The following is a 72089-nucleotide window of genomic DNA, read 5'->3' on the forward strand; positions in this document are numbered from 1 at the left end:
GTTTTTATTATTTTTTAAAGAGTAATTAATAGGGTGGTTAAAACAAAAATAATAAAGAGGGAAGTTTAAGAAGTTTGAATTTGAAAAGGTGAAGGGTGATTGGAGGGAAGAAGAGGTGGAGTGGATAAGTAGGAAAGACTTTTGGGGAAGAGGAGAGAGTGGTGGGAAAGGTGGAAGAGGAAAAGGCTGCCATGGGGAGTTGCAATTCGCAACTCCCCTAGGATACGCGGGGCGTTTATTTGGGAGAGAGCTAACTGCCGAAGGTTACGCGGGGCGTGGTAGGAGGGACGCCCCGCGTAACACGTCTTTTATTTCGAAAATGGGACAGACACGCAGCTGCGCGGGGCGTACTGGTGTGTACGCTCCGCGTGGCTTATTTTTTTGGATTAAAAATGGGATTTGTTTTTCTTTTGATTTATGAGACGGGAGAAAATAAAAATAACTAAAAAGAGAAAACTAAAAATAACATAAAAGAGAGAAATATAAAAATAAATAAAAATAAGGTGAAAAACGATTATGATACATATAAACAAGGGGTTTGAGAAATTCAAACCGATGCTATGTTTAGAGTCGGAGAGGCTCGACTCTCTCATGCGGCGGCTTACTGCAGGCTGTCCGAGTTGGAACTCGACGGGTCCGAACTTCTACTATTTAGGAGAGTTATCGCCTGTCCGGACTCTCTATTTTTGCCCCGCGGGTTTTGCTCGGTGTTTGCCGGGAGGGTTCCTAATGGCCTCTCCTGTTGCTGACGATTCAAGTGGGCTACTTGGCGGCTAAGGTCCCTGCAAAACACCTCACTATCGGCAAGACGGGTTAAGATATCCTTTAACAAGGACGTTACCGACTGGCCATGCACGTTGTCGGGAGGCTGAGTATTCCGACCACCGGGCACGGTTTGTGATTGTCCTAGCCCGTTTTCCCGATATTCTTGATTAAAGTCGGGTGGGGGCCTCAATACATTATTATTATTGCCATACGACAAGTTAGGGTGTTGGTACCGAGGCCTTCATCCGCTGTTATTATTATTGTGGTGGTGTGAGTAGGAGTTCGGGTTAGGGTTGTACCTTTGATTGCCTCCTATGTAACTTACATTTTCGGTGTCGCCGGCGAAAGGGCTACCGGCTTGGCAATTAAGTCCGTCATGATCTCCACCATAATGATTGCACATCAGGACCTGTGCAACTTTGTTAAGGCTCAACTGGGCTATCAAAGCGTCAAGTTTTTTATTCATTTCCGCCATGGAACTTTTCGGAGCCTCTTTCTCCACGGCGAACGTTTGATGTCGCGAGGGTCCGGCAAGCCGATCTTCTTGCCACTGTACGCTTTTCCTTGCGAGCTCGTGGATGAGCTCATATGCTTCACTGGCCGACTTCCTAAACAGGTCCCCACCTGCTGCAGAATCCACGGTGGCACGATTAGTAGGTGTTAATCCGTGATAAAAATTACTTACCAAATCGTGCTTGGGGATATCGTGGTGTGGGCAGCTTCGAAGCAACTTCCAGAATCTTGCCCAAGCCACATGAAGGGCTTCGTGTTCGAGCTGCCGAAAGGTAGTGATGTCGTTCCTCAACTTAACTATTTTGGAAGGTGGGAAGTAGTAGGAAAGGAACTCCTTCTCAAGCTCCTCCCATGATGTAATCGAACCCGCCTCCAACGAGTGCAACCACTCCAATGCTTGTCCTGTCAAAGAGAAAGGAAACAACTTTAGTCGGACGGCCTCAACCGGAACACCGTTTTACCGAGAAGTTTCGGCACACATAAGAAATTTATCGAGATGTTCGTTAGGGTTTTCATGGGGTTCCCCTCCGAACTGGCCAAGTTGTTGGATGAGTTGGATCATGCTAGTCTTGATTTCATATGTGTTGGCTGGAATGGTGGGGGCAACGGTTCCGTTGCGGTTTTGAGGGCGATGCGGAGCAAGAATCTCCATCATTGAGCGCATGTCATTGCCTCCACCATTGCAGTTGTTATTCACGGGTTGCACCGGTGGCCTTTGGTTCACCTCGGGTTGGTTAGCTTCATTGTTGAGGTTTGCCATTTTCTCTCTCCGAATCCTACAAAGAGTACGTTAAATTTCAAGATCAATAGGAACGAGAATATCACTCCGAGATCGGGTGTGCATAAAATAAATAAATGGAAAGAATTATAAACAAAGAAGAATATTGTTAGTAACAAGTATATATAAACAATTTATACAAAGATAATGCTTAGACTAACAATAAAACGTTTTTGTCTAATATTGCAAGAAATTATAAATCCCCGGCAACGGCGCCAAAAACTTGATGTGCGTGGCGGCTATGGGTAGTGCTTACGAAATATATATTATGATAAGTGTGTTACGACTATGGATGTGATCTTCCTAAATGCTCTATCTCTACTAGACGCTACTACTTAGGGGCAAGTGTACCTCGTCGTATCAAGTAATAATCCGGTTAAGACCGGGTATCGAATCCACGGGATTTATAACTACAAGTATTAAACGATTCGGTTTTATACGTTATCTAAGCGGTGAATACTTTGAGTTGATTCGGGGAACAACTACAAACTACTCCTAACTACGGGTGAGACAAATTTATATAACAAAAACTCTACGAAATGATATGGATGGCGATAAGTTATAAATATGAAAAACAATGACTACTAATATATATACGGTTAATGATTTGCTCTTGCAATGACGACTACGTGTAGTGTGACCGACCCGTGAGGTACTTAGACTACGTGGTTCCTAGTCAAGGCGTGTCTAATGCTTGGGATCAGAAATTAGGGCCCGTAAGTTCCGTGGTTTGTCAATTCCTACGGTTTCCGGAGCGTCACTTTCGGTAAGGCAACACCTATATGAATCCCTAAAGATAGCCCGAATGGCGTCGGAAATCACGTTCCCCAACACAATAATCAATTACGAATATCAAAACAAGTAATAAACATCAACACATATATAGAAAAAGAGATTATGAATCATAAATTATAAATATGGAGAATGTAAATATGGAATACAACCAAGCCTAGTACATAGGAAGAGTGCAAGCTAATTAGCAAGTGAAAAGGGAAGAATCCACCCTCGGAACTAGCTAACCGGACTCAAGGCCGTCTCTTAGGACTTGAAGGTGGAGCTTTCGAGCTTGGTGAACGGAGATGGAACGAAACTTTAACGGAATGCCGGAATCAACGAACAAGCTCTCAAGGTGATAGAGTTTTGCTATGTAAAATAAAATCTAAAACTAAGTAGCAAGAGCTTAATCTATAACAAGAGTTGTATGTCAAAAGCTATCTAAATAAGTGCTAGTCACTCTTATTTATACACATCAAGCTAGGGGTAAAATTGTAAGTTTACAAGGTGCAAGCATGGAGGAACATGATTTTCTGCAGATTTCCCATGACACGCCTCGCGTATGGTGGAGTGCGCCCCGCGTATTGACCCATTCCATCAGAAATCTCCTGCATGTGGACCAAATTCAGATCTTGTTGTCTCAACCACGCCCCGCGTAAACTGGGGTACGCTCCGCGTGGTTGAGCTTCTGAGATTTAATGGTCTGAAATGAGTCTTTTACGCCTCGCGTGGCCTGGCAGACGCCTCGCGTATATGAGTGCCTGGAGTTTTAGATTGAAGAACTTCCCATATACGCCCCGCGTGTAGGTTAGGACGCCCCGCGTGACAGTAGTTGACTTGGAAGACCATGCAGTCTGACATTTATGATTGAGCTTATCATTGCTCATACGCCCCGCGTGTAAGGTAGGATGTCCCGCGTGTCAGTGGGTAGATCCCACGTGGTGCCTGCGGATTGAAACATTCTATTTTTGCAATTAAACTTATTTATTTAATCCAAAATTAACCGTAAATCACGCTAAAAGATAGGGACGAAATGCCCCAATCACTATGTTCGAGTGAGAGTTCTTGTGGATGTGTCCAAACCTCTCATAAGGGGGGCAAAGATCAAAACTGACAAAGGTGTTGTAGTATGGGTTCCATTCAAATATGAGAAACTCCCAGGGTTCTTTTACTGGTGCGGGAAGATAGGGCATAATCATTCTGATTGCAGTGAAGTACCCGAAGATTTTCAAGGGGAAGACTGGCCGTATGAACAATCCCTACGTGCAACACCGATCAAACTTCGAATGGTAAAATTCGACTCAAAGTCGCAAAAAGTGGTTGAAGCTTTCTCCAATAAACAAAGTCTTGTCCGGCGGAAATTAGCAACTGATATAACGACTGACAGAACAAGCTGTGAGAAAGGGGCGACAGGGAACGAGCACCATGACGATTGCACAGCCATGGAGATTGTGGAGGACCTCCCTCTAAACAGTCAGGGGCAGAAAAGTCTTTTTGTGGGAGAATCACATGTAGGAACAGACCATATGGCTCCAATAGGCTCAAGGTTTCACGACTGTCAAAGGTTAATCTCCCCAAAAAATAACTTGGAAGTGGACATGATTGGTGATGATATGCAAACAGATTCAGCCAATGAAGAAATTCACCTACCCCAAAACTTTTTTTCTGAAGTGAACAACGGGACAAAGCTTTTAAAAGGTTACCAGGACAACAAACCAATTAACCCACCTGACGTCCTATTCCCACGACCCAAAACCCATGAAGAACCCCCAAACCTTACAAACACTAAACCCCTGATCCTGAACACCATACCCCAATCCCTTAGCTTCCTACTACCTCCAACCATTGAGCTCAGGGGTCCCACCATTAATAAGCAAAAATTAAAGAAATTGGCCAGAGAAAAGAAGGAAAATACTATGGAGGAATCTATTGTAGAAAGTCCAGGGCAGCTGGGAAACGTTATCAAAAAACGGAAAGGAATAGAAAGGGAGCATGATACTGAAACTAAACAAGCAGGAGAGGGTAAAAGAATCAGAGGTACTAAAGAGGGGATGGCAACTAATGAAAGGGCAGAGGCTGCGAGTCAGCCCCACCCTCAGCAATGAGGATGATCAGTTGTAACGTTCGAGGTTTGGGTAACCCTCGGACGGTCCGAGCGCTCTCTCATCTGATGAGAAACAATTACCCAGCTTTGGTCTTTTTAATGGAGACGAAGCTACGAAAGGAGGAAATAAAAAGTGTAAGCAACAGATTTCAGGGTTATGCAGCTTTTGGGATGCACTGTGTAGGAAGGTCAGGAGGTTTGTTGTTAATGTGGAAGCAGGACTTGGGCATTCAGATACTAGGGTTCACGCAACATTGTATCCACTTTGGGCTTGAAGATGAGAAAGGACAGTTGGTATGGAGGGGTACTGGGATATATGGGTGGCCGGAGGCGCGGAATATACACCTAACTTGGTGCTTAATGTCGGCCCTACATCGGTGGGAAACACAACCCTGGATGTGTATATGGGACTTCAATGAAATCATGTATTCAAAGGAAAAAGAGGGGGGCAATGAGCCAGACTATAAGAGCATGGAAGAGTTTAGAAACTGCCTAGACAAGTGTGACCTATTCGACGTAAAATTTGTGGGTGCTCCTCATACGTGGTCAAATGGAAGAAGAGGAGCCGCAGTAGTCCGGGAGAGACTAGATAGAGCAGTATGCCAAGTTCAATGGGAGATCCTCTTCCCCAATACAGTGGTAACACATTTAGCTCGAACGGCTTCTAATCACTGTCCCTTATTACTTGACACAGAAGGCACCATTAGGAAAAAATCAAGACCTTTCCGATTTGAAAATATGTGGGTGCGTGAGCCTACATGCCGAGAAGTAATCACAAGTGCATGGAATGATACTATGATAACGGGAGAAAATAACGTTTGTGAGAAGTTTGGTCACTGTAGTAAAAAACTGAGTCAATGGAACAGGGAGAAATTTGGTCACGTTGGAAAAACTTTGAAATCCCTATACAAGCAGCTCATGTCGGCTGAGAACCTTCCTATGTGCGACAAAAGAGATGAAGTGGTGAAGAACTTAAGGTGTCGGATTGAACAACTCCAAGAAGCCGAGGAGGTAATATGGAAACAACGAGCCCGGGTCAATTGGCTTCGGGAGGGAGACCGCAACACGAAGTATTTCCACTCAAAAGCCAACTCCAGAAGGAAAACGAATCAGATTACAAGGCTTCAAGATAAGGATATGGTGTGGAACGAGAAAGATGAGGAGATCGAGAAAACTATAGTTGATTACTTTCAGAAGCTCTTCTCAACGTCAAATCCAGTGAAACGTGTGGAGGTGTTAGAGGATGTAGATCGGACGCTCTCAGAGGAACAAATTGAGTCTCTATCTCCACCGTTCGAAGCTAGTGAGGTTGAGATGGCTCTTCGGGGCACTGATAGCTCAAAATCCCCGGGTCCCGACGGGATGTCAGGTATGTTTTTCAAAACCTATTGGGATGTCATTGGCATGGAGGTTACAAAGTTTGTTCTGGATATTCTAAATGGGAACCAGCCTATCCCAGAAAAGATGAATCACACTTACATTACCCTCATTCCGAAAGTCAAAAACCCGAGTAAACTGAAAGAGTAGCGCCCAATTAGCCTATGTAACGTGGTCTACAAGCTTGTGTCCAAGACATTAGCAAACCGGCTAAAACATTCTCTTCAGGCCATCATCCACCCTACTCAAAGTGCTTTTGTTCCAGGGCGGCTTATTACAGACAATGCGCTCATAGCCTTCGAACTTTTTCATTCCATGAAACATAGGATCATTGGAAAGAAGGGGTTTTGTGCTTTGAAACTTGACATGAGCAAAGCCTACGACCGGGTCGAATGGGGTTCCTAAGAGACATAATGGTGGCTATGAAATTTCCCGACAGATGATGTGCTCTCATTCAGCAATGCATTAGTTCAGTTGCCTTCTCTTTCCTTATAAATGGGGTTCTAAAAGGCTTTGTGAAACCGACTAGGGGTCTGCGACAAGGGGATCCACTTTCACCCTATTTGTTTATTATCTGCGCTGAAGGGCTCTTAGTACTGATAAGGAAAGCTGAACTAAACAGGCAAATTCATGGAATTCGGGTAAGCAAATCTAGCCCCTCAATCTCACATTTGTTTTTTGCAGATGATTCCTTGATCTTTTTTAGGTCCATAGTGACAGAATGTACCAAAGTAAAGCAGATCTTGCATCTTTATGAAGCTATGTCTGGACAGAAAATAAATTTTGAGAAAACAGAAGCCACATTTAGTAGAGGGGTTAGCCATGAAAGCAAAGAAAGGCTTCTGTCAACACTTGCCATCTAAGAGGTGGCTCAATTATTAAAATATCTAGGCCTCACAGCAATGATTGGGAAATCAAAGAAATCCCTGTTTAATTTTCTCAAAGAAAGGCTGGCGAAACGGATCGGAGGGTGGCAAGAGAAAAATCTCTCACGGGGAGGCAAGGAGGTTCTTATCAAGTCCATAGCCCAAGTGGTACCATTATATGTCATGAGCTGCTTCTTACTTCCAAAGACCTTTTGTGAGGAATTCCAGCAACAAATTGCTCGATTTTGGTGGAGTAACGATCCAAACAACAAGAAAATACATTGGAGCAAGTGGGATAAATTATGTACTTCAAAACAGAATGGGGGCTTGGGGTTCAGGAACCTTTATGCTTTCAATATGGTACTCTTAGCAAAACAAGTATGGAGGCTCCTCGAAACCCTAAATTCCTTATGTGCCCAAGTTTTCAAACACAAGTATTATCCCAGACAGGAGCTGCTAAATGCAAAGATCGGCTTTTGCTCGAGCCATGTCTGGCGCAGCATCATACAAGCACGATCCATTATCCTCGAAGGGTCCTCGTGGAGAATAGGGAATGGACACAGTGTGGATATCTTCGACCACAGGTGGATTGAAGGAGTTCCGTGTAACAGACCGCTTGTCCTCTTCCAAGATACACTATCCAGGAAAGTCTCTTGCTTGATAAATTTCAATGAGTTTTTATGGAAGACGGAACTATTGGCCCAATGTTTTTCACCTGAGGTGGTGGCCGCAATACACCGACTCCCGTTAAGCCGTATAGCGGGGGCAGATAGACTCTATTGGAGGGAAACCAAAACTGGATAGTACTCGGTGAAGACCGGATACCGAATTGCGATCTCAAATCTGCCAATTTGGACTGAACGTGCCTCTTCCTCCACTGATAATCATAGTCTCTGGAAGAAACTTTGGAGTCTTAATTTGCCTTCAAAAATTTTACATATGGTGTGGGGAGCCTGCAAAGAGTTTATTCCCTGTAATACCATCCTTGGCAAAAGGGGAATTCAGCTGAAGATAGATGTTGGCTCTGCGGGCTGTCGGGCGAATCAATCATTCATCTGTTAAAAAACTGTAAAGTTGCTCAGAGTTACTGGAAATTGTCCAATCTACCGATGAAAGTGTATAAGGTTGAAGGGGGAGGCGTTTATCGACTGACTTTGGAACATTGGCTCTGTCACAACAAAAACGAAAATTTGCCATTGTCTGCGGAATTGTGTGGTTGATTTTGCTGGAACTCAACCGAGTGGCTCATCAGACACAACCTTTTGGGACTGTCCAGGGCACTTCCATGATTAAAGAAATTATCTCTGGCTTCACGGCATCCGAAAGGGCTACTGAAATAATGCTGGTGCAGCACTGCGTGTAGGAGGAAGTTCAGCAGTAATCCACTAATAAGAGTGCATTTGGTTTTATTATCCGGGACTATCAGGGATTTGTTTTGATGTCGGGTGGTAGTCTGCTTGGATTTTCCATATCAGCTCTACACGCTGAAATTCAAGCAATCCTTGCTAGTTTGCAAATTGCTAGGGATGCAGGTTTCAATTCCCTTACTATAGCAACTGATTCCCTTGAAGCTGCAAATCTGCTACAGACAAAGTTTAAGGGACCAAATTGGCTAGACCTGCTCATTGAAGATATCCTGGATTTTGGTAAATGTTCAGTTTTTGAGGGTTGTCCATGAACATAGATCAGCAAATGTTCCAGCTCATAAACTTGCCGCGTGGGGACTGACCCTATCTCACCTGAAAATTCTTTTAGAAGATTTCCCTTCTTTTCTCTCAACTTGTATTCAGTCTGATAGATGTACTGCCTAAGTTTTTAATACAAGTTTTGCTTTCATAAAAAAAATCATTTTTTTGGCAGGAGAAAGAAAGAAAAGACAAGCAAAAACAACCCAAACAAAACCTAACCCGGGATTAGCCTAGGAAAGCTAACCCCCACCACATCATCCAAAAAGAGAGAAAACAGGAACTCGGGAGGTGAAGAGAATGTTGAGACTCCCAACATCCTCACATGGCCCTCAGCCGCAAGACGATCCACCACCCGATTCTGCTCCCTGAAAATATGGCAGAAACTGATGGAATCAAAAGAAGAACAAACCCTTCTAATCCCTTTGACTAAATTCTGGTTGCTCAAACAAATAGCACTCTTCTCAGAGATCATTTTGACAGCTTCGAGGTTATCAAATTCCACAATCAGCTTCTTCAAGCCCAGATTCTTAGCAAGTCTGAGGCCAGAGAAGATCCCCCAAAGTTTCGCAGAAAAGGAAGAACCCATACCCAGATTCTGAGCGAACCCAGACACCCAAGCGCCACCAGCATCTCTCAAAACCCCTCCAGCAGCAATTGTACCATCCTTTAGACAAGAGTCGTCAGTATTTAATTTCACCACCCCTTCACTAGGCCTACTCCAGCCAACGAGATGAACAACCTTTTTCTGTATAGCCCTAGCTAAAGAATCCTCTTTGAAGCTAACTACAATGGTACAAATCTTTTTTTAGAAGAAATCAAATAAATTAGGCCTAACCACAGTTTCTCCTCCAAAAATCTCCTCATTCCTCCACTTCCAAATCTGGTGACAAACAACCACAAAAATGATAACACCATGTTCTAGATCGGCCAACAGCTTCCCACTAACACCATCTATAAACCAGTCAAGATCACAATGGGACAAGAAAGCAGACAGCAACTGGTTAGGGAGAACTTTCCTCCACACCTCATGCCCTCTGCATATACTACACGCTCCAGATTCCACCAAATGACGTCTTTTTCTATCCATATTAGTAAGCAACCTATTTTTGACCCCAAGCCACAGGAAACTCCTAATGCGGTATGGGACTTTCAAGGCCCAAATATTTTTCCAAACTTCTGGGTGCGTAGTCTCCAAATTTTGATTGAAGGCCTCAAAAGCAGATTTACAAGAATAAGCCCCATTATTAGTCAAGGACCAACAGTGACTATCCCTATCTTCCTCCTTGCTACTAATTTTAACTCCTCTAATTTCAGGAGTGTTTCCAGACTTAGATAAGAATCGAACCTCGACCAAATCCACTCACCCTCAGAATCTACCACGTCAGCAATCCTCCAATTCCGACTGTCAAAAGGCGGCGGGGAGTTACAAACTTCTAATAAAGGCTTATTTCCAATCCAGATATCATTCCAAAAACTGATAGACTTACCATTACCCACCGCCCATCCAATCCCAGAGCAAAACTCTGAAAACACAGCAATAAGGCCTTTCCAAAGAAAGGAACAATTACTAACTCTCTCTCTTTAGGACCCCCAAAAATCCTATCCTTTATATATTTCCCACACAATAACCGAACCCAAAGAGAAGACGGAAGTTGCCACATCCTCCACAGAAGTTTCATTAATAACACTTTATTATTGTCCATGACTTGTCTTATCCTCAGGCCTCCCATACTTTTGGATTGACAAACCTCTTTCCAAGGAACAAGGTGATTTTTCTTCCCCTTCTCAGAGTCCCCCCACAGGAAACGACGATTGATTTTATCAAGATCATTAAGAACAGGCTCAGGCAACCGACAAGCTTGCATAATATGATTAGGAACCGCACAATTGACAAACTGAATCAAAGTAAGACGGCCCGCAAGAGAAAGGGTTTTAGCTTTCCAAATGGCACATTTACTATTAGTTTTGTCGAAAGTCTCCTTAAAGGAAGCTTTAGAAACTCTATCACTATGGAGGGGAACCCCCAGATATTTACCCAAAGAATTAATCAGAGGTATACCAGAAATTTCACTCAGCCTTTTGCAGACACCTTGACTCATGTTTTTAGAACACAACATCCGGGATTTTTGGATATTAAGCTTTTGACCAGAAGCAGAGAAAAACAGTTAAGGATATCCATAATCACACCAATTTGCTCCTCATTCCCTTCCACAAAGATCATAACATCGTCTGCAAAGAACAAATGAGTAACCGGGGGACAAAATTTATTGATGGAAACCAGATGGAACTTCCCATTGCTAACAGCTTCTTGGATAAGGTGACTCAACCTTTCCACCGTAATAACAAATAAGAAAGGGCTCATAGGGTCCCCTTGACGGATGCCCCGGGAAGGAGTAAACTCCTCAGATATATCCCCATTAATCAAAACTTGAAAAACAGGAGAAGAAATGCAGACCTTAATTAGTCTCTTCCAATTTTCCGGAATACTCGCTCTCTCTAGACTATCAAGAAGAAAACTCCAGTTGAGGCGGTCATAAGCTTTTTCCAGATCCAGCTTCAGAGCCACAATACCCCTTTTTCCCTTTTTAATTTTCATAGAGTGGACCATCTCCTGAGCTATAACCACATTATCCATCATCTGTCTCCCTGGAACAAAACTGCCTTGATTCTGGCTAATAATATCAGGGAGAATACACCGGAGTCTATTGGCCACAATTTTGGTAATAGCTTTGTAAAGCACATTACAAAGACTAATAGGCCTCATCTGTAATAAAGAAGACGACTTCTCCACTTTAGGAATCAGAACCAGAAGAGTTTTGTTGACAAGCCTAATATCCTCGGAACCATTAAAAACTCCTTTAATAAAACTATAAATACCTTTCTTCACAGTCTCCCAATGTTTATGATAAAAACCGGGAGGGAAACCATCAACCCTAGGAGCTTTAGTAGCCCCAATACTAAAGATCGTCTGATCAATCTCTTTCTGCTCAATAAGCTGGAAAGCTTCCAGAACCTTATCATCTCCCAATATGGGAAACGTAGTCCTAGAAAGAGCTTCATCCAGATCCATAAGGTCCTCTTTAAATAAATCTTTATAGAAATTAAGGGCCAAATGACGAATATCCTCATCCTCATAAACCCAATCTCCATTCGGATCTTTGATAGCATCAATCCGATTCTTTTACCTTCTAATAACAGTAGAAAGGTGGAAATACCTGGTGTTGCGATCTCCGTCTTTAATCCAAGCTTTCCTAGATTTTTGGAACCAAGGTAACTCTTCGTGCCTTAGCACAGCTTCCAACTCCTTCTGGAGGGTTCTAAGAAGACCATCCAAACTATGATCAAATCTAATCTCCAACATACGGTGGATGCCTTCAATCCTGCTCAAAATTTTATTCTTTCTTCTGATAATATGGCCAAAGATATTTTTATTCCAACTTACCACATTGCTTCTGAAACCCTCAACAGCTTGTAAAACATTAGAATGAGGCTTCCAATTATCCTGAACAAAGTTTTTAAACTCAGGGTGAGATTCCCAAGCCACCTGGTACCTAAAAGGTCTATCCCCTCTAGGACGATGGCCTCTCACCAGCTTGACTAAGATAGGACAATGATCAGAGTGACAGAAAGGGAGATTTAACACAGTCACTTCAGGAAATCTACTTTGAGCCGAAATGTTAGCATAAATTTTGTCTAATCTAACAAAGGTACTATTACGTTTCCAAGTATACTTATAACCAGCGGCACCCAAATCCGACAGCCCACACAAATCCATACTATGTTTATGATTGAGACACTGATTCATATAGTGATTACCACCCCCTCTTTGATCGCTCATAAGAGCAATATCATTAAAATATCAAGCCACAAACCAAGCATCCGCCATACTCATACTCATAGTATATAGAACCTCCCACAGCCGTTTATGATTGGCCAGGACAGGATCAGCATACACAACAGTGATAAAGAAAGGTTTGTTATCAGGATAGATAACTTTACTGTGAATAAATTGTTTATCCATACTAACTATATCAAAATGGACACGATCCGGCTTCCAAAAAAGCCAAATCCCTCCAGCCCGGCTAGTAGCCTCCGATCTGACACACTTCCAATTTCTAAACATTCTAACCACCTCATCAGCTTTAGGTCCACTGATCTTAGTTTCCAGTAAAGCAAAACAAGAAGGGTTAAACTGTTTAATTAAATCCTTAACATGGATACGGGTCGCCTTGCTAGCCGCTCCTCTAACAATCCAAACAAACAAATCCATTAAAAAGGAAGACTACTGACCCCAGGCCCAACACCCTAAACCAGATACTTATTAGGGGGTTCCTAAGAGCCTAGAAGAGGTACCTGTAGGCCCCCTTTTCTCCAACAACTCTAAAGAGCTTTGGTTATTTTTATGATTACCCTTAGGTTTTTTCATATTCATCTTATTGACACCCATAGCCTTTCCAATTCTAGGCTCAACAATGAATTTAGGGATACTAACCTCTTTGTACTTCTATTTCACTTGTGAGGCCTGAGCCTGGGAGCAACCTTGGACTTCTTCTTTGGTCTCAAAGAGAGGATTAACTACCTCCACATTATTACCCGCCGGCTCAGCAGATTCTACACCCAGCATGCTCAACTCAAGTTGCTCGTTGGAGTGATCAGAGTCTTGTTCATCCTCAATAGTTAGAGCCCCAAATTTAGATCCTGAGCTGATGACCGCAGCATCACTGGTACCTTCTTTCTCCTTCGGACATGGCCTCTCCTTATTTCCAGGAGCATTTTAAAACAAAACAGTATCCTTAATAATGTCAGGAGGATGATTCTGAATGACTGACGCACGTGTCCTTCTTCTCCCCGACCTCTTAGCAACCATCCAAGGGCCGAAATTCCTCCCATCCCCTTGAATCTCCTCTTCTCTAGCCTTAACAGCTTCAGCTACCTCTTCAACCACCTTCTTCCTTTTAGAACAACCCTCATAAGTATGACCAAACATACCGCACTCATAACAAATGTTATGGATTCCTTCATACTCAATAAAATAAACTGTATTTTGTAAATAGAAATTAGACAAAAGGGGTTTAGCAAGGTCAATATCGATACAAACTCTTGCAAACTTACCTCTAATTGCCCCAATGGTAGTTTTATCCACATGGTGAACTTTGCCAACAAGCCCACCTATCTTATTAAGAAAACTCTCATTATAATATTCAATTGGGAGGCCCGGGGATCTCACCCAAGTCAGAATTCTATTCACCGAACAATCATGTGCAGTGGCGGAACCAGGACCCCGGATGACCCAGGGCTCAAACGTATCAGCAAAAAAATTCAAAACGTCAAAAAAAAAATTCGAAACGTCAAAAAAAAATTCGAGACGTCAGTAACTATTATTACATGTCTATTTTTGATAACTGAATCCTACGTTTGTACAATGTTTGATAACGTTGCAGAATAGGTTCATTTTCTATGCTTGCAAACATATTCCTCTCGATGTATACCACCATTCAAATATTTATCTCCTATCTTGTTATGCAAATCAGTCTTGATAATGTTCATTGCTGAAAACACCCGCTCAACAGTAGCCGTCGCGACAGGTAATACCAAAGATAGCTCAATAAGTCGATAAACTGACGGATAAACCAATTGTCTATTCGTCGCAACCATCTTAATAGCAAGCTCCCTAATATCTTTAAGTTCAGATAAAATTTTATCATTTCTCACATCAAAGATAAAATTGTTCAATTGATTGATCAACAACTCTCGGTCCACTTCTGAGAAATCTTCCGGATAAAATTGAGCAAGGCGAAGAAGTTTTACTTGATCGAAGCTTGAAAATGCATTTCTCCGATCAAGACAACTCATGCATAGAAGTAACTCCGTATTTCCTTCTGTGAAACGGTCATCCATCTCTCTACCAATAATATCAATAACCTAATAAACGAAATAGAAGCAACTTAATTAAGCCGAAAACAAAATAAGTATCCTAAATCTATTACATGAATTCCTTTGTTATAAAATAAATTCAATGCAACTTAATTCACATAAGACACTCAATCAATTTTAAAGTCAAACCGGTAAAAAAAAAAGAAAACTAACCTCATACAAGATTTCATGACGATATATGTGGAAATAAGTAACGCCTTGTCCTTCATGCCTCGATTTACCACGTATTTTCAATGTGTCTTCCATATCGGGCACATGAATAGAGTTTTCAATACAAAATTTGGATACATCTTCTAAGAAATTATCCCATTGATCATCTCTCATCGCTTGCAACTGTAGCTTTGTAGATCGAACTATTGTCATAGCGTTGACAATATTCTGAGTCTTTTGTTGTAAAGCTTGTGACAAGTCATTGGTAATTCCTAGAATACCTTTCATCAAATGCAATATAAACACAAATTCGAATGTCTCCATTTTTTCAAGCAATCCCTTGGCAATCCCTTTTTGCTCATGAATACTAGCATCTAGACGTATATTGTCAAGCACTTCAACAATTGACGACCACATATGAAAACAACGGACTAATGTTCGATAATGTGAACCCCACCGTGTATCTCCTAGACGTGTTAAGGAGGTTTCTTGATTCTTTCCTTTGCCAGAAGAAATTTCACCACTTTCCAAACCATCAACTAACTTTTCATGATGCTTTTGCAGAAGCATGTCTTTTCTTTTACATGAAGCTCCAACCATATTCACAATTCGAGATAAATGATCAAAAAAATCTCCCACATAAGATGACCATTTTGCTATAGCAACCACTGCTAATTGGAGTTGATGAGCAAAACAATGAATATAATACGCAGATGGATGTTCTTTCAATATGATTGATTTGAGACCGTTGAATTCACCTCTCATGTTTGCTGCCCCATCATAACCTTGGCCCTGTAATCGGGATAGTGAAAATCCATGTCTAGAAAAGAGACTATCTATGGCAGTTTTCAGCGATTGAGATGAAGTATCAGCTACATGTTCTACCGAAATAAATCTTTCAACCACCTCACCATGCTTGTTCACATAAGTGAAAAAAAGTTATTCCCAAGCTCAGCAAAAATAGCTAATCTTGTCTCAGTTGCACACGCACTTACCAATTCCTTTTGTACTTTTGGGGAAGTAAGCTGATTGTTTTTAGGAGCATTACCAAGTGAAACTTTTGCAACTTCTTCATTTTTAGCACAATGAAATTCAAGTATCTCAAGAAAGTTCCCCTTGTTCGAAGAAGTACAAGACTCATCATGCCCGCAAAAAGCCAAACCTTGGTGTAAAATTAACCGTATAACATCTAACACTGCAGTCAAACGAGTCCGATAAGCAACCTCCAATTCATGTCCTTGTGCAGAAAATATGTGTGATACACTTTGCCTCTGATTTTTTAATGCTTGACATTGTTTTTTAGCTTCATTGTGGGAGCTACCAAAAGCACCAACATGTTGTCTAAATATGTCTAATGCCTTCTTCCAATTGCTAAATCCTGTTGTTGTAAACACACCTCCAGAAGTATCCCCCCTATTCGGCCTAAAGAGATAACACCACAAACAATATGCTTCATCTTTAACAACACTGTATTCAAACCAATTAAATTCTGTGAACCAATGCTTTTGGAAACTTCGATTTATTTTGTTAATACACCTTTTTGGATAGGTAGTATCAGAGGGTTGATAAGGACCCTTAGCGAGATAGGCTCTCCGAACTTGATCTCTTATATTTGGATCGTAGTTGTCAATTGGATTTCGAAGCCCCGGATCTGAAATAAGATCTTCTGGATTGAACTCGATGGATACTGTCTCAACAACAGGCGTTTCTAAAAAAGTATCATTTGTCGATGTCCTTGGTCTTTTAGTTACGAATTTGTCCATTCTGAAAAGACCAATATGCAAGTGACAGCAATTCAACTAACAACAATTCAACTAACAACAATTTCAATCCCAATTCAACTAAATACAAACAGTAATTCAACTAACAACAATTCAACTAACAGCAATTTCAATCCCAATTCAACTAAATACAAACAGTAATTCAACTAACAGCAATTCAACTAACAGCAATTTCAATCTCAATTCAACTAATTTGATATGCATATTAAAACATATTAAAACACATTTTTGGTGCCCTCGTCATATTTATGTTCTATCAATTTGATATGCATATTAAAACATAAGATAATCAGGGGTTATGTGCTATTTTTATCTAGATTTTCTTATTTAGATGCATTTGTTTAAAAGGGTATATTTCATATGTTGATTATCTTATGTTCTATTATTTCATTTGTTTAAAAGGGCCATTTTTATGTTCTATTCTATCAATTTGATATGCATATTAAAACAGGGGTTATTGAAGGTAAATGAAGAAGGAAAAGTAGAGGTACTAACAGATGAAGCAAAGCAAAGGCAAAAACGAAAAACCAAGCAAGAGCAGCAAAAGAAAATCAAAAATCATTTTTCCCCTGACCTTGCGTTTTGCGTTTTGCGCAGCAGCCACTGAACTGAACGGTGACCGACGGCGGTGGAGACTGAGTTGCAAGCAGCGACTGACTGACTGGTGGCCAGCGGTGGACTGACTTGTGCGATTCCCCCCTGAGTTGAGCCGGCGGTGTGCGAGTGCGTAGAAGAAAGAATCGTAACTCTCGCATTGCTCTCCTCTTCTCAAATTAGGGATTTAGGTCTTAATTAGGTGATGTTTCCTTTTAATTTGATTTATTTTCATTAAAATCAAAACGACGTCGTTTTGATATAAAATTTTTTTTCCCCCCGGCCGGCTGCCGGGGCTCGAGCCCCACTCAACCCCCCTGGTTCCGTCCCTAGATGTGGATTAAAGTTAGGGACCTATGACCTTAAGGCCAGAACATGATTAAAAATAATATATGGGCCCCAATTAATCACAGCATTATAGTCTTCAGCCCGGGTAAATTTAATTACATAATAGTCGTTTTCTAAGTCAGTGATACTGACTTTCCCTTTCTTGACCCACTGCGCCTAGATTCTCTGAGCAAAATAGTTGAAACTAATTCTTTTTCCAAGCACCATCACTATTAAAGATAATTTCCATTTAGCCCTAAGGGCACGTTTATCGGCCGAGGAAAGCCGAATCACAGGGCATAAGGGATCGTCCTTTTCCCCATCCTCCTCGTCTGAATCAGAATAAACCTCCTCCGAGTCACCATCTAAAAGTCCATCATTAACCAATGGCTCCTCCTCGACCACTCCCATGACCGTATCTTTCCACGAATTTTTCACATTCATCATATCTCCATCTTGCCTAGAGACTACATTCAAAACAGCATGGGCCTTGACGACCCCCGTATCCACCTTGTCCTGATCACCCCCAACAGCTAAAGGAAAAGTTGAATTCCCGCAGCCAGCCAGGACATTGCTGCTGCCTGCGCCAGCAGCTGCAGATCCCCCTACCACCGCAAACCCCCTGCACGCCTCCTGGCCTACCTCTTCGCCCCCCTGGCCTACCCCATCTCCCCCTGTCCTAGATCCACGCCCTCCGCCCTCGCCAAAAACACATGCCGCAGGGATCTCCCCCGCACCGTCCGCTCGCCCGCCCGCCCGCCAAGGTCCCTCCATTCGCCCCCTGCCAATCTGCGCGTCAGATCTCCCCATCACCACCCATACAGGATCTGCCGATCCCCCCCATCCTACCCCCGCCGATTTCCTTCCTCCCCCCTCCTTCTCCCCATCCGGCCCCAAATCCCTACCGATGCCCTTCCCCGCTTCCAGATCCACCCGATCAGCCGCCAAACGAGCCACTCCCCCGCCCAGCGCCGCCCTCTCCATTGATCTCTCCCTCACCCGCTCCTTCAATCTCTCTCTCTCCTTCATCGCCTATTTTTTTCTCACTTCAGCCGCTCTCATATCTCTGGAATTATTCATAAATCAAAACTAATTATATTAATATCACAAATATAATTATATTAATTTCATAAAAAAAACTAACTATATTAATTATTAATTATATATTAAAATTAATCTAAAGAAAATTAGCATATTAAATGAACAAATTAATATATTATTTAATTAAATAATGGGTAAATTCTAAAAAAAATCCATGTGGTTTGATGTTCTTCCAAAAAAACCCTTGTGCTTTATTAATACAAAAAAAAAGGGACTGTGGTTTGCGCCGTTACCCGAAAATGGATAATGGCTTAACGATGTTAAAATGCTGACGTGGCACAGGGGTAAAGTTGGAAATTTGAATTTTTTTTTTATTTTTATTTTTTTATCCATCTCTCTCTCCTCTTCTTCTTCTCCTTCCTCCTTCTCCTTCTCCTCCTTCTTCTTCCTTCTTCTCTCCTCTCCCTTCTTCTTCTTCTCTCCTCTTCTTTCTTCTTCTTCCTTCTTCTTCTTCTTCTTATCTCCTCTTCTTTCTTCTTCCTTCTTCTTCTTCTTCTTCTCTCCTCCTCCTCATTCTTCTTCTTCCTTCTTCTTCTTCTTCTTCTTCTTCTTCCTTCTTCTTCTTCCTCCTTCTTCTTCTACCTTTTTTTTTTCTTTTCTTTTTTTAAGTTTCGGAAATTTTCAGATTTCTGGAAAATTTCTAGAAATCTAGAAAATTCCAGATTTCTTCGGAAATCTGGAAATTTCCAGATTTATGGACCAGATTTCCGGAAATCTGGATTTCCAGATTTCCGAAGAAATCTGGAAATTTCCAAAATCTGGATTTCCAGATTTCTTCGGAAATCGAAAATTAAAAAAAAAGAATAGAAGAAAAAAAAGAAGAAGAAGAAGGAAGAAGAGAAGAGAAGAGAGGAAGAAGAAGGAGAAGAAGAAGAAGAAGAAGAAAAAGAAGAAGAAGAAGAAGAAGTAGTAGGAGGAGGAAGAAGAAGGAGGAGGAGAGAGAGAGGAAAAAAAATAAAAAAAATCGAATTTCCAACTTTACCCCTGTGCCACGTCAGCATTTTAACACCGTTAAGCCATTATCCGTTTTTCGGGTAACGACGCAAACCACAGTCCTTGTTTTTGTATTAACAAACCATAAGAGTTTTTTTGGAAGAACATCAAACCACATGGATTTTTTTTGGAATTTACCCTTAAATAATTTTATATCATTTATGTAACTTAACAAATTAATTTAGAAAAACAAATGAACTTAACGAAACTAAAAAGAGTAAAATGCAAATATATTCTCTAATTAAATTATTAAGTTAAATTATATATTATCTAACTAAATTAAAAGAGTAAAATGCAAATATATTTCGCTAAATAAATTATTTTAGCATGTTGGTTGAGAGTTTACCTATGATCCTGGAGGTCATGGGTTCGAATCACATGGATGAGGTGGGTTGAGTGTTTTTTTATCTTTAATGTAATTTTCTTTTATTTAATGTAAGTGCATTGCGCATAACTTTTTTTCTTTTAAAAAAATTTATTTTTACATCACTTATATAAAATTAACTAAACTAATAATTAATACAAAAAATTAACTTAAACATATCTTAGAAAGAAGGGGACAGGTTGCAAAATGCAATCCTTATCCTTTTAAAGTGAGAAGTATGCTCCATTCTCTCCCTTTTAGGAGAACACCATTACAGCGCCTGATGCACCGTAATGATGAGACTCTGTTTAAAGATTATCTTTGCGTAAAGTTTGCCACCATTACGATGCACTTAACGCTGTTATAGTGACAAACTTTAAGCCGGATTGAGAAACAACCCCTTTTGCAAAATTATTTCTCAATCCGACCCGTTTTATGTCAGTAAATTCAAATTTATCATAACTTATTTATCAATTTTTTTTTATCAAATTCTGTTTATCACCTATATCAGTTGTCAATAAAAATGACAAAAAGAAATTAAAACTCAAATGCAGTCCTTTGGAGATAGCAATTCAGAAGGGACCCACATCTTTTTCTGTTTTTCATGGAAATGGGAAGACATAAGGCACAATAGCTGAGAATGAAGGCAACGCATTATCCATATCTACACACGCGACACACCTTGCTTCATGCCTTTCTGCCGCGCGTCGCCCTATGTTTCTTCCTTTCTCCTGAAGAGTCGCTGAATTCAACGATTCTCTCAAAGCCAAGACTTGCAAAGTTAGTTTTCTATCGGTTGAGAGTGACTGAAAAATCATAAATTGGTCCTCCAACCAAACAATATACAGTAAAACTTCTATAAATTAATAATGTTGGGACCACGAAATTTTATTAATTTATAGAGATATTAATTAATCGATAAATTAATAATTATTAATTTATAGAATGATTTTAAGTTTTTTTAAATTACTAATTGTTTCAATAGCAATTTGTTTCAAACATTGCAAAATTCGTATAGAAGATGAATATGTGACAACAAATTTAGAGTAAGCAATCATTGAATAAGAAATTCATGAACTTGAGGGAATGATTGGTTAGCTTGGTTACTGCAATCAAATGAATGTTCAATCAAATACATATTGGATTATCCAGGTGAAAACAATGAATACTCACAAGTCCAAAGTTTAGAACAAATTGTGTCGAGCGTTATGCACTGGAACTTTTGAAACCAGCCACAAGAAAGGAAACAATTATAACATCATCCACTCTTTACAATTTTTTGTTACAATTTGACAAGGATACACCGGAACTTTTGAATGCAGTGAGAATAGTTAGAGATGAAATTCAACTAGATTTAAATTTCAAGAAAAAACAAAATACTGTAGATTCATATGTTTGCTAAATTATCCTAAGTATGTATATCTATATATATTTCGCATATGTATTTGAGAAATTATTAATTTATAGAGGTAATAATACAATGTATTTATAAAGGGTTGTTCCAGACAATTATTATTTTATTAATTTATTAAAATTGACCATTTTTTGAACTGGCCCAAGTCGGGATCAGAAGAAATTATTATTTTAAAGAGTTTATTAATTTATCGAGTATTAATTTATAGAGGTTTTACTGTAGATGTTTTGGCTTTTAAGAGCATCTCTAATGGAATGTTTGGGTGGGTGTTTGGAAGAGTGTCTTCCATTGAAATAATCAAAGTTAGTTTTTTTTATGGTAATGTTGCCATTTTTTGGCACTCCTTTAACATCCATACTTTACGATTAAAAAAAATGATTTTAGTTATCTACTATTAATATATTTTTATTAATAGTAGATAACTAAAATCATTTTTTAGCTTCCCTAGGCTAATTCCTAGGTAGTTTGTTGTTATTCGTTTTTCTTTTCCTTTTCTACCAAAAAAAAATTAATATATTTTTATAACAATATTTATAATTAAAATAAATTATATATAAAATAATGATTTGTGAGATTATAATAATAACTTTTAGAGTTATTTAACATTGAAGTATTTTTTAAATTTTTTGTCCTTTTTAAAATGATATGAATAAAAAAAATATTTTAAAATGATGCATTAAGTTTACCATTTATTCCGATAATTTATCCTATTAAATAGATGAACCGTCTCGTCTAAGGTATTGTTTGGATGGAGGTTATTTAAAGTAAGGTAAGGTAAGTGTGTGGAGGTTATTTTGTTTGTTTTGAAGTGTAATTGAAAAGTAAGGTAAGTGAGGGTAAATGAAGGTGAATTTTCTTTTATTTTCCATACACCCCGATTTGGGCGTGAAGTAAGATGAAATAAAAAAAAATCCAAGAGTGCCTTCATCCCAACATAAGAGCCAACTAACTATTTTTTAGAGAATAAAAGGGTTTTCTTTCTATGCTTTTTTTTTATTCCACTTCTTTTTCTTGGTCCATCTACGCCAACTTGAATTGAAGATAATTTTATAATTTAGTTGACAACATTTGGTTCATAAAATGGCTGAAATTTTATAATTTTTTATAACATCAATTTTTTAAGCAAAATGAAGATAATTTTGTAATTTTTGTTAAATGGCTGAAACTATTCTCTATGGGGCAAGTAAGATGAATAATAGTGTGGATTTAGTTTTTCCATATTTAAGTAAAATTAGTATATAATAATTTAATTAACTTTAGAATTTATTGATTAGTTAATAGAGAAATAGAAATAGAAATTATAATTAAGACTAAGGATATATGAGTAATTTTATATATAACCTTATCATACTTTACCTTCAAACCAAACACAATTACATTATTTAACCATCATTTACCTTACCTTCCATCTAAACACAATAAGTTATTTTTTAAAGGGTGAAGTACATAAATATCATAATTAAATACAAAATTACAACTAAGTCATATCACCAAATTTAATTCTTAATATGTTATTATTCTCTGTATATTATGATTTTACACTATGATTTAAAAATTCTAGACTCCAATTCATAAATCATAAACTCTACAAAATATATTATAGACTTATAATTTATAAATTCTAATCTTTAAAGTATATTAAAAGTATTGATTTTACTTCTTACCAAAAAAAAAGTATTGATTTTACTAGTTTGATATAATCCAAAATTATGACTTGACATAGTTGTAAATAATTTTTAGAAGATGAATTTTATTGTAATTTTCCCTTTTTTAAACCTCACTTACTTTAATTAACTCCAATCCAAACAAGCCCTAAAGCGGAGGCCCCAAAATGGCCCATTTTGATGGGCTACAATCATATCCATCCGATATCACCATTTGCTCTTTTAGTTTACAGCCTTTGGATCGACCAATCACAAATTAGGAATTTACTATTAATTTCGTTTCCGAAATCCATTTTCCCGCTTCTTTAGTCTCGAGGGATTTTTGTCCCCAAAATTCAAATCAATGAAACCTCTCCGTTTCCAGAAACTTGTTCACATAGAAGCCATCCTCTTTCTTTAGGTTCCATTTTCAAATTTTTTATCAACTCATCTGCCGATTCTTGGGTTTCTACACTCGGAAGCCCTTCATAACCTTGTTCATCTGTGACTCTTACTTTTTAGTATTCCATTGGATCCTGCTCCTGTTGTTTCCTTTACATTTTGTGCAATTATAGCCTTTCTAGTGTTCCTTGAGCTCCGGGAACTCTTGAAGTGTTAGTGAATTGAAAAGTTTCTTCGCCTACATTTCAGACAATTAGACTTGCTAGGGTTTTAGAGTCGGTGCAGTTGATTTGTTCTTATCAATTTGGGGAAGAATGCACATTAAGGAGATATGTCTTGAGGGGTTCAAATCATATGCGACTAGGACGGTGGTCCAGGGTTTCGATCCCTTCTTTAATGCCATCACAGGATTGAACGGATCAGGCAAATCAAACATTCTCGATTCCATTTGCTTTGTGCTGGGTATTACCAATTTGCAGCAGGTTCGTGCTGCGAATCTCCAGGAGCTAGTGTACAAGCAAGGGCAAGCTGGCATTACTAAGGCTACTGTGTCTGTCGTGTTTGATAACTCTGATAGGAGTAGGAGCCCCCTTGGTTATGAGGATCACCAGGAGATCACCGTAACAAGACAGGTTAGTTAAATTCTTAGTGGAATTGCTCAATTTTCCAAGCATGAAGTCCAATTGCTGTCCCTTTTTAGGAAAAGACCAGCCGCAAGGCTTAAACCTTGTGTATTTTATTGCGTGTCACTTTATGTGTTAGAAACGTTGGAAATTTTAGTTTTGGTTCCAGTTTTGTCTTTTGTGTTGGTAGCTCTTTTATTTCTTAATTTTATGGAGTGTTAATATTGACAACCACTTTCTTCTGTTTATTTTCCTTTTTCCTCCCTCGCTTAGTAGATTTACCTCTCACCATCTGCTTCAATTACTACATTTAGTGATTAGTTCAGGGCCTAATTGAAGTTGATTGGAGAAACGTGTATACTATGGACATAATCACTCAAGGCACTATTGTTTTAATTTTTTCAATTGGACTTGATGGTTTTGTGATTTTCATACTTTTATCAAACTATATGATGAAAAATTTCCTTATTAGCTTCATGCTTCTTTGAAGTTAATTCCAAGTTTAGCTATTTTTCTTATGGGGAAACTGAATTTGTTAAAGTATACTTCTTTACTTTGCAGATTGTGGTTGGTGGAAGGAACAAGTATCTCATCAATGGAAAGCTCGCCCAGCCCAGTCAAGTCCAAAACCTTTTCCATTCTGTTCAGCTGAATGTTAATAACCCACACTTTCTCATTATGCAAGGACGCATCACAAAAGTCTTAAATATGAAGCCCCCTGAGATATTGTCCATGCTAGAAGAGGCTGCTGGGACTAGAATGTATGAGACAAAGAAAGATGCTGCACTGAAAACTCTTGAGAAGAAGCAGAGTAAGGTAGATGAGATTAATAAACTTCTTGACCACGAAATCCTTCCTGCCTTGGAGAAGTTGAGGAAGGAAAGAATGCAATATATGCAGTGGTCCAATGGCAATGCTGAACTAGATCGACTAAGAAGATTTTGCATTGCTTATGAATATGTTCAAGCAGAGAAGATTAGAGACACTGCAGTTGGTGAGGTGGATCAATTAAAGGCCAAAATTTCTGAGATGGATGATAATACAGAAAGGACACAGGTGAAGATACAGGAAATCGAAGCTAACGTATCAAAATTGACTGCTGAGAGAGAAGCTAAAATGGACGGGGAAGTGAAAACTTTGTCAGATAAAGTACACGTGCTCTCTCAAGACCTTGTGCGTGAATTATCTGTCTTGAATAACAAGGAAGACACTTTAAGGAGTGAAAATGAGAATGCCGAAAAGGTGACTAGGAAATTCTTGTTAACATGACATTTCTTAATATTTGCTTTCTAATTTCATTTGGTTGCACAAATTTTTTACATCAAGTTTTATTCTCCTAAATCAGCCCGTTGCCTTTCTCTATTTTCCATGTCACTTTTGATATTACATTCAGGTTGCATGTTTTCACGTACAGATTGTCTATAGTATCGAAGACTTGAAGAAGTCTGTGGAAGAGAGGGCCGCAGCTGTTAAGAAGTCTGAAGAAGGAGCAGCGGATCTCAAGAAGAGAGCTGAGGAGCTCTCTAAGAATTTAGAAGAGCACGAGAAAGATTACCAAGTAAGAAGTGCATGCTGATTTTGTTCACTTTACTCTATAGACGTTGATGTGTTCTTGCATCGATTTCTAAAGAAATAGTTAGTTACAACAAACAGGGTGTCTTAGCTGGAAAGAGCAGTGGAAATGAGGAAAAATGCCTAGAAGATCAATTAGCTGAAGCTAAAGTTGCTGTTGGGAAAGCAGAAACAGAATTGAAACAGTTAACAACAAAAATCAGCCATGGAGAAAAAGAACTGAAAGAGAAAAAACATCAGTTAATGTCAAAGCGCGAGGAAGCTGTTTCTGTGGAGAATGAACTTAATGCTAGAAGTAAAGATGTTGAAAATGTTAAATCGGCATTGGAATCTCTTCCATACACAGAAGGCCAGATGGAAGCTCTGCAAAAGGTTTGCAATCTCCTCTTTTGTGGTGTTTTTCTCCTGCACCTGTGGAGGCTACCAATTCGTTTCTTTTTTAAATGTTTATTCAAACCAAAATTTTGTTCAGGACCGTTCATCTGAAATGGAGTTGGTGCAGAAGTTGAAAGACAAAATACGGGATCTTACTGCACAGTTATCAAATGTTCAGTTCAATTACCGTGATCCTGTGAAAAATTTTGACAGATCAAAAGTTAAAGGTGTGGTAGCTAAACTTATTAAAGTAAAGGATAGCTCTACAATGACTGCATTAGAGGTCAGTAGTGCAAGCATAATCCACTTGGTCCAATAGCATTTTCATATTGGGGAGGGGAGGTTCTTATTCTATGTTAACTTACAGGTTACTGCTGGTGGCAAGTTATATAATGTTGTGGTGGACACTGAAAGTACTGGAAAGCAGCTTCTTCAAAATGGTGATCTTCGAAGAAGAGTAACAATTATTCCTTTGAACAAAATCCAAACCCATTCTGTACCTCAACGAGTTCAGCAGGCTGCAAGTAGACTGGTCAGTCACTTTGACCTTGTTTCTTTAAGTTAATGTCAGGTAGCTCGTTTCCTCTTTGCTTGATTTTTGCAGTGTATTCCAGGTTGGCAAGGGGAATGCAGAATTGGCGCTTTCTTTAGTTGGTTATGCTGATGATATAAGGGTAAGCTATCCCTTTTGTAAAAACAGAGAGCATTTTCTATCCCTAGGCATTCTGATTTATTCTTCACTGTGAGTGACTGAGTGGTGATATACAAAATTCTTGGGGTCTTGGCCAGCCAAGTATACATTTTGGTAAACGTTTGGAGCAAAGTGTAAACTCAGGATTAGGTTCTTAAGAAAGGAAAATCATTGGTTTTATCTCTTGTTATTTATCCACACTACCCAAGCACATGCATACTTTTCTTTAGTTGCAAGAATGTCTACAATTATCTCCCTTATTATGATACTGGTTGTACACTTTTTTTAGTTCATTTGTTTGTCAGAATCTGATTATTTTTGCCATTTCTACTGCAGAGTGCTATGCAATATGTTTTCGGTTCAACTTTTGTTTGCAAAACAACTGATGCTGCAAAGGAGGTAAGTCAATTTTGGCGTAGTATTCTTTCCTAGTGCTTTATTTGAATATCAAAGTCAATGAGGGAGCTCACTGATATTTACAGTAACCAGCATTGTTCTATTTCTTTTCTTCTGGATCAGTTTCTCATATCTAATATCAATCGAGTTATACTATGTGCTTGTACGTAGTTACTAGGATATATTAACTTGCTGACAAGTATAAAATTGTTTTGTGCCTCAATGTGTGCTCTGAAAATTTTCTCTGTTGGCTGTCCAATAGATTGCTTTTAATCGTGAAATCCGGACTCCCAGTGTCACTCTTGAAGGTGATATATTTCAACCAAGTGGTCTATTGACTGGTGGAAGTCGCAAGTAAGCCTCTTGAATGGTCATGGATTCATGTGACTTTATGTTTTTTTTTTTCCCTTGGTTAGTTTTGTTTACTGCTCAAATTTCAATTTTAAGTGCATTCCTTGCTCTTTCAAGTAAAAGTAAGCTTTGTAGTTTAAGCTTGCATGAAAAGCACTTTCAAATTTTGGAAGTAGATATGGTTTAAATTTTAAAATAACCTTTTTTTTCGTTTTTGGGTACAGAGGTGGTGGTGAGTTGTTAAGGCGACTTCATGAATTGTCGGATGCTGAATCTGACCTTTTACTGCATGGAAGAAGACTGTCTGAAATTGAAGCAAAGGTATGCCTTTAACATGTTATTCTCTATCATTTATAAAGAGAGTAGTAGTCAATTTCTTGTGATTATCATGATATTTTCTAATTGACATCGTAATGACGAATTTTCAGTCTGTGGTTGCATATCTTGTTTGTTAGAAGCAAGCAGTCATATCATTGATATTAATCAAAGATGCATACTAGGCCTTTATTTTTTAATCAATGCCTTTTGTTTTTTCTGGTTTAAATATGATGAACAAACTTCACTGTTATATATAATTTTGTGAAGAATTTACACAGACATTGGTGCTAAGTATCCATCTGTGTTAAGAACCGAGTTCGGTGTTGTTAACTGAAAAGAAAAAAAACTGGGTGGTTGGATTTTTACTGAATAGTCTACCTCTTATTTATTACCATAGGTGAAATTGGACAGGTAATTTTTTTTTGTTGGCTCATTGTCCATGGTTCATGTCATAAGATGTGGCTAAGTTTTACGCTGGCCGCCACAAACCTACCGCAACCCTCCTCCTTTGTCCGGGCTTGGGACCGGCTGTAAATGCCACCAAGTGACCCTCACAGGCGGAGTTAGGAGGACTGAAGAGTGGCAAAGGGATGTAGTGGTGAGGGGTAGGGGAAGACCTAAGCAAACTTGGAGGAGGGTGATCGAGAGTGATATGAGTTTATTGGGGATTGCGGAAAATATGGTAGTGGATAGGAAAGAGTGGAGGGAGAGAATTTGTGTCGCTGACACGACTTGATTTCACGGTTTTATATGATGGTTCATGTTAGCCGACCCCGAATCATTTCGGGACTAAGGCTTTGTTGTTGTTGTTGTTGTTGGCTCATTGTCCATCAGTATCACAAGCTTTTCAATTTCTGTGTTCTCCTGCCTGGAAATCTGACAAAATATGAAATTCCAATTACTTGTTGTTCATAAAATTGTTAGGAAGAGATTTATTCTTTTTGTACTTTTATTTCTTAAGTGGTTACAATTAATTGAATATTGTTATGTGTTTCTTTTTCATTTTTTTAAATCTGTCTGCCTCTTGTCCTTTATTTCTTGGATGCCTTTCATCTCAGTTTAGGAGCTATTTTTATGTAAATACTAGTTACGGTTTCTAATGCTTTTAGGTGCATATTGCAGTTACTATAGGCTTATGATGATCTCAATTATGGTTTGTTGTCTTCACATCTTGAAATTTCAGATTACTGAGCTTCTGCCTCTTCACAAGAAGTTCTTGGACCTTATGAAGCAGTTAGAACTGAAACAGTATGATCTGTCATTATTCCAGGGCAGGGCTCAGCAAAATGAGCATCATAAGGTTTCTGCCTATTTCCTTTTTTATGTTGCAGTTTTATCCTTCTAATTTGAAGAGATCAACTTTAATGCTTCTACCAATTTTCTTCCTTGATATCTTTCGTTTCTTTAATTTTGGTTGTGATAGCTTGGTGAATTGGTAAAGAAGATTGAGCTGGAGCTTGAAGAATCAAACTCTTCAATCAAAGAAAAGCAAATATTCTATGATGAATGTGTTAGTATGGTATCAACACTTGAGAAATCAATCAAAGACCAAGACAAGAATCGAGAAGGCAGGCTTAAAGACTTGGAGAAAAAAATTAAGGCCATAAAAGCTAAACTGCAGTTAGCTTCAAAGGATCTGAAGGTATTTTTAGTATTTAAGCTGTCAGAGATGTTTTTGATATAGTCAGTAATTTCTTCAAGCGAAGTCCTACCATAAAAAGTGCTAAGGAGTTCTAGCCTGGACTACGCATCAATCTGATATAGTATTTAATCTAGTCTCAATTTGATAAATGGGTTGCCTAGGACTCAAACATGGAACTAATTGGATAAAGTGGAAAGTTTTCCTTGTTAAGAAATCAGAGAAAAATTTGTCTCCACGTTGTGCTTGCGCTTTTCTTCATTGCACATGGCTTTTACTTAACACTATAGAATTAAGGAATTTTTATCCCATTTTGCAAATCACTCATCTTTTAAATGAAGTTCGTTTGTCTCATCATCTTTGCCTTCCCTCAGCATCACAAAGATTTATAAACATTTACTTTCAAAGATTAGAGGGTGAACTTAAATTGTTGCCACTATGTATCATCAAGAAGTTTCTTCCAACTATTCCTATTAATATCATAATATGGAAATTTAATAGTTGAAAACACAATGTTTCACAAACGGTTCTGCAAAATTCCTTAGTGACCCACGTTGGGGTTGCTTAACAATCTGGCATTATTAAGTGGATAAAAATAGTTGGCGCCTCTTATTTTTAAGAATGCTTCTGAGTAAAAAGCGCTAACCTTCTAGAGCAGCCCAAGAAAGGAAAGAGGAAAGGGCAACTAGATATCACTAGAACAACTTTCTCCAACTTCAACTTTAATCCTATATATGCTGTCTTTGTTAATTATATGATTGATTTCCTAATTAGATCTTTAATCCCTTATTCCATTCTTTTTTTTCTGTTTCAAAATATAGGGGCATGAAAATGAAAGAGAAAGACTTATTATGGAGCAGGAAGCTGTCACGAAAGAACAAGCTTCTTTGGAAAGTCAATTAGTTTCCGTGAAAAAGCAAATCGACCATCTCAGTCTGGAATTAGAAAAACAAAAGACGAAGGTAACCTTTGATAAAAAAACAGTTTAGGCAATATCGTTAATAAAGAAGTTATCTAAAATGTGTCCCTTGTTCAGATTGCTACTGTACGCAATAATCATGATCAAGCTCAATCTGATCTCAATTTGCTTCGTCAAAAGATGAAGGAGTGTGATTCTCAAATTAGTAGCATTTTGAAGGAACAGAAGAAACTTCAACATGAAGTTAGTGAGACCAAACTTGCGAGGAAGAAGTTAGAAAATGAGGTAATTGTGCTTGTGGTTTTATATGCATATTGTCCAACTTGAGACATTAAAACATGCAGTTCTATTGCTTGAATAGGTAAAAAGAATGGAAATGGAACAGAAAGATTGCTCTATGAAGGTGGACAAGTTGCTTGAAAAGCATGCTTGGATTGCTACTGAGAAGCAGCTATTTGGAAGAGGCGGAACAGATTATGATTTTATGTCCCGTGATCCTCTTAAAGCAAGGGAAGAGCTTGAGAAATTGCAAGCTGACCAATCAGGGTATGTGGTGATGAAAACTTTTTTAAGTATTCTAATTGTTGTTATTTTACCTGCTATCAACATGTTTAGTTTATCCACAATTTTGCTTCTTAAACTGAAATTGTTATTAAACATTCAATTTTGTTCTTCTTTCTAACTATTATTTCAGTCCTGACACCCGGGCCTTTTTTTCATTTTTTCCTGCGGTATTCTTTTACTTACGTGAAGCCTTGAGAAAAGGGTGAACAAGAAGGTTATGGCAATGTTTGAGAAAGCAGAAGATGAATACAATGATCTAATGTCCAAGAAAAACATTATTGAGGTAATTTTCCATGGTTATGCATGGAATATTGTACCTTAGCTTCTTTATACTTAGTCCTAATTATTTGGTTGTTAAAGGCGTGTCTAAGGCTCCAGGGTGCACAAGGCACTAGGCCGAGCGCCTTAACATCACCCAAAGCCGCTCGCTGTTGTCAAGATGCGCCTTTGTGTGCCTGACCATGGTTAGAAGAGGCGCACCTATATGTTACATGGGCTTTTTTAAGGTTTTTGTTAAGGATTTTTTTAGGGTTTTAATCTCCACTATTGGATTAGACACATTAGTGTCCAAAATAAACAACAAAAAATGAAAGACTTTGAAGAGATGCAGATACACAACTGGAATTTGTAGATGAGGATCAGGTCCTTGAAGAAGATTTTGATGACGTTGGAGATGAGGAGAGTGATGAATTTGGAGACTTTTGATGAGAAGTTGCTATTAGTCAACCTATGATTTACTATTTAGTTGAAGACTTGAAGTTTAAACTATAGGATTTACTACATGTTAGAATTTATGATTAAGAGTATTTTTATGATTTAGTATTTATCGCATTTTGATTTTAAAATTTATCATTTCTTGTATTTTAAATATTATCATTTATGGTTTTATATATTTTATTCTTGTAGTGCGTTTTGTGTCATTAAGGCGTGCGCCTGAGCCTTACGCCTTAGTGCGCATGTGTCTTTAATAATTACGATTATTTGTTTAACCAGAATGACAAGTCGAAAATTAAGAAAGTGATTGAAGAGCTTGATGAGAAAAAGAAGGAAACGCTCAAAGTTACATGGGTGAAAGTTAACAGGTCCTTTTCTTTCTTTCTTGACATATGCTGGATTTTTGCTGCTCTACTTTATGTTTTTGAAATAATAATTAATATTCTTCATGCTCATGATGGATATTCTGATTATCCACAAATCTTGAGTGAAATTACCCTTATATAGAAATTCATCTCTGCAGTGACTTTGGATCCATCTTTTCTACTCTATTGCCTGGAACCATGGCAAAGCTAGATCCTCCAGAAGGATGCAGTTTCCTGGATGGTCTGGAAGTTCGTGTTGCATTCGGAGGTGTTTGGAAACAGTCTCTATCAGAACTGAGTGGAGGTCAACGATCTCTGCTTGCCCTCTCTCTAATATTGGCTTTACTTCTTTTCAAGCCTGCACCGCTCTATATCCTTGATGAGGTATTTTCACACAAAGAAATAGGAAAATATAGTTTATTGACGATCTTTCTCCAGCAAAGAAAACAGTGAGAAACTAAAATCAATATACCTTCAGATGGATTTGTATATGATCTAATTCTCGTGATGCTTGACAGGTTGATGCTGCCCTTGATTTAAGTCACACGCAAAACATTGGGAGGATGATCAAAGCTCACTTCCCCCATTCCCAGGTCTAGTGATTTCCTTTTTAGTGCATTAAATGATAGGGGAAATGAATGAAAAATAATATATGAATACTGAAGTGAATTAATTTGAGTGATGATGTGAGATAGCACAAATCCATTCTTGAAGTTTTGTTTATACTTTGGCAATAATATACCTTGATATTTGTCTTATACTTGTTTCTTTTGGATTTTGCCTTATAGTTTATTGTGGTTTCACTGAAAGAAGGCATGTTCAACAATGCAAACGTTCTTTTCCGGACCAAATTTGTGGACGGCGTTTCAACTGTTCTGAGGACTGTTGCCAAACAGAATAAATGATAGCTGTTATATCATCACGTCTACTGATTTTGGTTTTGTTGGTAAGTTTTCATTTTCATTCGTATTTCTGATGCAGTTATAATAGTAGTTACTAATCTCTGAAGGGCTCTCTGCTGCCTAGTTTTTCTTTTTATAGTTATTAGTATACAACTGGTTTCTTGTTTCTTAAATCCATAATTTTAATAAAGTAGTTAGTTTTTTCAATTCAATATTCTCCGGCAATTTTTCCGATTTATAGGCTACACAGCGAGAAGCTAAGTAACTCATGCATGAATCGCACGTTTCCATTTCTAATCACTTGAAATATGGTTTTGCAGATTATTTATTGTACATATTATCAACTGAAAGACTTGGGATTTCTACACTGAAGCAAAAGCTGAGATTCAGAAGTTATTTGTTCTGGTGTATCAAGTATTAATCGTGTTATATTAATGTGTAAATGCATGTTAATCTGCAGAAATTTCACAAACCATGTGAATGTGACAGATGCATGAAGACATGAAACTCTGGACAGTCAAGTTAGTTTATTCTATATGATGAATAATGATGAGTTTGTGACAAATTTGGTGGATTCAGGCAAGTTGAATCCGAAAAGGCATGCGACGTCTGTAGGTTTATTTCATTCATCATATGCTCTTATTAGATTAATATAAAGACTGTTATTTAGCCTCATGTATCAAAATGGTTACTTAAGAAGATCTATAATATTGCAATATTATGCATTTGGGTATTTTTGTGAGAGCTAGACTCTTGAATTTGGGTATTAACAATTAAGAGCTCTTAATTTAAGAGCTGTACCAATTTTCTATTATTCTTAACCAATTAGTAACATATAAAAAAAAAAACACATGTTCACATGTGAAATTTTAACCTATGTATGCACGTATCTCTGATATGTTATTGCAGAGTGGCAATATGACGCTTAAGTGAAGTGGAAATAATTTCATGACCGTGTAAAATATAATTTTAGTTATGGGTAAATTTATCCAATTTGCAAACATTAAGAGTGTAATTGTACCATTTATGATGTTAGCACTAAATGATTTGGATATAGTATTGATGTTAAGGGTAAACTTTAACATTCAGGTATTTTTGCACCTTATCTATATACTTAACATAATATGATTTTTAGGAATTGAAATTAGATATGGTATGGTTTAAACAAGCTTGAAATGCAGGAAATGAAGTATCATATGATCTCAAACACAATATTTACGACAGTTCGACTAATTATACCTATATCCATAGAAGATGAGCAATATTTATTTGAACGACCAAAACCAATTAAGAGAATTTATGAAACTCACACTCAACAACTTAAAAAAAAAATTATTCGCTACATCTCTCACCGCGAACTTCCAAAATCAAATCCACATCTATTTAAAGATGAAGAGACGAAACAGTAAAATTGGCAACTTTAGTCCAAAATTTCCAATTAAATCCCTCTTTCCTCTAATTTCTTTCAATTTATATTGTCCTGCCATGTCTTTTCTCCATGTATTTAAATGTCCATTTACAGTTGGCCCCAAAACGATGTCGCATAGTAAGGCTAGTTTAGAGTTTTCTCACCCCAGTATATCTCTCCATTCCTGCGTAGGAACCACGTCTTTCATATTTCCTTCTTCTCCTAATCTCTCTCTTCATTTTTCTCTTGAGGAAATTAGATGTAAAATCAGTTTTGGATTTTTTATTATCCTTTTATTTTTGGATTTGAAAAAGAGAAGTTAAAAAACAATTTCACGTTAAAACCAAGCCTTTTTTTTGTTTTTAAATATGCTAAACCACTTTTAATTTTCAAATATTTGAGATTTTAAGAATTTTTTTTATAAATATGAGATAGTGGTAAATACTTAAACTAATTATGACTAATATGTAACTTACCCTTTTCTCAACACCTCTCTTTTCATTTCTCTCCCTCAAATCATGTAATCCTAGCTTGAAAACTTTGGCATCGGTCTGGCATCGTCAGTCAAATGCTTCCTAACTTATTCCAGCTTCGAAGAAATTAGGTTTTTATTCTGGCATGGATTTCCAGGTATATCCTGTTGTTTATGATTTTCCTTCTCTAATGTGGATATGGATAAGCTTTTTGTCCTCTCTTTCTAAAGGTATAGCTACACTATGAAACATATGTGTGAGTTTTCCGGATCCTCCATTTCTTATGGTTTGATTTTGATTTGGGTTTTTTTGAAGACCTCATTCTAATTTTTTCTTTTTTTCTCTAATGAACTTTGAAGTTGACTTCTATAAGAAGTAGTTTAAAATTCAAAAGGAAGATTAGAGGATTGATAGTTGAGAAGCACTCACATCTCATCGTTCTTAGCTTAGTGTATATCTCACATTCTCTCTGACTCCACCTTTTATGTTTCTTTTTCCAATTCTGACAGTGATTTTCTTTATTTGTTTATATGTTAATTTCTAGGGGTGGACAAAAAACTCGGACAAATCGATAAATTGAACTGGAAAATGTGGTTAACCGAACCGGCGGTTTTGTTATAGGGTTGAAAAATATGCTGGGTTCGGTTTCGATTTCGGTTTCAGTTTAAAGTGTATAAAAACCACGGTTAACGGTTAACTGAATCGTTTAATATATATATTTAAAAAATATATAATATATTTAATTACTTTATAAGTACATACAAAATCTATATATAATATAAAACAGTAACGATGGAGCTGAGGTGTCACTCCCTCCTTTTTTACTGATAAAAAATATAATATAAAATATAATATATTAATTTGAGTTATATTATTATATTTATTTATAAAAAGATTATTTTATCTGTACTATATCTAAGAGTTCTACAGAATTTAAATTAATCCCTAAAATCTCTCTAATTCTCTGCATATCTATATCTAAAAGTTCTACATAATTTAAATTAATCCCTAAAATCTCTCTAATTTTCTGTATATCTATATCTAAAAGTTCTGCATAATTTAAATTAATCCCTAAAATCCCTCTAATTCTCTGCGTATTTATATTCTATATATAATATAAAACAGTAACGATGGAGCTGAGGTGTCACTTCCTCATTTTTTACTAATAAAAATTATAATAAAAAATATAATATATTAACTTTAGTTATATTATTATATTTATTTATAAAAAGATTATTTTATCCGTACTATATCTAAGAGTTCTACAGAATTTAAATTAATCTCTAAAATCTCTCTAATTCTCTGCATATCTATATCTAAAAGTTCTACATAATTTAAATTAGTCCCTAAAATCTCTCTATTTCTTTGCATATCTATATATAATATAAAACAGTAACGATGGAGCTGAGGTGTTACTTCCTCCTTTTTTATATCATTAATTGTAATTATTAATTATATTTTTGTTAAGATTTATATATTAAGATGAATCCGTGCATCGCACGGGTATAAAACTAGTACATATATAAAATAGAAATCTATATATAATATAAAACAGTAACGATGAAGCTGAGGTGTTACTTCCTCCTTTTTTATATCATTAATTGTAATTATTAATTATATTTTTGTTAAGATTTATATATTAAGATGAATCCGTGCATCGCACGGGTATAAAACTAGTACATATATAAAATAGAAAATATATAGTTTGTAAATACTAATATTAAATACTTATCTATTGTTTTCTGTTTGTGTAATCAAAACTAACCTAAAATCTAAAAATTAAAATAAGCAGCACAAAATTAAAAACCCTTTCTCTCATCAGCAGCACAAAATTAAAAAGCATCGTTTTCTTTTCTCTTCAGCAGCACCGCCGCGGTACACAGCACCTTCATCTTTTCTTTGTAGCAGCACCGCGGAACGCAGCAGCTTCCGTTCTCGCATCGTGGGACGCAGCAGCTTCTGATCTCCTCACACCGTCGTTACTCATTCCGTCTCGCACCGCCGTCGTCCCTATCTCGCACCACCATCTTCTCGCACGCTGTCGTTTCCATCTCCTCACACCGTCGTTACTCATTCCGTCTCGCACCGCCGTCGTTCCGATCTCTCACCGCGGTCGTTGATTAAGGTAAGTTGTTGATGTATGGGTTTTCTATCATTCTTTGTCTTTTCGTTAAATATCTGGTTTGAAGAGTTTGCAGAGTTTGAGGAACCCGTTTAATTCAACAATGAAAATTATTAAGTACTTCCTTTTTAACATAGCAGACTGTGTAAAATGAAATTTTTTGCATTGTAGAAAATGCTAACATATAAACTGATGGGAAATGGGTTGAAATATATTAGAGGGGAAAACTTGGAAACTGTAGACTGTATTTTCATGAGTTGTGGACTTTAGACTTAATATGTTAAACAAGATAATCATTAGATACTTGTGGATTTTAGATTTAATATGTTAATTTTGTGGTTCATTTATATTAATTTAAGAACAATCCAATGAGGAACTAAACCTTCCTGACATGTGAAGAACACATTTAATTATGTGCTTTGTGGTTGTCATATCTTTAATCATATTCCAGCATGTAATCTATGGTTATTTTTAATTAAATTCCTAAATTTTCAAGTTGAGTTTGTTGAATCAGAAGCTAGCCAATTGATATGGCTTAACATGCCATATGTTGCTTATATTATGTTCCAGCAGTTGTGCTTTGAAATTGGGTTTAGATTTTGTTAGGCAATGCTGTATTGCAGTAATCAGTATGTTGTTTTCGTTTATTAGTCTCATTATCTGGAAGTTTGGCCGAATTTTGTGGCATATTTGTGAACTTCATTACCTAATGTCTTCAAATGAACAATATTTGTTCCCTGATTTCCAATTGTTTTTCAGCATACTAAGTCAATGTCTTTTCTCTGTTTAGTCTACTTTTGCTCAATGTCTTTTTTACGTTTAGTCTACTGATCCAAAAATTTTTCTACATCTAGCACGGAACAATGATGAAACTAAAACAGATGGTACTCCAAGCACTCCTTTAAACATGGGAAGTCTTGAGAGAACTATTCTGCAAGAAAATTTATTAGAATTATACAACACACAGCCATGGCTTCTTTTTTGTAAGAAGATTTATGATTAGATTCAATTGGAATGAGTTGTTGAGTTGGTTTTTCTTCAATCTGTATTGTTTCACTTTTTTTTTTTTTATCCCCCTTTCAATTGAAAGATAATTGTTGGCATACTAGAAACAAACTTCGGTTGGAAACAAAAAGTTTTGGCCTAATTATTTTTTTATCATACTACAATTGTTGGTTTTAGATTAGTTTTTGCTTCTTTTTTCCTCTCTTTTCAATTCAAAGATTGTTAGAGTTATGCTATGTTAATTTCCATGTCGTTAACTACTGATTATTGAGTTGTTAGTTTAATTACTGATGTATTCTCTGGCTTAGTGTATATCTCTCATTCTCTCTGACTCCATCTCTTATGTTTCTTTTTTCAATTCTGACAGTGATTTTCTTCATTTGTTTATATGTTAATTTCTGCAAGAATTTATCCCCTCTTTCAATTGAAAGATAATTGTTGACATACAGTGTATTGTTAATTAGTCATTAGTAGAAACAAACTTTGGTTGGAAACAAAAAGTTTTGACCTAATTGTTTTTTATACTACAATTGTTGGTTTTAGATTAGTTTTTGCTTTTTTTTTTCCTCTCTTTTTAATTCAAAGATTGTTATTGAGTTATGGTATGTTAATTTCCATGTCGTTAATTACTAATTATTGAGTTGTTAGTTTAATTACTGATATATTCTCTGAAGCTCAGTAAATTGTATCTTTGCAGATTTTGAATGAAATCAACTCGTGATTTGACATCATCTGGAATGCTAATCTTGAAAATTAGCAGACATATATAAAGCTATACTTGGTGTATTACCTTGTGTCAAAGCTTTTGCTGTGTGAACTAATTTACTTGGAAAAACTCTACAGGTTCATATTTATTTATTTACTTACAATTAACTGAAGATTGTTAACTAAAAGTGTCATATTGTTGTTTTGGAATTTAGAAGTAGAAAGACTTTGTAGATATAATCAGCTCCCTTCAATCCAAATGTTTTTAACAAATAATGTTTATTTTTTAATTTATGAATTATAAAACCGATGCTAATATATTATTATTTATTTAAAAAAATTGATTTTAAATTTACTGATGGAATTTTCCGTCAAAATAAGTATCCTGACGGGTACATTTTCGTGTAAAGTAACGGCAACAATTTTGACGGTTCTAATGTCAAATAAAATGTCAGAATGTTTTCTTGTAGTGGTATATGTATAATTCAATACATAAGGAATGATTTATTTTTATATATTGACAGGAGAATAAAGAATTGTTAAACATCAGTGAGTGTCCTTTGAGTGTAGTTCAACTCTTAGACGCTTCTTCTAAGGTAAACTTTATTATTTAGTTATTTTATTTTATTTATGAAAAAATAGCTGTATTCGATTTCTCTGTCTGAGGTAAGACTAATGTTGGTGATTTTTCTGTTGAAAAGAATAAGAAGTCTAAAGGTAAAATGGAAGCTCCTGTTCCTGCAGTAAGTAGAGTCAATGTTTCAGGCAACCTTTCAGATTACTGTGTTGGAATTCCATATGATAAGTCTTCAGGAAGCTATGTACCACAAGATGAAAAAGACAAAATGATCCTGAACCTATGTGATCGAGTGGACACACTGCAAAATGAAAAGCAAAGTTGGATTGATTGGGCCAATCGAAAAGTTATGGAGGCTGTAACTAGGCTCAACAAAGACAAGAATGAGCTTAAAGCATTAAGGCAGGAGAATTAAGAGGCAGAGCCATTACAAAGAGAGAAGGATAATGCCATGAAAAGGCTATATGTGGAGTGGACATCCGAAAAAATCTTGTTGGAGGAGGAGCTAATGACTCAGAATCAGAAGATAGTTGAACTGCAACAAGAATTGTCAAAAGCAAAAAAGGTTTAAAACCAAATTCAGGTATTTTTCTTTTCTTAAAATGAATGGCCTAATCCTAATCCTAGAAAGAAGTATTACTAGTTTAATGTTCATTATGATTTATGTTGGAATATGCCGGCCAAACTGAAAGAGGAGATAGCCGAGAAGGAAGAATTGCTTAAACAAGTAGCCTCCTTGAACGATGAACGACAACAGCTTGAAGCCGCGTTAACAGCCAGAGGATGAAATGATGAAAGAAAAAGCAGAAGATGATGTGAAAAAATATGAGGAGATCATCAAAGTGTTGGACAAAGAAGTATCCTTACTGAAGTTGAAGTCAAAGGGTTCAAGAATAGCTGATCTTAAAAGAGTCATGGATGGAGTTATGGAGTGATAGGAAGCCAAAATGCAAAGAAAAGAAAAATGATATACAAGTTTCATTTGTATTTATAGACTCGTAGATCCAATCTTTAAATTTGCAATTTGATGTAAATTTTTTTGGATTTGGCTAGCAAGCCTGCAAGTTTTTCCTTCCACCTAATTTATAGATTTAATTTTAACATGATTACTATCTGATAACCTAGATTTAATCAGTTTAACCATAAAATCATTAAACCACGCGCATTAAGTCTCATATTTTTTAAGGCTCCAAATTTTATAAATCAAAATAGATTTAGAATTCATTAAAAAAAACCTAACACATAAATAACTCAATATAATAACTTATTATTTTACAAATATGTTAAAATTTATCTAGTTACTATAAATTATTTAGCACTTTAACTTTCTAGAATTTTTATAATAATTATTACCATTTATTAAAAGTTATGGACATGACATGATTTATCAGCCTCTTTATTTTCTCTTTCATATCCGTTTATAACAATATTAGCATTTTCATGTTTTTACTATATAATATATAATAGTGTATACGTATATATTATAATAATAATTAAAACTTATCTTTCTAAAAAAACAAAATCTACTACCATTCAATAATATTACAATTGTTTCAAAGAAAGATATAATCCAAATATTATTATTAAAAAATAATAAGAAAAATTATAAAAATAATATAATATTTCCAATTATCAATCATAAAATCAATAAATAATGTTATACATCATGCAAAATGTGCGGGTCTTCTACTAGTTTATATATATAATAAAAACACGGTCATAAGTACTACACGTATTTTTACTATATACTAGACATGATTATATACATATATATATCATAATAATTAAAAATTATCTATTACAATTAAATAATATCACGATAAGCAATGATCCAAATATTATTGTTAAGAATAATAAAAAAATTATAAAAATAATATAATATTTCAAATTAGCAATCGTAAAATTAATAAATAATATTATACATCGCGCACATATTTTCTACTAGTAAATAATATTTTAAGTAATTTTAATTTTTAAACTTTTGATTTTTATGTCATTTAAATGTGATGTATGGATGTTTAAAAAGAGAAAATTATAAAAATGATGGTTTAGGAAATGAAAATATAATAATGATACATTTTGAGTAGAGGTGGAAAATTCGAGTATTGTGCGTATTATCTCATATATATGTTCAATATGGTCATATATGATATAAATTCAAGAAAAACGAATTTTGTGTCAATCGTGTCGTGTAAATCGGGTTGTCTCTATAAATCGTGTTTTAGTGTCAAAAATTGTCACCTCTAATTTTGAGGATTTCAATCTATTTACTATTTACTTTTTATGTTAGTAAATAATAAAATTAAATGATTTTTATGTCAAATTTTAAAAGTTAAGTGGCTGTAATTTTAGTAAGAAAAAAATTAAGTAAGCATGCTTGTAATTTATGCAACAAAATATATGCAATTACTTTTTTTTTTTTCAATTACGCTTATATTAAATGAGAAAGAAACTCTTACCCCGTTTCCTTTCATAAGTAGAATTTTAACCACTAAATCAACAACTTCATGTAAAAAAAGACATTTATCATTTGAAGAAAAACAAATATAAGGTTTTAATGGACAAGAATACTAATTAATTGTATTATAATAAATAAAAAAATAGAACTAAATAAAAAAAATAACATATAAAGTTAATAGGAAAAGAATATAATATGGTTAATTTACTTGTGACGTTTATTTGTAAACGTTAAACCTATATTGGTGCTATTTTGTATGTGGGGCCTAAATTGATACTATATTGTAAACGTTAAGCCTAAATTGATATTATATTGTAAACGTTAAGCTTATATTGGTGTTATTTTGAACGTTGAGCCTAAATCGGTACTTTTTCAAAAACCTTAAGTCTATTTTGGTACCTTATCCCCTATTTTAATAACAGCTAATCAATCAGGGTAGAAGTAATATAAATAATATGTTAAGTAATTTTATTTTAAACGTGATGTAGTTAGAAGAGAAAATTAATGCTTTTAAAATGATGAAATTTTAAAATTGATGATTTGGAAAATAAAAATATAATAATGATAAATTTCGGAAAAATTTACAAAACTAGGTGCTTGGACAGGTTTATATTATCTAAAATACTCTTAGATTTTTCAACTTTTTATTTCTCAAACTTTCTAAATCATTAAATACGACCTTCACTTCCCAATTTAAATTGGACTTCTTTCCCAACAGAAAGACTTAACTTCCTCTCTACGTGAATCGTTGTTATTTGAGGAATTACCAAATTGTAAACTTCTTCGCTTATGATAATCGAATAAGAGAAAAAGACAATATATGTGATAAATCAACAGAGAGAAGTGCAAAACTTATTCATTTCCTAATTTACTCGTCACACTTGCCATTGCCATGTGGACAATTTGAGAGAGGAGAAATGCTAACCTTACAGAAATCAAAATCCATTTTTACTCTTTTCTTTTCATAATATCAGTTTCTTCACTTTTTTTCATACATAATTTGTTCGTAAATTATCATTTAGCTTTGGAAATCACCAAATGTGAACGTAATTTATATGTGATATAGCTTCACAAATCATAAAATACGAAACAAAATCATAAAATGAGAAACAAATATAGCTTCGGAAATCATAAAATGTGAAACAAAATTATAAAATGAGAAAAAAATATAGCTTCGCAAATCATAAAATGAGAAGCAAAATCGTAAATTGCGAAGTATCGCAGATTAACTCAGAACTAATTACTTTGATTTCTAAACCAATAAATCACACAAATACAATCCAAATGAGTTTGGAAATCATCATTATATCTATTAATATAAGGCTTAATACATTGCCATCTCCCTGAACTTGTCTAAAATAGTAGATTGGCTTCCTGAACTTTGCAAGTGTCTCACTAATTCCCTAAACTTGCTTATTTCGTACCACCGGCTTCCTAAACTTGTCCATGAAAGTAGATTAGCTCCCTAAACTTGCTTATTCTGTAACAACTAAATACAAAAACTTATATAACCTAAATTGTAAAAATACGTCTTCATCTATTCAAGAGGTAATTTTTTCAATTCTCCTACCTTTCAACCTATTATAAGAGTTAGTGTTGCAGGTTTAAGACATTGAATGGATTAGGATCGAGAGTTAGTATTATGGTTTTTGTATTTAGTTGTTACAAAATAAGCAAGTTTGGGGAGTTGGTGAGACACTTACAAAGTTCAGGGAGCTAATCTATTTTTATGGACAAGTTTAGGGAGCTGGTGATACAAAATAAGCAAGTTTAAGGAGCTAGTGAGACACTTGCAAAGTTTAGGGAGTCAATCTACTATTTTGGACAAGTTCAGAGAGCTAGTGATGTATTAGGCCTTAACATAACACTAACCTAATACAAAACATTCAATTCATGCTAAATCATACAATTAAATAACAATGAGAAAGTGAGGGATTTGTGCGAATCAAGGTATTTTGAGAGACAGTCTAGTTTGGTAGTATATATTTAAATGAATGTAAAAATATAAATGAGCATCTATCTTGAGCCATTTTTGTAAATTTCTCTAAATTTTGAGGTTTTCAATCTATTTACTATTTGTTTTCAAAAGAAGTCATGATTTTCATGTGAGATTTAGAAGTTGAGTGGCTGAAATGTTAGTACAAGAACAAAATTAAGTGACCATGCTTGTAATTTACCCAACAAAATATACACAGTTAAATCCGTCGCTGCTCTCTCCTCCACAACCGTCAACCGGTACTGACTCACCTCCTTCCGACGTGACCCTCCCCTCCCCTCCTCTCCGACGCCCTCTTCCTTTTTCTCCTCTCCCTCTCTTTCCCCTCCTTCTCCGTCACCGCCTCTCTCTCTCCCTCTCTCTCACTGCTCAAGTCCGGCATCGTCCACCATGGGCGTGCTGTTGCGGCACCAATGTCGTCCACCAAGGTTGGGTTTATTTAAGCAATTTCATTCAATTCCATCTTTGGGTCTTAATTTCAGCTTATTATAATTAAATGAGCATACTTTTTTGGGTTGCTTGTAGTTGATTCTTAGCAATTGTTAATTGGTTATAAACTGGTTCTGGTTGATTTGGTAGTTATATTGTGTTCTGCAGAACTTCAGAGTCTTTTATCCTTGTTTGTGAGTGATATGCTTATTATGTTTATAGGTTTTCTAAATGTAATGCTCATGTGTGTTGTTGTGTGTCTTGTCTAGTTTTATGTAATTTCTCTTAATTTAGGCGTCTGAACCAGGAAGCTAAAAGAATTGCTTGAGAGATAATCATGGACATCTTATCTAGCTTCTTTTCAGGTGCATAAAATTACCTTAGGATATGAAGTTGAACTCTATTTTGCGAGATGCCTAAAATTCATCCAGATTGATGGCAATAGTCTTCCTATGCACTAATGCTAAAAGGAGCAGAATTTACAGCTCAATTGGGAAAAATGCTGAAGTCTTTGCCCAGACCCCCTGTCGCCCTTTTTCATCAATGTTCCTCAGAAATTATAGTATTATCAATGTGAAAGACGATGGATCAAAATTTGAGACTGAATGGGAAAAATTACTCAAACCATTTGATCTCAAAGAGCTTCGAAATTCTTTTAATCGAATTACCCCATTTCAACTTTGTAAATTGCTTGAATTGCCACTTGATGTATCCACATCAATGGAGATATTCCAATGGGCTGGTTCCCAGAAAGGATATTGTCATACATATGAGGCATACTATCTGTTAATGGATAAGCTTGGGGCAGCCAAAGAGTTCAAAGTTATAGATAAATTGTTATTGCAGATGAAAGAGGAAGATATTGTTTTTAGAGAGTCCCTCTTCATATGTATTATGAAGTACTATGGGAAAGCTAATTTGCCTGGCCAAGCCACTAGGTTGTTATTGGATATGAAAGGGGAGTTTTCATGTGAACCAACGTTTAAGTCGTATAATGCTGCGTTGGATATATTAGTCACTGGCAATTGTCCTAGTGTTGCATCCAATATTTTCTATGACATGTTGAGTAGGGGTGTTTCACCTGATGTTTACACATTTGGACTTGTGATGAAGGCACTTTGCATGGTTAATGAAGTTGATAATGCTTGCTCGCTGCTTAGAGACATGACCAAATATGGATGTGTGCCAAATTCGGTGGTTTACCAAACTCTTATACATGCACTTTCTAAGCGGGAAAGGGTAACTGATGCAATGAAACTTTTGGAAGAAATGTTTCTGATGGGTTGCATGCCTGATGTAGATACCTTCAATGATGTTGTCCATGGGTTGTGCAGGCTCAACCGGATTCACGAGGGGGCAAAATTGGTTGACCGAATGCTTCTCCGGGGTTTAACCCCTAACGATATGACTTATGGAGTTCTAATGCATGGGTTGTGTAAAATGGGACAAGTTGATGAAGCTCGGGCACTGTTGGACAAAATCCCCGTTCCTAATACTGTGCACTTCAATATCATGATTAATGGGCTTGTAAAGAGTGGACGTCTTGATGAAGCCAAGACTTTTCTGTATAATATTATGTCAAATTATGGATGTAAGCCTGATATTTTCACATTTAGCACACTGATACACGGGCTCTGCAAGAAAGGGCAAATGGGTTCGGCTTTTGAATTGATTAACGAGATGTCTGCCAATGGTTGTGAGCCGAATGTAACAACATTTACTGTTTTGCTTGATGGGTTCTGCAAGAAGGGTCAATTAGAGGAAGCTGGTTGGGTTTTAGATGAAATGTCAGCCAAGGGACTCGTGCTCAATATTGTCGGATACAATTCCCTGATATGTGCTTTATGCAAGGCGGAGATGATTCATGAAGCTCTGAACATGCTTCGTGAAATGGCAAGCAAAGGATGTAAGCCGGACATTTTTACTTTTAATACTCTAATATTCGGTATGTGCAACGTAGATAATATCGACAGTGCCTTGAGATTGTACCGAGATATGTTATTAGATGGTGTTATTGCCAACACCGTAACTTACAACACACTAATTCAGGCTTTTCTCAGGAGAGGTGAGATACCAGAAGCACTTAAACTCGTAAACGATATGGTGTTTAGAGGATGCCCTCTTGATGAAATCACTTACAATGCCCTAATAAAAGCATTCTGCAAATCCGGGGCCATTGAGAAAGCACTGGGATTGTTTGAAGAAATGATGAGGAAGGATCTAGTACCGAGTAATATCTCATGTAATATAATTATCAATGGCTTGTGTAAAGTTGGGAAAGTACATAGTGGAATTGAGCTTCTGAGGGATATGATTCACCGAGGTTTGGCGCCTGACATTGTCACATACAACAGCCTCATTAATGGTTTGTGCAAGACAGGACAGCGCCGAGAGGCTCTCAATCTCTTCGAAAAACTGCAGGTTGAAGGGATAAAACCTGATGTGATTACTTATAATACTTTAATTTGTTGCAGTTGCAGAGAGGGAATGCTTGATGATGCTTGTTTACTGCTGCATAGAGGTATCCAAAATGATTTTGTGCCGAATGAGGTGACGTGGCGAGTCTTGGTTAGAAACTTTGTTAAAGAATTTAGCAATAACAATCAAAACGTTGTTCTCTTCTGACTGGAAACCGACGGTAATCATCTACTTGGTGCCCGCATTTTTCGCTCATGTTATTGTTGTTCATCATTGTCTTAGTTTTCTCAGTGTATAGAGAGAAAGCAGCAATTACTGCTGCCACATACTGGAACAGCTTAGGTGCGGACACGGTGCTTTCTGGGGGCGGAGACAAATATGTAAGATTGTTGTAGCTATATAGGTTGAAGCGGATAGGAATTTTTATACTTTCAAATAGTTGAATATAAGAGTTTGATTTCAATGTTAATACAACTACGGGGCATGCATGAACTTGTTTAAATTGAAAGAAAGAAAGAAAGAAAGAAAGATGGTCTAATAAAAGCAGACCAAAATCTGTGAACATAAATACCAAATCCATTAAATCTGTAGTGGCGGATCTAGGGTAGCGGTGAGTTTTCCTTAGTCTGATGAGGTGGCTTAGTCCAGAGATAGCTTGTACTAGGATGTTTGTTTTTGCGTTTCAGAGTAGCTTTTAGTTTTTTACTCAAATCATAAACCTTTTGCTTTATGAGGCACCAGTTCCCAACTTTTTCTTTATATAATTTTTTTTATAGGTATATTTACTGTTTGTAACTAAAAGAAGTAACAAACTATACTTAATAACATACTTCATAGTGGTTGATTATAAACAAATTTGCTAGATAACAAAGAAGTTAGCTCCATTAGATTTTTAGCGAAATAAAAATTATGTGTGTTAACTAGGGTAAACATTAAATTATAATCTTGATTAGTTTTTTTAATTATTATTTTTATCTTGCCACGTGTTAAACATGTTCGCCACATGGAATTTTTTTCTTATGTAAGAGACAACTGGCATAGAGTTTATTGGTCCTATCTCCATGTCATCGTTTCGATTTCATTTGAGGCTTGTGTGAGGAAATAGTGGCATATTATGGAGTAGTAAGAGACTTATGTAGCATTGTGCAACATGAAAGCGAATGTATATTTCATACTCTTCTACAGTTCAAGATAGATAGTATGATTGAACAAATTCATGAATCATCTAAACATGCTATCTCAAATACTCCTATAGCAATAAACAGTGATAGTCAATCAGCTATTGCTTTTACTAAAACTCATCGATTTCATAGCAAATCAAAGTACACAAATCACGAAAAAAAATCAGTATGAAGTATTTATCTACTTATAACATAATAGCATATCCTTTTACTAAACCTGTCACGATCTCAAGATTTGTGTTGGATCTAAACATAGTTCTATTTCAATACACGAGTGTGAATGTTACTTTTTTGATATTTATTGTTATATTATCATGCATGTCGAATAGAGAAATCAACAACTCACACGGTTGTTTATCCTTGTTTTGTCACATGGTGACAAAGATACGGATGAAACTGTTTTTGAAAAATCATGAGCTTGTTCAATAAATAGAAGTTGCCTTGTCTAAACTATGAAGATATTTTTTATTAAAGTGCAATATGATCATATATATGCAAAACAAAGTCTGTGTATAATAGATTATATGTAATCTAAATGACAAGTTAAAATATAATCTAATATGGCTATCTTGGAAGGAGATTCCGAAGGGTCATGAATAATTCGGCATGTAACGGATGACCAAACAACGAAGTTAGATTGTGACGGAAGAAACATAGTAAGAGAGAAAGATATCTTTGTATTCACATCTTAGAGTGTTTATATTTCACTGCATACTACAGAGGATGTGATGCAGAATCTAGGATAAAGTATACAATCTATTACGATACATGTTCAATAAAAAAAATTATATATTTCCAACGACTGTATAATATTAGGTCTACTACATATCCATAGAGATGCTATATATCTCCAACGAGTGTATAAGACTAGAGCTTCAAGTGTATTTTGGTCATACGAGCTATTTGCAAGTATGAATAAGAATGAGACGAGATTAGGAATATGTTCCATTATGTGTGAGTGAGAGATGTAAAGAATATTCGATATGTGCCGAATATTTATCCACTACTGAGCCGAATTATTAGTAAGGTGGAAGTTTAAGGTTTGCTCTAATCTCTAACTATAACTAGATAGTTAATCCACATCAAACCTAACCCTAAGTCAACCTAATATATCTAAAGACAAAAGTAGCATCCCTCTCTTCTAGCTTCGTACATCTCCCCTTCTCTCTTTCTTCCAAGAATATTACTCTTAGTTCATGGATTAATTATTTCTCCCATCGCTTAACATCGGCGTAAAAGTCTATGATCGGGAATAAAAAATTGTGATTTTCATTCTTCCGTCGCATTCATCTCAACGCGTTTCTGTCTATAAAAGTTAACCTGATAACCCGAGTTTATATTTATATGAATTCCCTTCACAAACTAATACTTAAAAAGGAGTGTGTGTATATATATATTTATTTATATAAACGTTAAATTGGTTATACTAATTGACGTCATATAAAAACATCTTAAATTAGATGAGTTTCTCTAATTCATGCTCGTTTTTATCATTATAGACAACAATCATATTTAAACCCATGATCTTTATACCTTCTTTTCTGTATTAAACCCGTAATTTTATATTTTTTCTTAGTTAAATGCTTGATTTTTAATTTTCATTTGCATTGAGCCCTTTAATAATGGAATTGTTAGTGATAGACTCAATGTGTGTGAAAATCAAAGATTAGATATTCAATCCTTACAACTATTAAAGTTCAATTGTTTAATTATGAGTTTAGCTAATTTAAAATTCCATTTCCAACTAATACATAAAAAACTAACAAAAAAAATAAATGTGTAAAATACCTTTTTTTATTAATTCCCTAATCTTTAATTTTTATACGTATTAAATCATTTATTAACACTAACTGATGATAGACTTAATATTATAAAAGTGCAAAGGTGAAACTCAATATTATCAAAATTAAAGCGCAAAGGTTTAATTTGGAAAAAGGCACGGCCAAATTTAACTCTAATATTTTAAGTGAAGTGTAGATTTAGCTCTAACGTAGGAAATAATACAAATGTAACTCTAATGTTTTTAAGCAAGATCAATTTTAGCACTGCGTTATCAAAAGTTTGAAAAAACTGATTTGATTGTTATTTAACTGTCACATCGGACAAGTATGTTGATAAATTGAAGCAGTATCGTATATTTTTTGTAACTATATTAATAGTAGACAGTTTGACAAAAAAAATGTGATTAACTTACATGTAGTAGATTTAGTTTTTAGCATTTTCATAATTTTGCTAGTAATGCATTAAATATTTTAGACATAATTAATATTTGAAGCTTTGAAATAACAGTTAAATATCAATCAAACTAGTTTTTTTTTTCTAATTTTCGATAACGTAGAACTAAAATTAATAATGTTTGAAAACGTTAGGATTGAATTTGTATTATTTCATACGTTAAGGCTAAATAGGACCGACTCTGGACTTAGGCCAGAAGTGCATCGGCCTAGGGTCCGGGGTTAGAGGGACCCAAAAAATCTTAGTAGGTATGTATATAACAATTATTAATGAAATACTTTTTTGTTTATCATCTATTAGAATATATTTGAAATTTTTACGTACCATTTTTATTATTAAATAAAGTTTTGTTTTTTTATTTCGCCTAGGGTTCATAAATTGTCAGGACCAATCTTGAAACTAAATCTTTAAATTTAATGTTTATCCTTCCACAAAAATAAAATAAATGATGATAGACTTAAACTCTAAAAATTCAAGAATAAATTCAAGAATTTAATTATGTATTTAGCCTTTTTTGTTTTTCTTTATAATTCAAATCAAACCGGGGTTAATGAGGTATCCATGGTCAAGGGATTGGACCCAATTGAAATAAATGAAAAAGTGTTGACTTAATTAATAAAAGGGCAAATTCTCCAAAAGGATCTTGCGCGTAACCCAAACCAGAATAATTAAGGGGTCCACCTCCACAATTACTTGGTATTTGAGGTTGAAATAGGTCTTTTTAAGGGGTAAATTATATCTATGACCCTCAATTTTATCCTTAATTTCATAATAGCCTTTTACCTTCAAACTGCAATATTATAGTCTTTAAACTTTATATTTTATTAACATAGTGACGTCTTTTACTGTGTAGAGACATGATTATGTAATTTTGGATTTCTGAAAAGTATAGTATTTCATTAATATTTTGCAAACATTGCTAATTTCAATCTTAATTTTTACGAGTAATTGTGTGGACGTGCTAGGGACGTTAATTCTCAATTATTTCGAGTTGTAAAATGCGCGTTAAACTTGACTTCTAACAATTAAATGATTGGGCGAAGGAATAATAAAAGTCCTTATTGGTTCCTAACTAGCTAAAACAATGGGGACTAAAATGAAATCAACATAGAAGGATTTAGGAATTTTTTCTTTTTATTGATTTTGCAAATATTTTGTGATTAGAGATGATAAAAATTCGAAACGAAAGCAAGAATTACAATTGAAAAGAGTACATTAATTTCGTCAAGAAATTACATTTGACAAATCAATTAATCTTAAGAATGGAATATTGAAAAAAACTGAAATTGAAAATAATAAACTTGAAATTGTAATTGCATTGATGAATTTTCGGCGTCTAGAGTTGAAAATTAACCTCATGTTATGGATGATAACCGATGTGATTGATTAAACGGAGAATTATATGAAGGTATAAATCGAAGACTTGAATTTATGTTAAAGGATGCTTTTAAACTTTTAGAAAAGATGACAATGATGATTTGATGAGAATTTGATTTCGAGCAAATTGAAGACTGAAAGAATAAAATTAAAGTTTTAAAGATAAAATTAAAGCTTTAGAATGAATCTCGATCACTTGAAAAGAAATGAATTATTTGTTACTCTTTGTAATGTAATTTTTTTTTAATAGAATGGATATCTTTTTTATAATAAAACTAGTCGAAAACCCGTGCAATGCACGGGGTATGAAACTTTTATATAATTTAGATAAATAAATAAATTGACATATTTACTTTTAAATAATTTTATATCATGCTATGAAAAAAATTTATATTATGTATATTTGAAATTAATATATATTTTTTAATGATAATTCAAATTAAATTAATTTTAAAAATAATTGACTACTTTTTTATAGAATTTTAACTAAAGATGAATGATTTATTTATTTTTACAAAATCCAATGATTTGTACTTTTTAGGAATTTTAATAAATTTTCATATTCCAAATATTCTGTGAAACAATAATAATAAAATAACAGATTAATTAAGAAATATATTAGAATATAATAAAAAACCAAAAATTGAATTAAACTATAATTAAAATTAAATATTATATTTATGATACAAAAGAATTACAATATAGGTTAAACAAAAATTGAATTAAACTACAATTAAAATTAAATATTATATCTACGATACAAAAGAATTGCAATCTATGTTAAAATGGAAGCAACATCAATATATTATTCTATAAACTATTACAATCAATACTTTTCTAATGTTGCATATGAAGAAACTTTATCAATTCAATATGTTACATATATAAAAAATAAAATTCGTAAGAATTAGTCACAAATTCATCTTGATGATAATTATTTTGGTTGATGGAATTTCACGATCACCAAGCATTCGAATTCAATTATTCATTCTGCTACAATAACCCAATATATCTAATTGAATCAGTTTAAGATGATGATTTCTCCTATTTTCATCTCGTAATATCTCATCAAGACATTCGATCAATTTGTTCTTCATTCTTTCACTATATAGAATATCAGCCATACTCGCAGATATCACTTATTTGACTTCATTAATATTTTCTAATAATTATATATTCTTGAATTTTGTAAGTAAGAAAAACAAACAAAAGAATTGAAAAAAAATGAAGGGACGAAAAAGATAATTAGGAGAGAACCATCTTCCTCTTGGGTTTTTTTTTTTTTGAAAATAAGAGAGAATGTCGAGACATAAGCGTATAAAGAGGAGAGTGAAAATAGTTTTTGCACATTAATTAAACATTTTATTTTTTCTTAATGAAGTATTAAGTCCATAAATTAATTTTAGTTAAATAGAATTAAATCGCAATTGTAACCACTCAGTACAAAAAAAAATGTTTTATAATTAATATGTGAAATTAATTATATTAATTAGAATCATTATGCTCAACATTTGAGAATCGAAGATATTCAAATAATAATATTTTCTTAATTAATATTTTTCAATAATTTGTCCTATGATCATATTTCATTTTCATCTGTTAAAAACTCTTGAAATACTAATAATTTTGTACGAACCATAATATAATAGTTAAAAAATTATATAAGCCAATGTTGTAAAAGCAATTATCTCAATATCCATAATTAATGTACATTTTTAGGATTTTGAGCATCAAAATTTATTTTTGTTTACCTTGATTTTGAATTCGTATCTATCATAATCCACAATCTTCAAGAATAAACATCTTATCAAGCGTATTAGACGCTTACAATCTCCTTGTCTAGAAAATTGAGAAAAAATAACTTCTTGATAATAATAATAATAATAATATAACATAATTTATATTGAAATAAACTTCATTGTAAGTATAATATTCCAATATCTCTTTAATATTTTATTTAATATGTCCCAAACTTCAATGAACAACTATCATGTGAAACTTTATATCTATTTGTACCAAAATTCATAAAAATAAAAAATACAATCCATATCAATTAGCTAAACTCAAACTAAAAAAAATGAGTGGATTTCAACATGTTCCGGATTAGAAAAATTAATCTAACTTCAATTAAAACTAAAAATTGAGTTCATAAAAAGCCGAAAATCTAAATTTTAGTTAGAGTTAACAATCAAAACGATAACACCTAGGAACATATACTAAAAAAGAATGCAAATATACAAAATCTTTATTTTAGTCATTTTGAAAAATAAATAAATAAAAAAGAAAACATGGATAAGGTAGCGAGAGGTATGGAATCTGGATAACGACAGAAATGGAATTTCATCTCTGAAAGATGAAACTATAACAACAATTGTTTAATAAAAATAAAACAACAGCATAATTGAGAAAGCCAAAAATTGAGTTCATATAAAGCCGGAAATCTAAATTTTAGTTAAGAGTTAGCAATCGAAACGATAACACCTAGCAACATGTACTAAAAAAGAATACAAATTTACAAAATCTTTATTTTAGTCATTTTGAAAAAAAAAGACAAATAAAAAAGAAAACATGGATAAGGTAGCGAGAGGTATGGAACCTAGGTAACGACAGAAATGGAATTTCATCTCTGAAAAATGAAACTATAACAACTATTGTTTAATAAAAAGAAAACAACAACACAATTGAGAACAAAAATAACTACAACATATGAAAAAAAATCGAATAATTACTTTGAGAAACATAAGAATTTCTTATAATTTTTGACACTTTTGTGTTTTCCGGTTTTAGTTGTTCATGCATCTTCTATTTCTGTCGGATTTCTTCAATTGAAGCTATCAGTTTGGAAAAAAAAAACAAATAAAAAAGAAAACATGGATAAGATAGCGAGAGGTATAGAACCTGGGTAACAACAGAAATGAATCTGAAAGATGAAACTATAACAACTATTGTTTGATAAAAATAAAACAACAACATAATTGAGAATAAAATAACTACAACATATGAAAAAAATCGAATATTTACCTTCAGAAATATAATACTATCTATCGTGACCAATGAATATAATGGTGGAATACTATCTATCATGCTTTATATAGAAGTTTATTTGTGACTTTTGGATTTCCTTTGCTTTGTGTTTTTTCATCTTCCCGTAACTCTTGCTTTCTTTTATTATTTTAATTATTAGGCTAGTAATTATTTAATATATTATAAATATAAATTTGTTATTTTTAATTAATTAAATATTTTTAATCTGATTTTTTACTATATTGACAACTCATCAAAAAGACCTCTAAAACACTTCTTCTCATTTTTCTCTGCTTCCGTAATTATATATAGTATAGATTGCATATGCAACACATCAGAAATACTCGGTGAACTGAAATTAAACGTCATCTCTTGACTTTTGGTATTTCCATATATATAATGTTTTATATTTATTTAAGTGAAATTATTAAAATAATAAATTCAAGATTTTATTTGAACTATTTTTGCTCCATCAGCCAGCAAAAGAATGCCGACCAAATCCACAAACAAAATTTGTTTAGCAACAAAGAGAAAAAAAGACACGTATATGATGCCAGCCCAATTGACTATTTTTATCAAAGTCAACTCACATATACCTAATTAAAGGATACATTAGATTAGTAATGCTATACAAGTAACTTTAATCTATATTAAACAACACAATTACAATTTGACTTTGTTTTTATTTTCTAAATAATATATTATCAAATTTATTTCACTCAGAATCTGTTTAATTAAGTTGTTGCTATTATATTAATTGTTTGCAATTAATTAATTGCTATTAGATAATGATTAATAATTAATATTTGATAAAATTGTGATCAAATATTTTCGTCAAGGTATCTTCTAAGCTTTATTTTGTTTTTTCTATCATTGGATGAGCTTACTTTGTCAAAGTTCATTACCATTCAATAGTGGGAAAAACAAAATAAGGTTTATTTTGTCAAAAATAAAGTAAACATAGTCTAACCTTTTTCGTCAATATATAAAATATCTAATATCAATGTATTTTAAATTAATCAATAAATAAATTATAAAAATATAATAAAAATAATTTAAATTACTAAATAAAAATTTAAAACAATCTTATTAAACAGAAAAAAAATTTCTTTCGACAATGATATTTAAAAATCAAATTAACTAAAAAAAATATATTTTGTGAGAATAAAGAAAATCATTTTATCAAATTTAACTAAATATAAATAATTTTTTGACGAAAGCTCTATAAAATTATTTTTTCCGTAAAAAAAATTAAAAGCAGTGTTTTTATAAATCTAATTATGTACTACATATGTTTTGTTTTGAATAAAAAGCTAATTAAATATATTAATCCAAAGTCAACAACAATGTTTAGAATTAATTAAGTATATTAATCCAAAGTCAACAAGACTTGATGCAATTATATTGAAATTGGGACATGAAATAGAAATTAATTAGATTATTTTAGCCAACTAAAGCTCTCCCTTGAATTAATGAATTGGCCCACTTAATTAAGTCTGAGGAACATGGACTATCCCACTCTTTGATACGCATATACCGCCCATCCATTATTATATACATTAATTAATATTATTTACTCTCTAAAACATACTAATACTACTATATATATTAATTATTATTTTGTTTATAAAAGAAAAACATATTTAAAAAAACATACAACATAAAAACCAGGAATAAAACCACATATACAAAATCTACAAAGGAATAAAAAGACCACAAATGGCATAAAATTCATAAAAAGAAACACCTAAAACAAAAACACTAAAAGCTATAAATCACATATTTTTCATAAATCTATATTCGCTCAAAATTAGCTGCAATCCAGTCTTCATCGTTTAAGACATTCTGGACATTAGATATGAATAACTTCTATTGCAACTACATAGATCCAGTGATCTACGGACAAAATAAGACACTTCTGCTCTTACTAAACTCGGAAAATATATAAATACAAGAATTATAAATGACAAATGAAGTCCGGACAAAAGAAATCTAAAGAAATATATGAACTCTAACCTAAAATAAATTACCAACAAAGAAAAGACACATTAATTCTTCATCCTCAAAATTCGCAAACAAGAAAGTTGTGACGCTAAAGAGCACGAACCCTAATTTCTATATTATATATGGTGCTTTCTATGGTTACTTTGTTTTTTAACAAAGTACCATTACTTGGTGTGTTTTCATCTAAGTAAGCATAACATTTACCTATTATAGTAATTACTTACTTAACTCAATATTAATCCCTAGTATATTTTTTTATTATTATAATGTGTACGGGTGAGCAAATTCAAATGGGAACACAAAAAAACCAAACCAAACTAGATTACTTTCTTAACTAATTTTATCACCCATTTTACTATATAATCATTTATATACAATGAGCATTATTTTATTTTATTTCATTTTATATTATATTATAGTGTATCTAATTCGAAACTTGTCACGTATTCTTTAAGTAAATTATTTCCTAATTAAAGTTTTTTTTTCTATGTTGAAATTCAAACAACAAAATCTCTAGTTTAAGAGAGATAACCACTTAAATCAATCTTAGTGTAAGGTTGATTACAATTAACATTATATTATGTATATAGAGTATCCACCAAAAAAATGTCTGACGAGTATCGAACCGAAAAACCAAACAAACTACAAAAACTACCATATACATAGTAACAAAGTTTCTGTTTATGGAACCATCCATATACACAATTTTACGCATTACATTAGTTATTATATCTGAATTATTGAATTATTTTTTGGCACCGACTACTAATATTTTCATTAAAAAAATCTTAATTGTGATTTAGTCACACTTAAGGCTCTTTATCCTCTTTGTGGATATATTTAGAGTCTGTTTAGTTTACTTATTCATGTTTACTGTTTCTGTTAGCTATTTACTGTAGCTAATAGATAGTAGATATTAGTTGATTTTTCTACTAAAAGTAGTTGTTTTGAAATTTTATCAAACACTTTTTTTTTATCTCATGTTTATGATTAAAAGATAAAAAAAAATAATTTCAAAAAATGGAACCAAATAGACACTTAGTGAAAATTGAACCCGAAATCTCTTCCTACAAACTCAGCATTACGTAACTAAGCTACGATCTGTAAATATTGTATTTGAATTATTAATTAGTATTAACTTATTTCTAATTACTACTAATTATTTAATTATTTAATTAATTGATTTATTTCTATATATGAAATTTACTAGTAGAACTATGGATTTGTAGTTAATTTTCTATAATAATATATACCTTTACTTATTGCCATATTGGCATACAACACTAAATAATCAATACATAATTTTCAAAAGAACAAAACAAACAAAAAAACAAAACAAAAAAGCACAAAAACAATAATATAAAAACACAAGCAAACAAAAACACAAAAATACAAAAACTACAAAAATACAAAATCACACAAAATACAAAATTATAAAAAAACAAAACAAAAAAACAATGCATAAACAATGCATAACTAATTACTTCTATATATCCTTTATACAATGAGTATATATACATGTTTAAAGCAAGAACTGGGAAAACATAATTTCATAGAACACAATAATGGATGAGTTGCGGAGGACATTCATCTAACTGCTTTCAGTAAGTGTAAGCAGTGTGAATTCTGATCGTCTTCAGAATAAAATAACCCACTCAATAAGAAATACAAATTGGTATTGCATAGTACGAAGTTGGTTTGACTACACTCAAATTATTGCTCAGTTTCGATTTTCAGAAGCAGAAAGTATTTTTAGTGTGTTTAAAAAACGAAAATCACACATCTATTTATAGAAGAAAATAGAGATGCTGTGTTCTGGTTTGGTGGAGAGAAATTAGGGAAGTGGAGAATAAGTAAGACTAATTCGGGTGGACCAAATAAAAAGCTTTGTAAGGAACATAAAAGACTAATTCAGGTGGATCAAATCAAAAGCTTTGTTTAAGAAGATAAAAAAAATATTTATTTAAAGAATTCCAAAAAGATATAGAGTCCAACCCAACCCGGATCGGACGCCAACGGCACACGCGTGCATATAGTGATCAAACATTAAGTAGGTCTTCATCCTTTCACAAAAGTGGAGTATCACTTCAAATCGATTTCCAAGCTTTTACACTTTTATAACTCTTTCAAAACAAAGCTTTATTGTTTTTTTTCATAAATCCAATTTTGGTCAAGAGGTCTAGTCCAACAATACATACCCTTTTAATCCGTTAGGGTCGGCTTGTTTTGAGATTAAAGAAAGTTAATTAAAGGAAATTTTTTTATGTAACCTTGCTTGAGAAGAAATTTAAGGCTAAATAAAGTTTAAATGAAAGTTACATAACCTTGAAACACCTCAATTTCGGTCCACCACAAATCATTGCGAGTTGAAGGTAACAGAAAATAACCTAATCTCCCATCCCCTCATTTCCTCTTACTTTAATGAACATTCCCAAACCCCACCCAAACAAAGTCTTAATTTATTAAGGAGCACATAAAGTAGAAAGTATTTTAGAATTTTTTTCATTTTCCAAAAAGAAATTATTCAATTACTACCAAATTTAATAATTTATATTACTATAAATTATTCCTTCAAATTTATTACTAAAAATTATGTTGAAATAATAAATTATAAAATTAATTTCTTATTTTAGTAGTATATTTTAAGGTTAAGGTGCAAAAATACCCCTAACATTTCGGGTCAGAGGCAATTTTATTTATAACGTCTAAAATGGTGCAATTTTACCCCTAACATTGGTAGCAAATTGCAAATTTACTCCTAAAGTTGATAATTTGAATCAATTTCAGACACTATTATAAAACACAGATATTTTTGTTTCATATAAAAAATTAAATAAGAAATAAACCAAAACCAATACAACAATTATAGTATTCGGTTTTGGTTGGATTCGGTTTTTTCAAGTGAACCAACAAATTAATGCTTACTCCTAGCCCTGAGAAAACCGTTAAAGGAAATTGAATATTAAGAGAATGAGTAGCTTAACGAATAACAATAGAAAAAGAAAATTAAATAGGATTTTAAGTTATACGTTTGAATACATATATTATATATATAAAAAATTAATCAATGTTTTTATTTATTTTTAGTTGGGGGAGGGGGGGCCTCCAAGGAAGGTCCAGGCTTGTGTATATATAAGTCACATGTGGAGGACAGGTTACCACAATCACAGATATACATACATACATACAACAAACTTTAAAAAAGAGAAGAGAGATGAGAAGCAACAAAGTTCGTTTGAATTGTGGAATAACAATGCCACTTCTGGGATTCGGCACTTTCTCTTTCCCCTACGATTCCCACAAAACTCAACTTGCTGTCCAAACAGCCCTTAAGGTAACATTAACCCATTAACCTCCAACTTCTTTTAACTCCTCCTCCTACATTCTAACTATAAACATTGAAAATCATAACTCTATATATATAATTAATCTCACTTAAATTGTATTCATGTTGGAAATTACTGACTTTTATTATAGGATCCAAATAAATAAATTTTTTATTTATTTAATTCAACTATTTGAAACGGTTACATGGCAGTTAAAAAACGTATCTTATTTCTGACACATGGTTATTATGTCATTTGCAAAAGTAAGAGACTTTTCTACTTAAATTGGATAAAATGAGTTTATTAAAATAAAAATAAAAGTTTAATGAATCTATTATGAACAAAATAAAGTTAAAAGAACGATGCATATTGCTTCATGATGCTAGACCTCTGTTATTAAGAATGAAAATCACATGTATACAAGAGTATATTTAAAAGACTAATTTGTTGAGTTCTTAAGTTAAATTTTGAAGAGTTTGAGTTAAAAATAAACTTCAATAGACTCTGAGTTACTCATTACATCACATTGGACATTTGACTTGACTCGTGCTGCGGATGAATTTTGATTGCACGTGACGTAAGCAAAGCAATTCCAAAAATTGCAACTATGGTTTCGTGCATCATTATTTTATTGTTTAACATTGTCTTTTTCTATTAAAAAAATGATAAGGGTGTCAAAAAGTGGCAATATTATCATAAAAAATCTAGCATCTTTTGTCTCTCCAATGCATGGTACTACTCCAACCATCCTCCATATCACCAAATGGTCATCTAAAATCATCTCCAATTGTGCTTGATGAGGTGACAATAGTTTTATCAATCTTAAATATATGTCATCTATTAGAGTGATGACAAGTGCTTAAAACTTTCAAGCAATGTTGCCACTTTTTGACACAATTGTTTAACTTTTTTTATATATAAAAAAAATTTAATTGCTTACTATTGGGATATTTTTGTCACAATATCTATAATTAAAATATAATTTGTGGGGTTCTAGGATCAAATTTTGAAATTGCTTACTATTCCGAGTATTTTTAATAAAAGTTGACAAAATGATGTTACTAAATGAAAAAATAAAATATTTTTTTAGTATGGTGTGTAATTTTTAAAGCATTCTCCATTGAAAATGTTCTAAATTCATAATACATATAAAATATGTCATTTTGTAGATGTATTTAGTTTCAATTGAAAGATGAATTGCTAAATTTTGAAATTTATTTATTTATTTTACATTTAAATCTCAATTGCTGATTTTATGCTTTATAGTTGACAGACATGTATTAAATATGACATCTCAAATCCAAACTCAACTATCCAATAAGCATAACTAGTTATAAGTTATAAGCCTAATAATCTCTCAACTTTTCTAAAGAAACTTATTAACTAACTCCTAAATTTTCAAAGTATTTGGATAAACCCCTCAACTTTCTTAGAATATCTCGATAGCCCTCTCAACTTGCTTAAAATATATTCAATTAATCTCTTGTTGCAAAAAAGTAAACTGCATGTGAAAATGTGTTGCACATGTCTTGGAACACTTAAATGAATTGACACGTAAGTGACATGTGCGGGACTTCATATGACAAGTAGAAAAAAAGAAAGAAGATTAATTATTATTATTTTTTATTGTGTTTTAATAGTCTGATACATTAGGAAGAGTTGTTACAACTGGAACAATGAATGTTAAAAATTCTGCTCAAAGGGATATTGAATTTAATGGTGAAAATAATAATAATTAACTTCATTTCTTTTTTCATACGTACCAGTTTAAGTCCAATGTGTCGGTTACATGTCAATTCGTTTGAATTTTTCAAAACGTGCGCAACACATTTTCCGCATGTAATTTATTTCTTTGAAACTGGTTAATTAATTGACTATAATTTAAGTAAATTGAGGATGCTATTGGACAGTATTGATCAGTTTATCAATTTTTTGGTGCCTCGCAGGCCCAGACGGCTCTTTTAAATAAAATCACACTTAAATTCTATGTCATTTTTATATAAAATATTAAATAATCTACAACTAAAACAAAATACCTAAGACTATCAAATCTAGGATATTATACATTTTGATTGTTTAAATACATTAGTATAATAAATATTAAAAAAAAACAAATATATGCATGGATATACATATGCATATAGGAACTGATGATGATTAATGTGCATAGAGGAGATTGATATATCATATGATATATGTGTACACTCATGATCATGCAGATGGGTTACAGACATTTTGACACTGCACAAGTCTATGGTTCGGAGCCAGCCGTTGGATATGCTTTAAGTCAATCAATTCTTCATCAAACTGTTGATAGACAAGACTTTTTTGTTACCTCTAAATTGTGGGGATCCGATCACCATGATCCCGTTTCTGCTCTCAACCGAACTCTTAAGTATGCCTTTTTTTTTCTTTTAATCGAAATAAATTAATCATATGGATAATATTTTAAAACTTGCTCTGCAACTTTGCTACTATAAAATCATATTATAAAAAGTAATTATATACGTTATGGATAAATCTATACTTTTTAAAAAGCGATTGCAGTAAATTTGAACGTTATATAATGCAGGGAGGTGGGGATGGAATATATAGACATGTATTTAGTGCACTGGCCAGTGAAGCTGAAGCCATGGGCATGGTATACAATGCCTAATGAAGAAGACTTTGAGCAGAATTTAGAAATGGAGAAAACATGGGCTGGAATGGAGAGATGCTTGGATTTAGGATTATGTAGGTCTATTGGAGTTAGCAATTTTTCTACCACCAAGCTCATTCGTCTCATGGATGTTGCTTCTGTCCCTCCTGCTGTTAATCAGGTAATTCCATTATAAATTACTATTAAATAGATTTATCAAATTTATATGGACTCTATTTAATTTTAAATCAAACGATTTTTAAGATTTGGCAAGTCTCTTTCAACAAAAAGTATGGGACAGAGGATCAACTTGACCCCTCAACTTGCCCCTATTGTTTTTAGAAGGGTACAAAATTTATTTCTAACAGAACATTATTAAGATGCACAAAATTCTTTCAGTTTATCGAAAAAATTTATATGAAAAATTCAATATGACAGTTAAATAATAATTAAACGTTATTGAGTAAAATAAAATTAATTTTGTTTAGAAATATTAGAGAGTAAAATTATATTATTTCTTAATAAATGTATAGAAACAAATATGGCTATTATCCATTCAAATTGGGTTCACAATAAATTGTATAGAAACAATTTGACCCAATAATATGAGACATATAGTCAAGTCAGTTGAGAAACGAAACGATACAAATTTGACACATGGGGTCAACTCAGTCCGGAAACAACACGTATCTAACATATACTATTGTTGACTTTTTCTGATAATGTCATTTTCTGATGATAATACATTTTATTTTTTTATTAATTTAACTATAATGCAAAGTATAAGAACTAAACTAATATTTAAATTTCATTGTAGATTAGATAGCAAACTAGGTTTTAAGGCTAAATTCGAAAGTTATGAAAATTGACCTGGGTATTAATTTGAAGTCCTAACAGCTAAGTCAAGTGGTATTAACTACTATAACGGTTGATAATAATATAACTATTGTTATTATTATTATAAATCTAATTTCAGTGCTAATTAATTATACAAAATCAAAAGTCAACAGAAAAATTCCCACATTAAATTAAATGAACACATGTACTTGATAAAATAGGTAAGGTATGTACTTAACAAAATAGGGAACACATGTATCAAGAGAATCAAATTCTTACCCTACATTTTATTGGATTGTACTTATCAAATAATCACATTCTCCTACAAAATCAACTTTTTAAAGATATTTCAGTAGCCTTTTAAAGTGATTTATAGATTCCCTAAAGTGATCTACTAATCCTCCGAATTTACTTCAAATGATACACTTTAATTTGTCTAAATCACTCAATCAGAATCGCCACTTTGGTCTGTCACGTAGGAAATAGAAAGTTAATCATATATTGAAAACAAATAGTATGAAATGGAAAAGGGTAAAGGATTTAGATTGAAAATGAATGGTGCAGGTGGAAATGCATCCAATGTGGAGGCAAGCCAAGCTACGAGGAGTATGTGCAGAGTACAACATTCATGTGAGTGCTTATTCACCTCTTGGTGGACCTGGCAATGCTTGGGGTTCAACCTCTGTGGTTGATAACCCTATCATACAATCCATTGCCCTTAAACATCAACTAACCCCTGCTCAGGTAACCCTAATCATAATCCTAATCATGTTTCTTTCTTACTAAATCAAAGATCCTAATCATTCAATGGAAAATTTGACAGGTTGCTTTAAACTGGGGGTTGTCAAAAGGGTGCAGTATGATAGTGAAAAGCTTCAATAGAAACAGGATGCTTGAGAACATACAAGCATTGGATATGAAATTGGATGATAGAGATATAACTGAAATTGACAAACTAGAGGAAAGGAAGATCATGAGAGCAGAAGTGTATGTGAATGACACCACAAGTCCATACAAAACAATTGAACAACTTTGGGATGGTGAAATCTGATCAATGTATATGTACAATGTTTTCCTATGCCGATTTATTATCATCTAATTACTACTGTAGCTTTCCTCTGTTTTCTAGTTACCTCTTTTCTTATGTCCATTTCGGAAATCAGAATGGCAAATGCTCTAAGGGAAGTCTAAAATCAACTATAAATGAATAAATCAACTAAATTATAACCCAGCTTAATACATCACGAGCCTTATACTCGGCCAAATAATCCGATTGGACCCCTTAAACTCTTAGAGATATCACATTAACCACCTAAACTTTCTAAAAGTGACTTATTGGCACTTGAACTTGCTTAAATTGACCTGTTGGTCACCTAAACTTGCTCAAAGTAACCTATTGACCACGTGAACTTGCTTAAAGTGCTCTTCCACATTAGAAGGTTAATCATGTCATTTTGAGCAACTTCAAAGAGCTAATTGATTGTCTTCAAAGTTTAGGGGCCTAATCTACTTTTGTGACCAACTTGAAGGAGCTAGGGAGCATTAGGCCTATACCCCAAAAGATTTTGGAAGTCAGAGACAGCTAAATCTAAATAAATCTTTCACTTTTCATTTTGAAACGATTCAATTCAACTTGCAACTTGACTCTCCTATCTCGATAGTTGTCAAGTTCAACTTACCGATCCAGAAAAAAGAAAAAAGTAAAAATATTTATTCAACAACAAAAAGAAAAGGTAAAATTTTCACTTATTTATACCTACCTGTCAGCTCCAAAGTGTTTATTTAACACTTTTATCTTATCCAGTATATTTCTATCATCCTTTGTACGAGAAAGCTTTTAACACATCTCACAGAGCACAGAAGAAAGTTGTGTCTTCATCACAGTAAAAGGGAGAAAAAAGTGCAAGGACTTATTATTGGAATGGGAATTTAATAGTGCAATCAGACTATGAGAAGTTTACAAAGGCAGAGCAACAATGGTTCCTGGTCCCTCTATCTATTTTAATTATTAGCACCTATCATAACTGATTCCGTGGACTCTTTTCCTAACAAAAAGCCAATTATAATTGAAGGAGCAGTACAACTATTGAAAAGTAATATTTTCTCACAACAAGATTGCAGGAGCTGTATAGATACTTCACAAGCAACTTGATTTCAGCTTTAGCGAGGAACTTGTTATTCCTTGTTTTTGGGGACTCCCATCTAGTTGCTTTCAACACATAATGAGCACTCCTTATCCAAATTCTGCATCAAAGTGTTTATAAGTTAAATGGATGAACACTTTGGGACAAAGGTCATAAAATTGAAAAAGCGTATAGCATTCAGTGTAAACTATGCATAACATATGAAACCGAACCCAACGTAAACAGGTAAACTGAAGCTGCATCGACATTTAGCCTGACTGTAGATAGCAAACTACTCAGTTTGAGATGGTCGCTTAAACATACATACCCTATTAAAATACTCAGTGGACAGTTCTGCAAATGTGACAAACACAAAACAGATAATGGCTAACCAGGGATAACACTTGAACATGTATACGAGTATATCACTGCTTTTCAGAAAATATGTTAATTAAATCTATGAAATTATTCAATCAGATGCATTTTAGTTGGCATAGATTTTTGCAGATTACAAGAAATAGAAGGTAGCAGAGGGTCTTACCGGCCACTGCTCAAGGTAACATCTATTTAGTCTAACTTCCAGATTGCTGCCGACCATTGGTCACTGATGAAATGCCTTGTTCAATGCACTGGAAATGAAGGTGGGGAAAAAAATGAAGCAAAACCATTAAAAAAAAAAAGCATGCTCAAGGTGAAGTAACTGGAAGATCTATAATCGAACGATGGTATAAAACAACAAGGAAAAATAACAGCTGGTGCTTGTATTACATTAAGCATCATCAATGCATTAAAAATAAATGTAGCATGTAATTAAAACAGAGACTTCTAACCCAGTAACCCATATTTTAGCCAAAATAGACAAAATACAGTATGACATTGGAAAGAGAAGATAAATATAATACGCAAACATATGAACTGGTAAAGATATAAAAAGAAGAAAAAGACAAGGAAAAAAAAGGAACTAGTGAAAGGGAGAACAAGGAGGAATCAATTTTATGGCTCTCATTTCACATTTCTTGCTGGTTGAAGTACAATAGCAACGCCATGACTATCAAAACCCACAATGTTGGGACTGATAGTCAGAAGCCAGTACAATTAAGAATTTGAAGATATTGATCATAAAAATTAACCTGGAGAAGATATCCATGCAGCCAATCAAGTGTTTGAGGGAATGTTGTGGCTGATATATTGACAACAGTCAGACCCTGTTCCAAGCAAATTCAAACAAATGTTTCTGGAAAATCAAATAATGAGTTGAAAGTAATTTGCATTTCCAAAGTCAGAATTTTAATGGACATACTGTGCATGATACAACATAATGATATAACAAGCAGAGGCAGACACAAATATTAAATATAGGATGACAAAAGAATGACCCTATAATTTATTTAAATTTAATTTCACACTTTTTTCCTCCTTCAATACACCTAATGAAAACAGCATACTGACCTAACAATGGGTTTGGACACTGCAAACAATCAAACAGGAAAGCTGACACCAGACTGGAAGCATACAACATATGCATGAACAAAACCCTGCATCTCTTCCTCCCCTCCTAATGATTCATCCTAGATAGAGGGGGGAAAAAGCTAAATGCATTCCTCCTTTCTAACCTTTTATTTTCTCCTTTTTAGCTTTTCATTTATTGTGCTAGGATCCAAGAGTTAATAAAAGACTTTTTCTTATGTTGTTTAATTTTTCTAATTCACAAGCCTTTGATCATTACATCTATAATATAGTCTATAGAGATTAATATAAAAGCTATTATTGGACCTTAACTATCAGGTTAAGCTTTTAGTTCAATTGGTTCCTTCCTTGACATGGTATCAGAGCCTCTTACACCAAATGGTCGAGGGTTTGAAATTCAAACAACCCCATTAATTGGTGAATTTTCAACACGGTGAGATGGGTCTGTGTTGTACACACTTCAAGCCCTATGGACATTCAGGTGTGAAAGAGATTAATATAGAAGCCCTTATTAGGTGTAATCACACATAGGTTCCATGACAATATTCTATGTAATCACACATTTGCTCAGGTCTTTCTTGCACAATTCGATTTATATGGAAAAATAGAACATTTTGCAGAAGTTTTTGCCAATATTGATTCCATGACAATATAACTATCACCTTAAGCTTTTAGTTCAATAGGTTCCATGACAATATTCTATGTAATCACACATTTGCTCAGGTCTTTCTTGCACAATTTGATTTATATGGAAAAATAGAACATTTTGCAGAAGTTTTTGCCAATATTGATTTTCAGGCCATCAAGTGGAGGTGCATAGCATCCGTATTCAAGTCATATTCTGTTCCTGCTAAATATAGCTCGCTTTATTGAGGTTCCCTTAATATCATTTCAGCTCATGAAATATGAACATGATATCTAGAGTTAATCTTGTAAATTGTTTTCTAGAAGAACATAAATTGGTTTCGACACAATGTAGTAGGAGAAACAGATAAACCTGTGACTTAAAAGAGCAAAGATAGTTCTGTATGGTCTTCAGATTAGACATTAGCCTATCTGTATCCTGAGAAAAGACAAATCAAAAAAATCTTAGTAACGAGTCGAGAACCCAACTCAACAGCAAATTATTATTAAAAGAAATAACAACACTCAATACCTGGACTGGATATTTATCACTAAATCTACGAGTCACAATCCACTCCTCAAGTAATGCCTGCACGTGAGAGTAAAGGATCTTGTAAAAAAGAAGAGAATTTGTTCAGAAAAATAAAGAATGGGCAGTACAAAGCCAAGAGGAAGAAGCATCAATGGCATTTGCATCAGAAATACCATAGGATGTAAAACAAAGAATGAATTAGAATAGAAGTAGAAACCTTGTGATCAAATTCAGCCATCTTCAGAACTATAGGTATAATTATTGGTTCAGAACCAGATTTTTCTTTCTTAACCGGCATATTTCTTTCTCTCTCAGTATCTGTTACAGCTTCACCTGCAGACCCCAAAAAGCAATAAATTATGCAACCTATACTCCAAAGGTTGAAATGAACAATGGACTTATGACCAAAGCCACAGAAGCAAGTTACCTTTATCATCAGAAACACTACCTGCTACTTTAACAGGATCCTGAGAATCAGAGACTTCGCCCATGGGTTCATTGGGTTTCCCCTCTTCCAAATTCATATTGCTAAGAGTGCAGATGCTATCTTCGGTGGAATTTCCACTAACACTTGTAGGATTATTTCCCATCTGTCTAGCAGTATCATTATCTGCCACAGATGCAGGATTTGATTCCTCAGGCTTTTCTGGCAGATCAGCTGATGACTTATTCTCGTCATCCATTAAATAAATGCTTGGATCCAAATGGATCCCCTGCCATCATCATCATAAACAACAGGGATCACACAAAAGGGTGGAGAGATGTTACTAAATACATCAGTCTTACCAAGTATATGAGCAAGCAAAATAATAATAATAATAACTATTCTTGGACCTTACCTATCAGCTTAAGCTTTTGGGTCAAATGGTTTCTTAACATGGTATCAAAACCTCTTAGACCAAGTGGTTAGGGTTCAAATACAACTTCATTGAATTTCAACACATGATAAAATGGCCCTGTGTTGTACACTCTTTAAGCCCAGGGGCATAGGCGTGCGGGGTGTGTCAAAGATAATAAAGAGTAATAAAAGCTATTTTTGGACCTTACCTATCAGCTTAAGCATTTGGGTCAAATGGTTTCTTGACACAAACAAATTACTATCCACAACTTATTGTTTAACTGATCAGAATATGCAAGAGCAGATGGCCCCCCACAGTTCTCATTTACAAGAAACACATAATTAATTATTCTCAATTTGGTTTTACAATATAATGATTCTTTCATGATGTAATAAGATCCCACTTCTTAGATGGTACCTACCAACTACCATCTTTATGTATATCCACCGTGATTCAATAGCCATGCCAGCTTTTTGAATTTAACAGCATAACTGCACCAGATTTTATCACAGAACACCCTTTGTTACACCTCCCTACTCTTAGCAGCGTGATAAGCACTTAAGAGATATTTTTATGTCTGATGATTGGGCATCATTAAGTTAAATCCAAAAAGCATACAAGCATTCACCACATCATAATAATCTATTAAGAGAGACAACCAAGGGGTTGTTCAATAAAACTGAAAATCAAGTGTGAAAATAAATAAAATACTGAGTTTTAAGTGTTAAGTATTATAATGTTGAAACTATTAAATGATAGATTTGTTTATTACACAATAAAAAAACTTTATTGAATTTAAAGACATGAAGGTGTTTTAAATGTAAATTATATTTATGGAATTTTTTTGATGAGAAATGGTAATACAAATACATTTGAAGAGTATGTAAATCATTTTTTGTATAAAAATTTAGCATATTATTGTTGGTAATGTTCAACTTAAAAATTTAAGCTAAATATTTTGACATAATTTCAAATTCTTAACTAGTTCTATCAAACAGTTAAGACACTTAATCTACTAATTTGAAGTGTTTAGTAATGTTATCAAACACCCCATAAGATTTTGACAGTGAAAAATTTAGAAGTAGCACCAAAGTACACATAAAAGTTTACCATCCAATCTCGCAAACGTTATTATTTGCTGCTCATCATGATTTTATATAGCCAAGATCTATACGATGATAGGTAGGTCTAATTTATAACAGCTACTTTAATTGTAAATTTGCCATACCTCAATTATAATTGGCTTTCCATCTTTCATTGCTTTCTTCAAATCACCAGCCAAACCTATCATATATTACATCCAAATCAGATATCAATGCGCTGGCAAAAAAAACCAAGACCGTTAGGACACCGAGACAAATACAATTATATATTTCACTAATATCTAACATTCAAAAGTAAAAATAAATAAATGCAAGATACACATCAGCAATTTGAGAGAGAAATTCCAGAAGTTCACTTGTAAATACAGAAGACTCACCTTTGCGAACAATTCTGCATTCTCTACAGAATTCAGTAATTAACTCCTCAGAAGAGCTGTATTCCCGTGCCCATACAGGAGTAGATGCCAAAGGTGCACTATATATGATTTAAAAAAATAATAAGAAGATAGCAAACAATATTATGAGGTTAAGCAAATAAAAAGCTACAAAGACACAATCAACAAATCAACAACATACTCTGTAGATGTCCGCAGCAATTCATACACCATATCAGTCTGTAACAACAGAAAACCACATGCCAAATGTATCAGTAGAAAACCCCAAATGAGTGCACATGAAACACAATAAGTTGTCCAGGCCTAGGTGGAAGGCAAGACCTGTAAGACATTAGGCAAATTCAGCCTTTGGGCGATTTGGGTAGCAATGGTAGACTTCCCAACACATGCAGTTCCACAAACAAGAATTACCAATGGAACTCTTTGATGATGAAATCTAAAAGAAGATAACAAAGGAAAATAAGCTACTCTTTCATTCAAATCAGCAAGAAAAGCTTCAATTATTTCCTTCTCGAAAGAAGGAACGACGGAAGAACTGCTTTTGAGCAGCCAAAGTAACATCTCACAAGAAAGCACATGTAATTGTATACTATTAAAAATAATGAAGAGAGAGAGAGAGGTGTATCCTCCAGACCAGTCTTGATCATATGCACCTTAATGAGCATGTAGAATTTGCTCATTCACTGTTAGATCTAGGCTTATTAGAATCCTAAGGTGGAGATTCAAAGCATCCTAAAGCTTAGATTTAATAAGCCTATATCTAACGGTGAATGAGCAAATTCACTTGCTCATTAAGGTGCATGTGAAAATTCCTGCATCCAGACAACTAACTTAAATTACCTTGTCATCATCTTGTAACGATTTATGCAATCTTCCCCATACCCACGGCGCTCCATAAGCTGCATATTTAATAAAAATATATGAAACAAATGCAAACTTTCGAAAAATAAACAAAATAGCATAAGAGGAAACTGTATAATTACTTATTTGCAACCATACAAAGTTGAAAACAGCAAAATAAAAAAAGTAGCATAAGAGGAAACTGTATAATTACTTATTTGCAACCATACAAAGTTGAAAACAGCTAACAGGCCTCCTATATAGGAGATTGCGACATTTTCTTTTTCTATAGCTATTTTAAAGTTCCAACATGGAAGAGAAGAAAAGGGCATACCTTAAATAAGTTAGCCTCCAGATCAGACTGCGAGCTACAAAAGTAATAGGAAACATTCAGCATTTTTCATATTACACACATGATACACCTTTCAACCATGTTAGAAAATCAGGATTAAAAATTTTAAAGGAAAGAAAAGGGGAAGTCACATACACATCCAGAAGACTGTTATCTATTAGCAGCTTCTTGAGTTCAAGGGCAATTTTGACAGCTACATGGTTTGGGATCTGAAATCATCAAGTCACTATAATGATATTACTGATGAATTAACACAAGAGGAAAAAATGTCAAAAAAACAATGCCACTGAAGAGGCACATATGAATCACATAGGCCTATGCCTTTGTACAAATTTTAGCAGTTCAACAAAGTGGTAATAGCAAAGACAGCATTCTCTTGGTAAACTGAAGTTGCCACTAACAATAACTTCGTCTACTTAGCAAATCATACATTTCATCATCATAAATTTTAGAAAACAAATACTCGTGATTACCCTTTGAAAGATAAATATAGTGCATCAATTCATTATAGGGATAAGGTACCAAAATAGTCCCGTGGTTTTTGGGGAAGCATCAATTTAGGCTACTCGTACAAAATAGCACTAATGTAGACTTTTAAAAAAGA

The 72089-nt window shown here is 34.1% G+C and overlaps 3 protein-coding genes, 1 long non-coding RNA gene and 1 pseudogene across 6 annotated transcripts in view; 4 read left to right on the top strand and 1 right to left on the bottom strand.

Annotated features, from left to right (window-relative positions):
* The first annotated feature begins 23478 nt into the window (after window positions 1-23478).
* Window positions 23479-33722, top strand: LOC136226751 (structural maintenance of chromosomes protein 2-1). Its single transcript, XM_066015405.1, has 21 exons — window positions 23479-24200; window positions 24753-25433; window positions 25606-25749; window positions 25845-26135; window positions 26236-26421; window positions 26506-26670; window positions 26753-26812; window positions 27166-27228; window positions 27488-27579; window positions 27801-27897; window positions 29078-29194; window positions 29318-29536; window positions 30355-30495; window positions 30570-30737; window positions 30814-30998; window positions 31206-31299; window positions 32010-32098; window positions 32254-32479; window positions 32614-32688; window positions 32884-33041; window positions 33318-33722. Exons 1-20 carry the CDS (start codon window positions 23883-23885, stop codon window positions 32998-33000), a joined length of 3528 nt encoding a protein of 1175 aa, XP_065871477.1. The 5' UTR covers window positions 23479-23882; the 3' UTR covers window positions 33001-33041; window positions 33318-33722.
* Window positions 33723-36672: 2950 nt separating this feature from the next.
* On the top strand, window positions 36673-40374 carry LOC136226890 (uncharacterized). Of its 2 annotated transcripts, XR_010687913.1 has the most exons (5): window positions 36673-37003; window positions 38703-38848; window positions 39235-39306; window positions 39412-39870; window positions 39980-40374. It is a non-coding gene; the product is annotated as an uncharacterized lncRNA (long non-coding RNA). The 2 variants fall into 2 exon arrangements; XR_010687904.1 differs by having other exon boundaries at window positions 39412-40374.
* A 3544-nt stretch (window positions 40375-43918) lies between these two features.
* Window positions 43919-47290, top strand: LOC136226758 (pentatricopeptide repeat-containing protein At5g64320, mitochondrial-like; annotated as a pseudogene).
* Window positions 47291-59623: 12333 nt separating this feature from the next.
* Window positions 59624-64261, top strand: LOC136226963 (NADPH-dependent aldo-keto reductase, chloroplastic). Its single transcript, XM_066015704.1, has 5 exons — window positions 59624-59743; window positions 61955-62130; window positions 62308-62554; window positions 63775-63954; window positions 64034-64261. Exons 1-5 carry the CDS (start codon window positions 59624-59626, stop codon window positions 64259-64261), a joined length of 951 nt encoding a protein of 316 aa, XP_065871776.1.
* Window positions 64262-65100: 839 nt separating this feature from the next.
* LOC136226767 (uncharacterized) overlaps window positions 65101-72089 on the bottom strand; it is a 7983-nt gene continuing 994 nt past the window's right edge. Inside the window, exons 3-16 of one of the 2 annotated variants that reach the window (XM_066015426.1) lie at window positions 71621-71694; window positions 71468-71501; window positions 71134-71192; window positions 70615-70729; window positions 70475-70512; window positions 70276-70373; window positions 70024-70079; window positions 68405-68669; window positions 68174-68289; window positions 67957-68013; window positions 67798-67863; window positions 66464-66538; window positions 65875-65962; window positions 65101-65454 (exon numbers count right to left, since the gene is read on the bottom strand). In XM_066015426.1, the coding sequence (XP_065871498.1) occupies window positions 65906-65962; window positions 66464-66538; window positions 67798-67863; window positions 67957-68013; window positions 68174-68289; window positions 68405-68669; window positions 70024-70079; window positions 70276-70373; window positions 70475-70512; window positions 70615-70729; window positions 71134-71192; window positions 71468-71501; window positions 71621-71694 (1110 nt within the window). In that variant the 3' untranslated portion in view covers window positions 65101-65454; window positions 65875-65905. Of the gene's footprint in view, window positions 65455-65874; window positions 65963-66463; window positions 66539-67797; window positions 67864-67956; window positions 68014-68173; window positions 68290-68383; window positions 68670-70023; window positions 70080-70275; window positions 70374-70474; window positions 70513-70614; window positions 70730-71133; window positions 71193-71467; window positions 71502-71620; window positions 71695-72089 lie in introns of both variants that reach the window. The other variant, XM_066015419.1, reaches the window with a different exon arrangement.

The sequence above is a fragment of the Euphorbia lathyris genome, chromosome 1, assembly GCF_963576675.1.
Source record: "Euphorbia lathyris chromosome 1, ddEupLath1.1, whole genome shotgun sequence".
NCBI lineage: Eukaryota > Viridiplantae > Streptophyta > Magnoliopsida > Malpighiales > Euphorbiaceae > Euphorbia > Euphorbia lathyris.

Coding starts and splice junctions, on each gene's coding strand:
- LOC136226751 (XM_066015405.1), top strand. CDS start 23,883: ATGCACATTAAGGAGATATGTCTTGAGGGGTTCAAATCATATGCGACT. Junction 26,136..26,235: donor AGATGGAAGCTCTGCAAAAG/GTTTGCAATCTC, acceptor AATTTTGTTCAG/GACCGTTCATCTGAAATGGA. Junction 27,898..29,077: donor TGTCTGAAATTGAAGCAAAG/GTATGCCTTTAA, acceptor TTGAAATTTCAG/ATTACTGAGCTTCTGCCTCT.
- LOC136226963 (XM_066015704.1), top strand. CDS start 59,624: ATGAGAAGCAACAAAGTTCGTTTGAATTGTGGAATAACAATGCCACTT. Junction 62,555..63,774: donor TCCCTCCTGCTGTTAATCAG/GTAATTCCATTA, acceptor TGAATGGTGCAG/GTGGAAATGCATCCAATGTG. Junction 63,955..64,033: donor ATCAACTAACCCCTGCTCAG/GTAACCCTAATC, acceptor AAAATTTGACAG/GTTGCTTTAAACTGGGGGTT.